General features: G+C 32.3%; 3 protein-coding genes across 3 annotated transcripts in view; all 3 read left to right on the top strand.

The window, feature by feature from the left end:
- LOC121391077 (ankyrin repeat domain-containing protein 29-like) overlaps nucleotides 1-830 on the top strand; it is a 1,235-nt gene extending 405 nt beyond the window's left edge. The window contains exon 2 of the mRNA XM_041522829.1: nucleotides 210-830. Within this exon, the coding sequence (XP_041378763.1) occupies nucleotides 210-830 (621 nt within the window). The remainder of the gene's footprint in view (nucleotides 1-209) is intronic.
- Nucleotides 831-9,249: 8,419 nt separating this feature from the next.
- LOC121391078 (ankyrin repeat domain-containing protein 29-like) lies at nucleotides 9,250-10,543 on the top strand. Its single transcript, XM_041522830.1, has 2 exons — nucleotides 9,250-9,433; nucleotides 9,777-10,543. Exons 1-2 carry the CDS (start codon nucleotides 9,250-9,252, stop codon nucleotides 10,541-10,543), a joined length of 951 nt encoding a protein of 316 aa, XP_041378764.1.
- Nucleotides 10,544-10,648: 105 nt separating this feature from the next.
- LOC121391079 (spidroin-1-like) lies at nucleotides 10,649-52,392 on the top strand. The gene is made up of 5 exons (XM_041522831.1): nucleotides 10,649-11,039; nucleotides 20,993-21,109; nucleotides 22,516-22,957; nucleotides 47,214-47,266; nucleotides 52,256-52,392. Exons 1-5 carry the CDS (start codon nucleotides 10,649-10,651, stop codon nucleotides 52,390-52,392), a joined length of 1,140 nt encoding a protein of 379 aa, XP_041378765.1.
- The last annotated feature ends 19,697 nt before the right edge of the window (nucleotides 52,393-72,089 follow it).

Raw genomic sequence — 72,089 nt, forward strand, 5'->3', positions numbered from 1 at the left:
CCTAATATTCAAACACAAGAAGGTTGGACTTCATTAATATTTGCAAGTGGAAATGGCCATTACCAAGTTGTTGAGCTTTTCTCAAAGCAATTGCTGATCCTATATTCAAACACAAGAAGGTTGGACTTCATTAATTTTTTGCAAGTGTGAATGGTCATTACCGAGTCGTTGACCTTCTTCTCAAAGAAAGTGCTAATCCTAATCTTCAGGATCATAATGGTTTGACTGCTTTAATGTTTGCCAGTCTGGATGGCCATTACCAAGTTGTTGAGTTTCTTCTTAAACAAAATGCAGATCCTAATCTTCAAACACAAAAAGGTTCAACTGCATTGACATTCGCAAGTGTGAATGGCCATTACCAAGTCATCGAGCTTCTTCTCAAAGAAAAAGCTGATCCAAATCTTCAGGACCAAGAAGGTTGGACTGCCTTAATTTTTGCCAGTCATATTGGTGATCACCAAGTTGTTGAGCTTCTTCTTAAAGAAAATGCTGATCCCAATCTTCAAGCACAAAATGGTTGGACTGCTTTAATGTTTGCCAGTCAGAATGGCCATTATCGAGTTGTTGAGCTTCTTCTCAAAGAAAATGCTGATCCTAATCTTCAAGACCAAGAATGTTGGACAGCATCAACAGTTGCTAGTCAGAATGATCATCTTGAAATAGCTCATTTATTAGAAAAGTACATTGATCCCAGTAGTAGTTCTTGTAAAGAATTAGACCATTCAATAAACCAACCAATAGAAATTACCAGCTCTGATATTTTAATACCTGATCAACAGACAGAAGAACCTAATAAACAACTACAAAATATAAGACAACAGAGTCTGTAGTTGAACAAGATGTCCTTCCACACTCAACTATCCACTCCTCATCACTAAGCAGTCTTTCCAATATCATTTAATAAAATCTATTTAAACAACCATTTCATACTTTTAAAGATACAAAGAAGAAAGAGAACAGAAATGACAAATTGACAATTTGGAACAGACACAACTTCAACAACATAACTCTACATTGATCCAGGTACCATTGCATATTTTAAGAAAGAAGTTGAAGAAGACACAAGAAAAGATAATGTTATAAAAAAGAATATTGTAAACAAATAATTGTTATTATTAACATGTTTTGTTTTGTGTTTGGCAAAATCACAAAATAATAATTATCACAAAAATAGTGTAATATTAAGGCTTTTAATTATATCTATGTATAATTATATCAATGCATAAAATAAATATATAATATAATAAACAAATGTTTATTGCAAAATAATATATAATATAATAAACAAATGTTTATTGCATGTTTCTTATATACGAATGATAAAACTATGACATTATATATGTTGAAATATTGTATAAAAGGTTTCTATATACAACAACATCATGCTAATGATAGGACACGATTTTATTGATTTATAATACTGCAATTGCTATATAGACTTGATAATGGCTTTCTGACTGGTAAACATTAAATGATAGAAGAAGAGATATATAATAAATACTTATAATCAGATTAAAACCCTGAATGGGCATGACCATACACTATCCCTAGACACATGTCCATGTTCTTATACTAGACATGGGACTGAAATTATAGAAATAAAGATAAAAAATATCTATATGCATGACATAACAGTAACAATCAATCAACAGAGACAACGAGGAAAGACTGTTAACTATTTGATAGTGAACTTCAACAAGTCAGACTGTACTAGAGAGCTGGCTATAGTGAGTTAATTATCTCAAACTGTTTACTAGTATAGAGTATAGAGTATTGTTTGCCTCCAACTACTTGTACAGGATATCAAGAAACTGGATGGGATACATACAGATCAGAAAGAATGTATAATGGGTGTCACTCTCCAAATCAAAGAGCTTACTCTCTGTATAGTAAAACTAAATGACACATAATGGTATATACTATGAGCAGTAGATTCACATTTAAAACAATAACATGTCTGAATGCAAATCTACAATTTTCATTAATGGCTAACATTTACGAAATGTAAAGTTTTTCAACAAACTTTAATTAGAACCAAAATGGATGCATGAAATGATTGATACATTTAAAATATAGAATTTTAAAGCTAACGCTGGCAGATCTGAGTCCATTGAGCTAGTACTCTATACTCTATGATAGCTGTCTCCTACATACATAGGCTAGTTTCACTTATTTGTAATGTATATATTAATATGCAACTGTTCAATCTATTGTTGTTTTATAATTGCTGAAAATGGTTGGAAAAATGCTCATGCAGACTCAGAAATACAATAGAAACAATGAGGCAATAGTTCTACAATATACCTGTGCTTGAAATGAGGCACAGTTGATATTGCAGTAGGTGTGAGCAACTGTGAGTACACTAGTACAGGCCAAAGTTAATGCAAAAGACAATCTTTGATTTATGTTTTGAGAGTGTAGAGTGTGACTGCTGGTTTTGCAATTTAGTTGATATGGATTATTGGAAGATATTCAGAAATATAGAATAAAGTACAATCTAAATATCTGGTTAGAGAAAAAGTAGCTTTAATATCTTATCCACAATTATGGCAAAATAAACATTACCATTTAGACAAATGCAAAGTAATTCTAAAAATTGATCAATTAATATTGTAAAATTAAACATCAAAAGTTGAAAATGTTCTGAAGTATTATAAACATATTTCTATTACATTTAAAAAAGGATATGTTTTGTTATTCCAAACAAGCTTACTGACTCAATGGTGGAACTTATTATCCAGGATCTGTTGAAAACTATAATATTGACAGTGTTGTAATGATAGCACAAGAAGATCTTCAGTCAGTGAGACATTATGGATGTTGTCACCAAATATTTATTATATAGTTAGTGTTATGTTGAACTGAAATTAAAGGAACTTCCAATATGTCCTTTAATTTTGACTTTTAGCAACAACATTTACTTTACTTTGGATTGGCTGACATTCTCGTAGTTTAAATAATAAAGTTAAGATTTATTAAAAAATAAAAAAAACATGTTGTGTTGCCCCAACGATTCCTACTCGCTCACCACTCAGGCTTCCACTTAGGCTCCAGATTTCCTGCTATTGCTAGCTGGGACCGCCACCTGGCTTGGTAACCCTCGTCTTCGCGAGGTAATCCTGGCTGGAGCATCGCCCTAACTTAAAACCAGCCGTACGGGATTCCAGCTCTTAGGGAATGTCGCATTCAGAACCGGGAACCACAAATACACCAGCCTCTTCTCGTTTAAAGGGAGACTACCAGCCCTATCCTAGTCGGCCTTTCGGATACTCCGTAGAGTATGCTGGTAACCATCTCAGAGGTCTGATGCATTGCAGAACGCTGGCCCACAACACAACCTATCCAAGGTGGTTTTCATTTCCTTTTATATGTACTGCAGATTTTGTCTTCATGGTCTTGTGGGGCGCGCTGTTTGTCGCCTATGAATATCATTAAGGCTAGTTTGTGATTACCAGCGTCAGTGAGCGAACGACATCTATGAACATGATTACGATAGCATCGATGAGACTGCTAAAAAAAATTAAAACTACTAAAATACTGTAACTTTTAATAGCCAAGAATAAAACTAGCCCTATTTAAGCAACTAGAACAACACTACTAATTATAATAATTTTTATCATAATTATTTTAATTTTATAGGGGCTTAAAAAAATAAAAATTATTACCTAAACACTCTTCTCATTATCTAAATTTATAACAGCTCCTTTAGTTCCTCAAGTGCTTTGGATAACTTTCTTAAGCCAATGGCTTTCGACTTACCTTGTTGTAGCTATAATTAGCTAATTATATAGGGTCAACCTAACTGTCTATATAACAGTTAATACAAAAATGGAAATTCATGATTTTATGTCTCATTTTATAAGAAGTGATGGCATAAGTTTAAGCTTTTAAAAAAAGTCCAATGTAAAAATGTAGTGTAGTACATCAAGAGAAGCCATGTAAATATAAGTTATAAGCACAAAGTTAAAAATACCAGTCAAACAGGTTTTCAATATAATAATTATATAATATATATTATCAGTCACAAAGGCTTAACAAACTATCAAATATCAGGACATTGTCCCTTCACAAGATCAGTGTACATTAATTGAGAAATTAATATTAGAAGTACCTGAAGATCTTACACCTAATGAAGAGAGATAAAATGAAGCCTCACCTCTTTCTTTATCTCCACTTCCAGAAGGGAGTTGACCCCTGTCCTTTATTGTCGTTATGATGTCCATATATATTTGAATGACCTAAAAATCATTTTTCTTCAGACTGACCATATCAATTTAGCATTTTTACTGGCCGTAATCCTTTGGTAAGTTTACAATTAATAATTTTTAATTGTTTGGATTTTGTACATAGACTATATCCTCTCGACCTAGAGAATGAATGTTTGAAGACTACTGTTATTGGGTAATACACCTAATAGGTCATTGGACAATGATGGTAAGTTTTGTTATTATTACTGTTATAATAATAATTACATGGCCATGCCATGTAATTAAATAACTATACTAGTGAGAATACATAATATACATAAAAAATATATATAATATAATACAGTTTGAATGTGGATTGTCCAGATCTTATGAAAGTAATCAATCAAATCTACTACACAGTGTTGACATAATTAGAGAGGAAGAGATACAATGTCTGCCTGAAGATGATGTTTATATTACAAAGAAAGGTAGGTTTGGTTATCATGTCTGTTTTGCTTAACATTATTTATTAATGTTTGTAGAATCTAGTACACTAACTCTGATCAACAGATACAATCATCAAGTGCATATGATAGATATATCAGGTATGTTTAATATTAATACTTATCAAATTTGTTTTGTATGTAAGTAATGATCTAATGTAATAAGGTGTTAATATTAGAGATACGTAATATGTTTAATTTGGACACTACCTCAAGCTTATATACTATAATTATAAAGAATAATATACACTGTTGTGGTTCCCGGTTCCTGAATGCGACATTCCCTAGAGCTGGAATCCCGTACGGCTGGTTTTAAGTTAGGGCGATGCTCCAGCCAGGATTACCTCGCGAAGACAAAGATTAGAATACAATGTAATCAACATTTGGATATTGTGTGGACAATGAGATGTATTGATGATACTCAGTCACTGTCACTTATCAGATATCAGATTAATGATGTGAATGACTACATTTGTAGTAATGTCTTCTTTGTCTCTTGTCAGGTTGTGTCTGATCTGATATCATATTTGTGTCTCTTTGAAATATGTCTCTCTTTTGTCTTCTTTTATTTTTGTTTTTCTACTTTTTGTGTTTCTTTCTATTGAGAAAAAATGGACACATAAAGGTATACAATGGACATATAGATATTTACAATGGATGTATCAATAGTGCAATGGATGAACATACTTTATTTTCTTCTCTTTAGTTTTCATAATATCACTAGTATATCGAGTAGTTGTTAATTCATTAGGAGTTATAGAAGGTAATGGTTGATCTGATGATATTGATGATAACAATCTTTCACTTTCTCTGAAGTTCTCTGAAGTACAAGACGTACTTCTTTAGTTATAGATTGATCACCCTATAATTAATGGATAGATAGAACATTAAATGGACAGACTTTAGCAAGAAGATTTGACAAGCAATCTCAAAATGATTATTCCATTTTTAAGTGTTGTAAATTACTTAACTTATAGTAATTCTCTCACTATAGAGAATATAAATGAAGCAATAATAAAATAGACTACATTATGACATTGTTATGAAATAATTAGTTTATAAATTAACTGAAATATATACTACTAACACAATGACATCACTGGATGAACAATAGGATAATTAAACAGAACAAACAAGTAATTAGTAAATGGTTGAGAAATATAGAGATTTAAAATACACAGGCAATCAAACAAACAGGTATATATATAGACAGAGGTGGATAAAAGAATAATGGATATATAGTTGAATGAAGGTACAGATAAAAAGGTGGACAAGTGGCAAATATATTATAGTATTGTATAAATATAATATACTGAATTTATTATTGTATTTTTAGAATCATCTTTATCACTAATATATTTTCCCAACATAGTTTTAATATTAAAGGTTGCCTTATGTGGCTAGTGTTGTAATAACAAAAGTACACCACTATTGGCATGTATGTTATTCCTACGGAAGCCGAAGGCGAGCACCTAATTTTTGTTTCGTAATTTTATAATCTGCTTTGAAATTTTTCCAAAAAATTCTAATTCCAATTCTATTTTCTATCCTTCAATGGAATATTTAACAACTAAAATCCTATATCCCCACCGTAACTGGAAACATGTCGCTTCGAAGACATCATTGAGCGATGGAAGTAGAATTGGAATTGGAATGTCCACAGTCGGCTTCCATACATTCCTCATGCTAGTAACAGATAGTACCTTCTAATTTTAGAATACCGTAGAAGTTATTTATAATGATGACCATAAAAGGATATTTTAAAGGCGTTTCATTTTTATCAAGAAGCTAGGGCTATAGCTATAATAGTGTTCCCCAATATGTCTGATAATCCTACAAGATGTACTACTACTCTACCAGTAGATAGTTCTAGACTGTCTAACAGACCTACTGAGTCTGAACTAACGGAACTACTTGAGCCATTAGTAGAGTGGCAAAAAGTTGCTATTTTTCTACCAAAAATGTCATCTGCAATGATATAAGAAGATTGAAAATGATTACTCATCAACTGATCTTCGAAAATTAGCTCTCTTCTCTCAGAATGGCTCAAAGTTGACCCTGATGCTACCTGGGATAAAGTAATTGTTGCCCTATCAAAAGCTAATGAACACTATCTAGTCTCAAAAGTACAAGAAAACCTTATTACCACCATATCACCAGTAGATCACTATCAAGGTAAGTGCTGTGTGTAAGGTAAGATATAAGTGTCTTCATCTGTATTATTTAGGTACAGACAGTAAAGATGTTAAATTATTTGATAGTGCACTAAAAAAAGATGACAATCAATCCAGTGCTACAGTAGCAGATGAACACATCAAAATGAACAGAAAATAATAGAAATTAGTTCTAAAGATCAAGTTGCAACAGAGCTGAAAAGACTTGTAGACAAATTTACATCTTTAGTATGTAAAATTGTAAGTCATCTTGAAGAGATGATAAAAAGTAATAAATGTAAAATTAATTGACATAGCAAGACATATTAAATTACTACCCTGGCTATCTGAAGAAAAGGAACTGGACAAATTGATTGAAGTTACAACCATTGATGAATGTTTGTTTGAAATAGAGCCTTACTACTGCTTTCCTTAGTAACTGTGAATTAATAGAGAGCATTGTTAATACATTCCTTCCTGAAAGTGACCTACAAACTGAATTTGCCAAGTATTTAGAAGAACTTGAAGTATTTGATAAATCATCTGAACTACAACACATCCAGAGTGCTATTGAAGAAGCAACATACCAAATCATGAAATCACCTCGTTTTTGCAAAGTAGAGATCAAATTACAAAGAAGATGTGGGAGAATGACATTAGACATTTTTCGTAAGCTTATAAAATTATCTTTTTCCTATGATGGACAATGTTTTAGTCACATTTATATCAAACAAGGATGTATTTGTGTTATTTTTTTAATACCTCGCTCACAATCACAACTTCTCTTCAAAATTTAATCTGAGAAAAGAGAGTTCATGTATCAAGTTGGTATTTTCAAAATAATAATAAACGAACAACCTATCTTAATAAAAGAAGAGGATATAACATTAAACTTTGAACAATCACTACTTCAAGCAGCACAAGCTGGTAATGATAATGTTGTTACAATACTACTGGAGTTAGGAGCCAATGTTGACTACCAGAATGAAGAAGGAGGAACAGCACTAATATTTGCCAGTCACAATGGCCATTACCAAGTCCTTGAGTGTCTTCTCAAAGAAAATGCTGATCCTAATCTTTGAAAACGAGTTGGTGTGTTTAAGTGCTTTAATGATTTGCCAGTCTAAATGGCCATTACCAAGTTGTTAAGCTCCTTCTCAATAAAAAAAGCTGATCCTCACCTACAAACAAAAGAAGGTTGGACTGCATAATATTTGCCAGTGAGAATGGCCATTACCAAGTGGTAGAGCTTCTTCTCAAAGAAAATGTTGATCCTAATATTCAAACACAAGATGGTGTGACTGCTTTAATGTTTGCCAGTCTGAAATGGTCATTATCAGTTGTTGAGCTTCTACTTAAAGAAAAATCTGATCCAAATCTTCAGGACCAAGAAGATGGACTGCTTTAATTTTTGCCAGTCAGAATGGTTATTATCAAGTTGTTGAGCTTCTTCTCAAAAGAAACGCTGATCCTCATCTTCAAACACAAGATGGTTGACTGCTGTAAATGTTTGCCAGTCAGAATGGTCATTATGAAGTTGTTTAGCTTATTCTCAGAGAAAATGCTGATCCTAATCTTCAAAGGCAAGATGGTTGGACTGCTTTAATGTTTGCAAGTCAGAATGGTCATTACCTAGTCCCGTCATTGAGCATATTCTCCAAAAAAAGCTGATCCTAATCTTCAAAGACAAGATGGCGTGACTGCTTTAATGTTTTGCCAGTGATAATGGCCATTACCAAGTCATTGAACTTCTTCTCGAAGAAGAAAATGCTAATCCTAACCTTCAAAGACAAGATGGTTGGACTGCTTTAATGTTTGCCAGTCAGAATGATCATTTGCAAGTCATTGAGCTTCTTCTCAAAAAAAGGGCTGATCCTAATCTTCAAACACAGACAGGTTCAACTGCTTTAATGTTTGCCAGTGATAATGGAAATTTCGAAGTAGTTGAGCTTCTTCTCAAGGAAAAAGCTGATCCTAATCATCAAACACCAAAAGGATCGACTGGCTTTAATGTTTGCCAGTGATAATGGCCATTACCAAATTGTTGAGCTTCTTCTCAAAAAAAGGGCTGATCCTAATCTTCAAACACAGACAGGTTCAAACTGCTTTAATGTTTGCCAGTGATAATGGAAATTTCGAAGTAGTTGAGCTTCTTCTCAGGAAAAAGCTGATCCTAATAGTCAAACAACAAAAGGATCGACTGCTTTAATGTTTGCCAGTGATAATGGCCATTACCAAATTGTTGAGCTTCTTCTCAGTAGAAATAGTGATTTAAATCTTTCAAACACAAATTGGTTTGGACTGCTTAATGTTTGCTAGTAAGAATGGCCATTACCATGTCGTTGAGCTTCTTCTCAAAGAAGTGCTGACCCTAACCTTCAACGACAAGATGGGTGGACTGCTTTAATGTTTGCCAGTCAGAATGGTCACTATCAAGTGGTTGAGCTTCTTCTTAAAGAAAATGCTAATGCTAATCTTCAAACACAGAAAGGTTCAAGTGCTTTAATGTTTGCCAGTGATAATGGTCATTATCAAGTCATTGAGCTTCTTCTCAAAGGAAAATCTGATCCTAATTTTGAAGACCAAGAAGGTTGGACTGCTTAATGTTTGCTAGTCAGAATGGTCATTACCAAGTTGTTGAGCTTCTTCTCAAGAAAGTGCTGATCCTAATCTTCAGGAACAAGATAGTGTGACTGCTTTAATGTTTGCCAGTGAGAATGGCCATTACCAGGTTGTAGAGATTCTTCTCAAAGAAAGTGCTGATCCTAACCTTCAAGACCAAGATGGTTGGACTGCTTTAATGTTTGCTAGTGAGAATGGCCACTACCAAATCATAGAGCTTCTTCTCAAAGAAAAATGCCGATCCTAACCTTCATACACAAGATGGTGTGACTGCTTTAATGTTTGCTAGTCAAATGGTTATTACCGATTAGTTCAGCTTCTTCTCAAAGAAAATGCTGATCCTAATCTTCAAAGAGAAGATGGTATGACTAGTTTAATGTTTTGCCAGTCTGAATGGCCATACAGAGTTGTTGAGCTTCTTCTCAAAGAAAATGCTAATCCTCATTTTCAAGCCCAAGATGGTATGACTGCTTTAATGTTTGCCAGTGAGAATAGCCATTACCAAGTCATTGAACTTCTTCTCAAAGAAAGTGCTGACCCTAATCTTCAAAAACAAGATGGTTGGACTGCTATAATGTTTGCTAGTAAGAATGGTCATCACCCAGTTGTAGAGCTTCTTCTAAAAGAAAAAGCTGATCCTAATCTTCAAACACAGAAAGGTTCAACTGCTTTAATGTTTGCCAGTGATAATGGTCATTATCAAGTCATTGAGCTTCTTTTCAAAGTAAATGCTAATCATAATCTTCAAACTCAGGAAGGTTGGACTGCATTGATGTATGCAAGTGAGAATGACCATTATGAAGTTGTCGAGCTTCTTCTGAAAGAAAATGCTGATCCTAATCTTCAAACACAAGATGGTTGGACTGCTTTAATGTTTGCCAGTCAGAATGGTCATTACCAAATTGTTGATCTTCTTCTTAAAGAAAGTGCTGATCCTCATCTTGAATCACAAGAAGGTTGGACTGCTTTAATGCTTGCCAGTCAGAATGGCCATACCAAGTCATTGAGCTTCTTCTTAAAGAAAATGCTGATCCTAATCTTCAAGATGAAGAGGTATGACTGCTTTAATGTTTGCTAGTCAGAATGGCCATACCCAAGTCATTGAGCTTCTTCTCCAAAAAAATACTGATCCTAATCTTCAAGATCAAGATGGTTGGACTGCTTTAATGTTTTGCTAATCAGAATGGCCATTACCAAGTCTTTGAGCTTCTTCTTAAAGAAAATGCTGATCATAAATCTTAAAGACCAACATGGTGAGACAAATTTAATGTTTGCCTGTCAGAATGGCTATCATGAACTCATTGAGCTACTTCTCAAAGAAAATGCTGATCCTAATGTTCAAAATCAATATGGTGTAACTGCTCTAATGTTTGCTGGTCAGAATGGCCATAACCAAGTTGTTGAGCTTCTTCTCAAAAAAAATGCTGATCCTAATCTTCGAGATCTAGATGGTGTGACTGCTCTAATGTTTGCAAGTCAGAATGGCCATTATCAGGTTGTTGAGCTTCTTCTCAAAGAAAATGCTGATCCTAATCTTCAAGATCTAGATGGTGTGACTGCTCTAATGTTTGCAAGTCAGAATGGCCATTATCAGTTGTTGAGCTTCTTCTCAAAGAAAATGCTGATCCTAATCTTCAAGATCTAGATGGTGTGACTGCTCTAATGTTTTGCAAGTCAGAATGGTCATTACCAAGTTGTTGAGGATCTTCTCAAAGAAAATGCTGACCCTAATTTTCAAGACCAAGATGGTTGGACTGCTTTTAATGTTTGGCAGTCAAATGGCCATTATGAAGTCGTTGAGTTTCTTCTTAAAGAAATGCTGATCTTAATCTTCAAACACAAAGAAAATTCAACTGCTTTGACACATGCAAGTGAGAATGGCCATTACCAAGTTGTCGAGCTTCTTCTCAAAGAAAAAGCTGATCCTAACATTCAAACACTAGGTGGCTGGACTGCTTTAATTGTTACCAGTCAAAATGGTCATTACCAAGTTGTTGAGCTTCTTCTCAAAGAAAATGCTGATCCTAGTCTTCAAACACAATGTGGTTGGACAGCATCAACATTGCTAGTCAGAATGGTCATATTGAAATAGCTCATTTATTAGAAAAGTACATTGATCCTAGTAGTAGTTCTTGTAAAGAATTAGATCAATCAATAAACCCAACCAATAGAAAGTACAAACTCTGCTATTTTAATACCTGATCAACAGACAGAAGAACCTAATAAACAACTACAAAATATAAAGACAACAGAGTCTGTAGTTGAACAAGATGTTCTTCCACACTTGACTATCCACTCCTCATCTCTAAAGCAATCTTTTCAAAATCGTTTAATAAAATCTATTAAAGAACCATTTCATACTTTTAAAGATACTAAGAAGAAGGAGATCAGAGATAACAAATCAACAATTTTACAACAGGCACAACTTCAACATCACTCTACATTGATTCAGCTACCATTACGTATTTTAAGAAAGAAGTCGAAAAAGATGCAAACAAAAGATCATGTTACAACAAAGAATAAATAGTTGTTATTATTAACATGTTTTGTTATGTGTTTGGAAAAATCACAAAATAATAATTATCACAAAAATAGTATAATATTAGGCTTTTAATTATATCTATCTGACATCAATGCATAAAATAAATATATAATATAAGAAACAAATGTTTATTGCATGTTTTCTTATATACGAATGATAAAACTATTACATTATATATATTGTAATATTGTATAAAAGGTTTCTATATACAACAACATCACGCTAATGATAGGACACGATTTATTGATTATAATACTGCAATTGCTATATAGACTTGATAATGGCCTTTCTGACTGGTAAACATTAAATGATAGAAGAAGAGATATATAATAAATACTTACATCAATTATATCGTTAGTGTGTCTTTTGAGTGTACTATTTAAAAAACATTGACTATTACATCAATAAATATAATTATACTACCAGTACTACCAGTACAATGACGTCATAATATATAGATGAATATAATAATAATCAATGAATCATCTACTCATCCTATCAAGACTATCTAGCTGGCTAGACTAAGAGACGACATCTATGAGTTATAATCATTTCATGAGGAAAAACGAAAGTCATTAAACGAAAGTTCGTAGAGCCTGTATAGACTATACTTCCACGAGCCCTGCTGTTGATTCGTGTTATTTGTTAGTAACCTTTGTTCCTATTTCTGTTCCCATTTATCTTGTCTACTATTAATAAAAAACAGGTATCTTTACCTTACATTATCAGTTGAATTAATAGCATACTGTAATATTGTCAATAATCAATCTTATTTCTATATAGGCACCAAAGCATCAGAATGAAACAAAATCAAAGAGAAATGTAAGATTATATATGTTTAATTAATTATGAAGAAAGTCATTAACTATATTATAATAGTTAACGTAGACAACTTTTATACAGTCAAAAAGGTAAAGAGCATATTTAGGATTACTAGGTAGTATGAATAACAAAGTAAGAAATGAAATGAGAATACAAAACAAAAGTTATGGCTAGACATTATATACAGAGAAGCTATGCAAAATAATTAAATAGCCCTAATAAAGGGGTCCTCTTAAGTATTTATACATGTAAATGGTAGTGTTAAGTATGTTCTTCTAGTACTAAATGCAAATATTATAGATGATTTATAGTATACAGAGTTGTCACATATTTTGTTAATTATATGGATATATATATATATATATATATATATATATATATATATATATTACTATATATATATAATATAAGTTATATATATTGTATAGTGACTATTCACTTGCTGTCAAGATTTATTCACTATGGAACAGAGTGATCTTCAACTCTAGAAACTCCTCAGACATCATCATCATCATAATCCTAGTTCTATTGCTAATAATATATCATTAATAATATATGAAGTCATTTTAAGAAGTTGGAAGGTACTTATACAATTATACTTCTCTGTATGTCTGTCTGTTTGTCTCTCAGTCTCTCTGTTTGTCCATCTGTCTCAAACCTTCTTAAGGAAATAATGCATTCATCTCACACTAATAACAGTTCCAGTCATACTAATCAAATAGATTCATTAGGAGTGAAAAACTCTTATTGGTGTCTCAATTTGTACATGTAATAAATATTATATATACATACATATTACCTATTCCTCCCTTTAATTCTTTAACTCTATCTCTCTCTTTAGAAAGCAAAACAATTTAATATCTATTAAAGAGGAATGTGTCAGAAATAGTAGGTATGTTGTAATAAATACACAGTATATCAAAAGGCATGGTTTATCTGGGGGGGGGGGGGGGTGTGGAGTCTAGGTATGTTTCCTTCCCAAGAGCACTCCATAAAAACATTAGAAATTGGTGTATTTCCAAACACGTTGGTAGACACACATGATGTCATCATAATTGCTTTATCCAACACTACTTTAATACTGGACTTTATGATATAGATAACATTAGACATAAAAGATGGCACACAGTTTGTGTCAAAAATAATATTGCAATAATAGAGGCTTTCATGTGGTAATTGACTGTACGGAATACCTTTATACTGTTACTAGACCCCACCCAAACACTTAAACGTTAAGTATGAAGCTGAGGGTGAACATTCTAATTCCAATTTTTTTTTTTCGTTTTTACTTAATTTTTTACTTTAAGAATTGAGCATGAGTGAGATATTTCCAGTTGGGTTGGGTTTCTTTTGGTTATGCATTATAAGTCTGTACTATGTATAGCCAGTAGTGAGCCACTCCCATTATTACAACATTAATTTTGACTCAAAATATATGCTACTGTCACTGCTACAATAAAACAAACATCTAACTAGGTAAAAAGGGGTTGGCCAAACAAATATAGTCTTTCTGTGCACAACCTTACATATACCCACTCCATCCCAAATCTCCAGATTAAAACCCTGAATGGGCATGACCATACACTATCCCTAGACACATGCCCATGTTCTTATACTAGACATGAGACTGAAATTATAGGAATAAAGATAAAAAATATGTATATGCATGACATAACAGTAACAATCAATCAACAGGGGACAATGAGGAAAGACTGTTAACTATTTCATAGTGAACTTCAACAAGTCAGACTGTACTAGGGAGCTGGCTATAGTGAGAAAATATCCTCAAACTGTTACTAGTATAGAGTATAGAGTATTGTTTACCTCCAAAACTACTTGTACAGGATATCAAGAAACTGGATGGGATACATACAGATCAGAAAGAATGTATAATGGATGTCACTCTCCAAATCAAAGAACTTACTCTGATGTAAAAGTAAAACACATAATGGTATATACTATGAGCAGTAGATTCACATTTAAAACAATAACATGTCTTAATGGCAAATCTACAATTTTCATTAATGGCTAACATTTACGAAATGTAAAGTTTGTCAACAAACTTTAATTAGAACCAAAATGGATGCACGAATGATTGATACATTTAAAATATAGAATTTTAAAGCTAACACTGGCAGATCTGAGTCCATAGAGCTAGTACTCTATACTCTATGATAGCTGTCTCCTACATACATAGGGTAGTTTTGCTTATTTGTAATGTATATATTAATATGCAACTGTTCAATCTATTGCTGTTTATAATTGTTGAAAATGGTTGGAAAAAATGCTGATGCAGACTCAGAAAATACAATAGAACAATGAGGCAATAGTTCTACATATATACCCTGTACTGAAATAAGGCACAGTTGATATTGCAGTAGGTGTGAGCAACTGTGAGTACACTAGTACAGGCCAAAGTAAATGCAAAAGACAATCTTTGATTTATGTTTTGAGAGTTGTAGAGTGTGACTGCTGGTTTTGCAATTTAGTTTGATATGGATTACAGGAAGATATAATTAGAAAAAGTAGCTTTCATATCTTAGCCACAATTTAGTGGATAAAGGGCAAATAAACACTTTAAATATTAGCACAATTCAAGACAAATGCAAGTAATTCTAAAAATTAGATCCAATTAATATATGTAAAATTAAACATCAAAAGTTGAAAATGTTCTAAGTTATTATAAACATATTTCTATTACATTTAAAAAAAGATATGTTTTTGTTATTCCAAACAGCTTACTGACTCATGGTGGAACTTATTATCCAGGATCCATTGAAAACTATAATATGACAATGTTGTAATGATAGCACAAGGAGAAGCTCTTCAGTCAGTGAGACATCATGGATGTTGTCACCAAATATCTATTATATAGTTAGTGTTATGTTGAACTGAAATTAAAGGAACTTCCAATATGTCCTTTAATTTTTGACTTTTAGCTACAACATTAACTTTACTTTGGATTGGATTGGCTGACATTCTCGTAGTTTAAATAATAAAGTTAAGATTTATTAAATAAAAAAAAAAACATGTTTGTGTTGCCCAAACGATTCCTACTCGCTCACCCACTCAGGCTTCCACTTAGGCTCCAGGATTCCCTGCTATTGCTAGCTGGGACCGCCACCTGGCTTGGTAACCCTCGTCTTCGCGAGGTAATCCTGGCTGGAGCATCGCCCTAACTTAAAACCAGCCGTACGGGATTCCAGCTCTTAGGGAATGTCGCATTCAGGAACCGGGAACCACAAATACACCAGCCTCTTCTCGTTAAAAGGAGGACTACCAGCCCTATCCTAGTCGGCCTTTCGGATACTCCGTAGAGTATGCTGGTAACCATCTCAGAGGTCTGATGCATTGCAGAACGCTGGCCCACAACACAACCTATCCAAGGTGGTTTTCATTTCCTTTTTATTGTACTGCAGATTTTGTCTTCATGGTCTTGTGGGGCGCGCTGTTTGTCGCCTATGAATATCATTAAGGCTAGTTTGTGATTACCAGCGTCAGTGAGCTAATGACACCTATGAACATGATTACTATAGCATCGATGAGACTGCTAAAGAAATTAATACTACTAAATACTGTAACTTTTAATGGCCAAGAATAAAACTAGCCCTACTTAAGCAAACTAGAACAACACTACTAATTATAATAATTTTTATCCTATTTTAATTTTATAGGGGCTTAAAAAAATAAAAATTATTAACTAAACACTCTTCTTCATTATCTAAATTTATAACAGCTCCTTTAGTTCCTCAAGTGCTCCAGCTTGGATAACTTTCTTAGCCAATGGCTTTCAACTTACCTTGTTGTAGCTATAATTAGCTAATTATATAGGGTCAACCTAACTGTCTATATAACAGTTAATACAGAAATGGAAATTCATGATTTTATGTCTCAATTTTATAAGAAGTTGTGGCATAAGTTTAAGCTTTTAAAAAAAAGTCCAATGTAAAAAATGTAGTACATCAAGAGAAACCAGGTAAATATTAAGTTATAAGCACAAAGTTAAAAATACCAGTCAAACAGGGTTTTCGATATAATAATTATATAATATATATTATCAGTCACAAAGGCTTAACAAACTGCCAAATATCAGGACATTGCCCCTTCACAAGATCAGTGTACATTAATTGAGAAATTAATATTAGAAGTACCTGAAGATCTTACACCTAATGAAGAGAGATAAAATGAAGCCTCACCTCTTTCTTTATCTCCCACTTCCAGAAGGGAGTTGACCCCTGTCCCTCGTTTGCCGTTATGATGTCCATATATGCTTGAATGACCTAAAATCATTTTCTCAGACTGTATACCATATAGTCATACACATATATATGTATACTATATGGTTAGTCATAGTATTTACTTCATCTGTTAGTAGTCCATTGTAGTGAGACATATAATAGATGACATAGACAGTGGTTGTTTCTATTGCCTACAGTTTTACTTTTCTATATGAAAAGTGCATGTACATTTGAACCTTCATCTGATTGATAGTCTCCCTATTAAAATCATGAATAAAATAAAAAAAATGATTGAGACATCTAAACTGACAAGAGTTTTTTCTTTATGACATAAATATTGTACCCTATATTGTACAGGAGTGGAGAAAGCTCAATGAGCTGCCCCAGGTCATTGCAAATGAAGTGCTAAAATTGCAGCAATTCATGATCATTGAAAAAAGAATAAAATAGATGTGTTATTGTATACACAAATGAAATGGCTATCCTTAAATTATTGCCCAGGCCATGGACCTGAAGGCCTGGGTGGAATCTCCAGGCCTGTTGTATAATTTATAGACATTATATTACAATATGTTTCTTTTCAATAACAACATGTAGAATAGTTAAAGTATTGGACTAAGGCCTTTTAATTAGTTGTTAATTAGATCAATTAAAAATCAATAATGTTGGTCATACCTGTGTGGTATTTCCCGCCAATTTGTCACAAGCTTCTGTTGACTGGTTGTCAAATTAGAGCATGCAGAAATCTATTTTAGTATCATAAAAAGGGACTCCATTTTGCATGCTTTCAGAAAAAGGTGAGTTATCTCTCCATCCCTCCATCTCTCATCCATTCCTCAGTTGTTACAAAATAACTCTTTTTCTCCCTCTATGTTCCACCTCTTCGTTGGATTAATTATGAAAATATTACTACAATAACATGGAATGGAGGAACTATGTACATTATATTTAATCACTGTCGCTGTCCATGGTCTTCTCCTTTTACTATCACTACCACTTTGATGATGTGAATGGACTACGTTTGTAATGATGTCTTCTTTCTCTCTTGTCTTCTGTGGAGGAGGATTCACTAGGTGTGTCTGATGTGATATCATGTTTGTGTCTCTTTGAAATATGTCTCTCTTTTGTTTTCTTTTTCTTCTTGTTTTTTTCTTTTTTGTGTTTCTTTCTGTTGAGAAAAGAGCAATCACAGGAAACAAAATTGGTAAACAAAACAATGAGAATGAAATTAAAAATTAATGTAGCTGATTGAATTAAATTACTTTAATATATGAACAGAGAGGTTCAAAAAAATGGACACAGAAAATCAGAATTGTGAGCATAAATGGATATATGCATAAAATATGGATAAATAGAAGATGTATAAAATAATATGATAGACACATAAAAGTATATAATGGACATAATAGATATTTACAATGGATGTATCAATAGTGCAATGGATGAACATACTTTATTTTCTTCTCTTTAGTTTTCATAATATCAGTAGTATATTGTTTAGTTGTTAATTCAGTAGGAGTTAGAGGAGTAATGGTTGATCTGATGATATTGATGATAAACGTCTCTCACTCTCTGATGTTCTCCGAAATACAAGACGTCCTTCTTCAGTTGTCGATTGATCACCCTATAATAAATGGATAAATAGAAGATTAAATGAACAGGCAACAAGAGAAATAAACTGCTAACTTCAAAATGTAGTCATTCCATCTTTAGATGCTGTACTTGGACCACCCATCATAGCATTTCTTTGACTAGAGATGTACAAATAATATGATAACATTAACTATCAGTATTGTAATATTGCTCTATGTTGAACACTTAGGAATTATGAAACTATAATCATATATAGACATATTAGCAAGATTAGTGCTCTGAATATAGAGGTGTTAGAGGTTTAAAATCACTCTGAAAATCAAAAATCTTACTTCTTGTATACATAACCAAATCATTGTTTGATCAATCAAAATCACTCTGAAAATCACATCTTATTCTTTTGTATACATAACCAAATCATTGTTTGATATCAAACAATCTCAAACCAACATCTTATTTCGTTGTATCATAACCAAATCATTGTTTGATCAATCAAAATCAATCTCAAATCAACATCTTATTTCTTTGTATATAACCAAATCATTAATCAAAATCAATCAAAATCAATATCTTATTTCTTTGTATGCATTACCAAAATCATTATGTGATATAAAAATCAATAGTTGGGTACCTGTCAAAGCCAACACCTTTTAATTTCTCTCTACCAGTCACTTCAACGTCATCTTCTGTTCTTCTCTTACAAACTTGCATCATTTCTTGTTTAGTTAGGTTTCCTGATGATTTTTGAGAGGCAGTCTTAAGACCTCTAACAATAACAATATAAGATATTTATTGTGTTATTATTACAAAGTATTATAACATTACTTTAGTCTACTTACAATGCTCTAGCCATTGCTTCCTCTTCAGCTTTTTTTATAGCTGCTAACTCTAAAAGAGAGAGAGAGAGAAAGAGAGAGAGAGAGAGAGAGAGAGAGAGAGAGAGAGAGAGAGAGAGAGAGAGAGAGACAGAGAGAGAGTCACAGAAGAGAGAGAGAGAGAGAGAGAGAGAGAGAGAGAGAGAGAGAGAGAGGAGAGAGAGAGACAGAGAGAGAGACAGAGAGAGATAGAGAGAGAGAGACAGAGAGAGAGAGAAGAGACAGAGAGTCACAAAGGATAAACGTCAAGCTTACAGCTTTCAGAGCATCTTTTTTGCCAGATACTTTCGACTCTTTAGTATACTTTAATATAATAACAGAAACAAACACTGTTATACAATAATATATTATTCACTAGATATACTTTATTTATTACATGAATAAAATTTATCGATTTTAAAAATTCTAGCCACACCTAATACTTCATATATGTTAATTAAAATGATAGCACATATAGAACTTCTTATAGTAGTCATACAGACAGCTATGAAGTATTAAATGATTGTATAATACATGCATGTGTGTGTATATGTGTGTGTATTTATCTTACCATGTTAAATCTCTTCCTTTCTGCCATCTACCAACTGGAGCCTTTAATGAATGACCTAATATAAGTATATAATGTACATTAATATAATAATAATATATAAGAGATCTTATATTAGTTACTTGTTGACAAGATAAAGTTTAAGTGTGAAAGAATCAAACCTCAATAACATTTATACATATATATATATATATATATGTATTATTAATGTACTGATAGTCTCGTGAAACAAACTACTCCCCCTCTTTTGATATTGGGTGGCCTGAACTGGCCAGACTGATTTTAATCTCTCCCTACTACCCAATGTTAAAAGGGGAGTGGAATCTGGTTTGCGGGAGACTAGTCTACTATATGCTTACCTAAATAGTTTTCTCGATATTTGTCGATTTTAAACATTCTCCCACTCAAATTGATCCTGTCCTCCTCTTGTCCCTCCACGAGATGGCTCATATATAGACATAACGATCAACTGTGAAACTTGTTTAGGATTTTAGAAGTAATATAATGGCGGGTCTACTACCACGCCTACCTCCACATGGTCGCCATTTTACCAGATATGATTGTTAACAATCTGTGATAAATCTTTTCTCTTCCGTCATCTTTCTGTCATTTTACCATTACTAAAGTATCAATAACAAGTAAATTGTATTATAATAGGTGAGTATTTGTGAGATTGGTGATTATATTACAGAATTGAACATATATACATGTATACATATTATATATATATATATATATATATATATATATATATATATACACACACGCACACAATTTGTGTCATATGACAATCATGTGATTTCCTTCCAGACTATGAACTTAAATCTAGGAGCAGCTAGAGGACAGGCTCCTGGAACTGGTATAAGTTAGTTGTCATGGTAATGGATTATGTTATTTGTATATCCATTAGGTTTAGCAACAGGCCAAACTGGTTTTGGTCTTGGTAGAGTTAGTCAGACAAGTTTTAATCTTGGTGGAGGTGGTCTAGGTGCTGGAGGTCTTGGGGGACTAAAATCTGGACTAGGAGGTGTGGTTTATAAGTAGAATAAGTATGAAGTGTCAATGGCTTTATGGACATGTGTCCATTTTTTCATAGTTTGAGTGTCCATTGGTTTTATGTATCCATTTGCTATAATCCACATGGCTTTGTGACATCATGATATCATAATATGTCACTCATTGATATGACAGTAGATCTCAGTAAAAGAGATTTGCTCCAAATAACTTCAAGGAATGCTTTTCAATAGAAAAAAGATTTTTACTCGGAACGTTGTTGTATCTTTATTTACTATGTTTTATTAATAATGTGGCTCATGACATCATAGTTTTTGAGTAATCTGATTGGTTAGCCTAAACATAGGTTTATTTGCTAAGGAATTGGACTAAAGTCACCAGACATCCTTTCATTAAACAACTGAGTATCTGGACATAACATTAACAGATTACAACAACAATGTTAGTAGATATCTTTTTAAGACCTAGTTTTGTATTAATAATATGACCATTTGCTGTAAATCTAGCAGCATGAGAATATGTTGGTATCCTCTAGTGAAGATTGATGAGATGAATTCTCCATTATTTGGCAGCTGGTTATTGTTGTTGTTAAAAGTTTTATAATATAATTTATAGTTGATCACGTCATTTGTATTCTGTATTAAGTGATTGACTAGTCAAATTTTGTTCATAACATTCTCAAAAACATATATTAAAGTTTACATTAAGCAATTAAAATTTATGTTCAATTTCTAATTATTATCGTCATGTTTTAGTAAGAAATAATTTCTTTCCAAAATTGGAAGGAAACGTTTACTGTTACAATTTCTTCTAATAGTGGGAAGAAACTATTTCTTGCTGTAACTATTCCAATTTCATCACAAATAATGTCAAAATGTAACAAATAACATGACATCATTTGCTCAACTTTTATTTATATTTGACACATTTGCTAAATTATAAATTTCTTAATGATATTTTAAAGAAGATCTACACTGTTTAGACATTCACATTCTTTCTACACTGTTTAGTGACATTAACAATTCAATTCTTTCTACACTGTTTAGTGACATTAACATTCAATTCTTTGCAAACAATGTTGATTTTGTGACTTTATTGTTTTTATATTTTTTTTATTTCACAACTATTTCATTATTAGTCTTGTAGATGTATTCATTTGTGTATTAAAATATAGCTGTCAAATAATCTTTCCTTTTGCAGCTGGTGGACTAAATCAGACTCAGACCAGTACTGCATTAAAAAATGGCGGGACTTGGAACTCAAACAAGTAGCACAGGTTTGGGCCTTGGACAGACATCAGGACTGAGCATAGGAGGTATGGACAAGCTAGACCAACTAGTTTGGGACTTGGGATGGGAGGCAAAGGGCCAGGTATGGGCCTTTGATGTAGTAATAGTGAATGTAATTTTTATTGTTTAGGACTTGGTCAACCTGGTGGTTTGGGAGGAGGCTTCAGTGGAACTGGTATGGGAATCGGGACAGGATTAGGAACTGGTCTAGGAGGTACTAGCCTTGGAACTGGTCTCGGCACCACTGCTCTTGGAACTGGTCTTGGAACAGGCCTTGGTACCACTGGTCTTGGAACAGGCCTTGGTACCACTGGTCTTGGAACAGGCCTTGGTACCACTGGTCTTGGAACAGGCCTTGGTACCACTGGTCTGGGAACTGGCCTTGGTACCACCGGTCTAGGAACTGGTCTTGGTATGACTGGTCTAGGGAGAGGAACTGGTCTTGGTACAACTGGTCTTGGAACTAATCTTGGTACTGGACTAGGAACTGGTCTTGGTACTGGACTAGGTGCAACAAAGATTGGAGGGGGTGGACCCCTTGGAGGGCTGAGTCTCGCAGGAGCACAAAAAGGGTAAAATTATACATATACATGAACAAATACCAACTGTGTTTCTTTTTTAAAGGTTCTACTCAAGGTATATTCTCTCAGTCTACCGGGCTGACTCAGTCATCTAATCAACAGCTTATTATCAATGCTCAACTGATGTTAAATGCAATTACAATGCCTGCATTGTTTGGTGATGAACGTGATGTCATCATTAAAAAGTTCAACCAGTTAGGTGCATATTGTGGTAATGGGCTTGGTCTCACAAGTTATGGCGGACAAGCCCAGCTGGTCCAGTTCACTTCTGATAAACCCATTTGCTAGATTTAAAGTAAGAGATGTAATTTTCTAAGAGTAACTAGCAGCTCTCTGTAATACGGTTTCTTCATTGACGTTTTATTTTTTTGATTAATAATTAAAATATTTGAAAAGTGATACATTTTCATTGTAGTAGATGTGGTCATGCGATCATGTGATCACATGATCATGTGATCATGTTTATATAGTCAAAAACAAGTTGGGGTCCATAATTGGGTATATATATATATATATATATATATATATATATATATATATACACACAATCTTATACATGTTATGTATGTGGTTGCTAACTGAATGGGTTAAGCATTATAACATGAATTATATCCCAAAACTGTGGAATATTGAAAGTGTTGCGTTGCTTGACTAGGCCAATCAACCATATGAAACATTATAGCTTACTACCTAACAAAATCAAAGCCTCTTTCTGTGCTAGTGTTTACACATGTTATTCAGGTGCTCGTGACTCTCTCTTCCTTACCTCAAAGCCTCTTCTGTCTAGTGAGTAAATTTCTCTCTCTCTCTCTCTCTCTCTCTCTCTCTTCTTAGACAATTTGCTACAGTAAGTTACCTAGTGCTAGGAATGAAGATGGATTAGTAGCTCTACAATTTAAAAAACCAGACACTGAACTCCTTCAACTAAAGATGTCTTGACTAAAACACTTCAAGATGTTGTTGCTAATTCCTCTGTACAAGTTGTTATTATAGTATCAGACCTCTACCAGACTCACAGTAAGTATTTTAACTATATTATATTAATACTGTAATATCTGTTTTAATTTTCCAAGGGGCAAAATTGTAAATTTATATTTTGGTTCAAATTTAAATTTTATATTTTTAAATTGCTATAAAACTAAAGTATTTAAAAAATCTAAGAATCTAAATATTTAAATGTTGCATCAATTTTATTGCCATATTTGGACATGTGATAAAAGTAACTGACCACACCTTCTATTAAAACTGTTATCTGTTACAGCTGTAGACTAGGAAAGTTTCATTGTGAAAAATAGTTTAAACCTTGGATGATGTACTAAAAATAAACACGTTAGACATTGAAATATTAGCAATAAGAATATTTACGGTATTTATGGTATGTTATTGTGTTTGAAATTTTTTTAATGTATTTAATTTTTTACATGAAACTTTGTAATGTGAAAGTTTCTTGATAGACAATTTTTTAATATTCATTATTAACATGGTACCTGTAGCAGACTAGTAGATTATATGATATGATATATATATATTGGTATCAGTTTCAATTTCAATTCAGTTTTTCAAGCACACACACACACACACACACACACACACACACACACACACACACACATGCACACATGCACAACAAATATGGTCCTATTCAATTTTGACCACCAACTTACACACTCCACATGCTAGGCAGTAAAGATTAAATAACTAATTTTATTATTATTAATTTATATTTTTAAATTATTTAATTTATTGAATTTTTATTGAGTAACACATACACATTAATTTTAATAAATCAACAACTTGTTTATAAATTAAATCACAAATAATAATAATAATAATAATAATAAAATAATAATAATAATAATAATAATAATAATAATAATAATAATAAATAGAATATAATAATGTGATATAGACTATATTATATCTCTTCTTTAGTTCAGAGGTGACCCTTTATATCTTAGAACAATCAACATTAGGAAGCATGAGAAGAGTATTTCTACTATACTTTTGTTCACTACAGAATACGAGAAGGTATTACATGTAACTATATTTAGAATTATACGAGAAAGGTATATACATGTAATTATATATATGTAATTATATAATCTTAATTCTCTCTGAGATAATGTGCATGTAGGTTGTTGAGAGAAGTATTTAAAGAGGGTTAAATTTGACTATTTTTGGCGAATATTTGTAAATTTATAACTTGTTAAGTTTATTTTGTATTGTTAATACAACATTTTACCCAAACCTTGATTTTTATAGAAATTTGTCCAATTTCTCCTTCCAAATTGACCACTTAATAACAATACTTACAAGATACAGCCATTATCCATTTAATTAATCTATTAATCCATTTAATTAGTCTATTAATCCATTTAATTAGTCTATTAAATCCATTTAATTAGTCTATTAATCCATTTAATTAGTCCATTATCCATTTATTCAATCCATTAATCCATTTACTGAATATAGTGGATTAATTAATGTGAGGATGTATTTGGTAAATTGCTTCAAAAGAAATCTTTACTCTCCAGCTGTTTAAATTTTACCATTTTTTCTTAAATTTAACAAAAAATTTTGTAAATATTAATTTTGAAATGTTTAATTAATGGTTTGTAAAAATAGGCAAATTCACTAAGTTAAAACCCTGGAAAAAATTTCCTACTTTATGTTATTCATCTATTTGTTGATTAATGTATTTCTCTCTATTTGTTATCCATTTATTTGCATGATTAATGTATTCTTTTATTAATGTATTCTCTCTATTTGTTATTCATCTATTTGTTGATTAATGTATTCTTTATTAATGTATTCTCTCTATTTGTTATTCATCTATTTGTTGATTAATGTATTCTCTCTATTTGTTATTCATCTATTTGTTGATTAATGTATTCTTTATTAATGTATTCTCTCTATTTGTTATTCATCTATTTGTTGATTAATGTATTCTCTCTATTTGTTATTCATCTATTTGTTGATTAATGTATTCTCTCTATTTCCATTTTGCAGTCCCAACTGGAGAGCATAGGCGTGGTCAATGTTTATCCTAAAACTGGTTTTAGCGATGAAGAATTAAAAATGTATCTAGCCACACCTCCAGCTGGTAAGTCATTTGTACATGCTGTGTTTTGTGGTAGACATTTTGTTTATTATTGTCTGTTGGTGGGATCGTTTGACATGTACATGTACTGCAAATCGTATGACAATTACATGTTTCGTAGATCATGTGACATTTACGCATGTGTACCATAGATCATGTGACAATTACATGTATCGTAGATCATGTAACATTTACACACGTGTATCATAGATCACGTGACAATTATGTATTGTAGATCATGTGACATTTACACATGTACCATAGATCATGTGACAGTCACATGTACAATGGATTGGTTGATTCCATTGTTGTTGTCTTGCTCACAAAATAGCCAGGTATATTTAATTTATGAACTATTTGTTATGCTTTGTTTTTTGTTATTTATCAATTTTTGGAAATTCACTCAATTTTTTGTAGCCGTCCTTTCAACCAATTCATACGTCTTCAAATATTAACTTGTCAAGCGTCACATTGTTGTTAGCTATGACTTCTTGTATGCAAAAACCTCAATTCAAATAAAATTTAGTCTATATCCTCATACCCACAAATCTCCTGGGACTGGGAATGAGACTAATTACAGTTTTGTTTCATAACATCTTTTTAAAAAAGCTGGCCAGGGATGAGACTAAATGTTTAGTTTAGTTTTAGAAGGGTTAAAATTTTTTGCAATGAATTCTCGTGTGTGCATAATACAAATGACTGTTATAATGGGATTAGTGAAGTACATATGTCATTTGTCTTGATTCAGCTTTGTTAATGTAAGACATTATTCTACCATCATTATAATATCTGTTATTGTATTTCATAATATAGTTATTGCTATGTCTTGTTGAGGGAGGGGGGAATGGTAAGGAATAACAGATAAAGTCATGTTTAATCTGTTTATTGCATTAAAAACTCCTCTCTCTTGTTGATATTAGAGGCTTTGCTTATAATAACATGGACTTGTAGTGGACACTTGGAGGGAATGAATAAAAAAAACAGATAAAGTCTTGTTTGATCTGTTCATTGTGTAAAAAACTCCTCTTTCTTGTTGATATTAGAAGCTTTGGTTATAATAATATGTATTAGTATGGGACTAGAACAAGTGTCCTCAATATAGAGGTTGTATAATACACTAAAGTATTAGTATGGGACTAGAACAAGTGTCCTCAATATAGAGGTTGTATAATACACTAAAGTATTAGTATGAGACTAGAACAAGTGTCCTCAATATAGAGGTTATATAATACACTAAAGTATTAGTATGGGACTAGAACAAGTGTCCTCAATAGAGGTTGTATAATATGCTAAAGTATTAGTATGGGACTAGAACAAGTGTCCTTGATATAGAGGTTGTATAATACACTAAAGTATTAGTATGGGACTAGAACAAGTGTCCTTGATATAGAAAGTGTCTTTAATGTAGAATGTTCTATTTTCATAAATAAAATGTTCTATATTAAGGAAAATGTCATTAGCGGTTTCATGATGCAGAGTGTAAAGAAGTCGCATTCATACTTCAATTATAGTCTACTATTCAGCACTAGTTCATTCTTGCCTCAAATTGGTATGTCCGGTCATTTGAGACAAAACCTTACATATGAAGGAACTTCTTGATCTAGTTAGAGGTGCCTCCCTATATGGGAACGCTAACTTGATACTTCTACACACAAAGGAACTAGCGATTAAGCACTAGTTTGTCAGAATTGTCTGGATTGTAATAGTGTGTGTACTTAAGGCTTCTAGGCTTCCTTTCCATATTGTCTCACCACCAGCTGATGTTGTCTCTATATCAACCTGGCCATGCCCAGGGAAGTTGGGACATGCATAGCAATTGTTAGATGTCTTGATGGTATGTGCACAGGATGTAGGGAAGACATCCATTAGTGTAGTAATATAATTTATATGGTATAGTATGTGATATAGATAGTACAATAATATACATATATTGAGCTGTTTATATTGAGTAATAGACTTGTATAGATATGATTTTTAAGTGCTTTTTGTGGTGCAGACAACCCACTCAACATGTCTTCTTATTTCCTGCACTTTTATCAAAAAGTTAGACTGAGTAGGTGTCAGGTCAGAGACCTTACTCCAGAAGTCTACTAGTCTTGCTAGCATTTTTGTCTGTGAGAACAGTTAGTTATATGGGTATCCTACCTCCAGGATATAGTTAATGGATGAATGGATGGACAGAGAGACAAGTAGATAGATAGATTAAGAGATATTTGAAATAGCTAGATCAACAGAATGAGGACTGTAAGAATTATTGGTACTTACTGCATTGACCAGGGATAGCTACCACTTTACCACAGTAACCTTGGCCTAGACCACAATAATTTCAGATTATCTGGGTTGTTATTTTGTGTGTTATAGTCTAGAGCCACTGTCATTAAGCTGAACATCAGTACAGTGACCTATGATACCCTCTAGACTAGTGAACATCAGTACTTACCACAGTGACCCAGGATAGGTACTATTAGTAAACTCTTGACTAGTAAACATTAGTGCTTATCACAATGACCTAAGATAGCTACCATTAGTAAACTCTTGACTAGTGGACATTGGTAGTTATCACAATGACCTAAGATAGCTACCATTAGTAAACTCTTGACTAGTGGACATTGGTAGTTATCACAATGACCTAAGATAGCTACCATTAGTAAACTCTTGACTAGTGAACATTGGTAGTTATCACAATGACCTAAGATAGCTACATTAGTAAACTCTTGACTAGTGAACATTAGTTCTTATCACAATGACCTAAGATAGGTACCATTAGTAAACTCTTGACTAGTGAACATCAGTATTTACTACACTGACTTAGGATAGTTACCATTTGTAAACTCTAGAGTCTTGACTAGTGGATATTAGTGCTTCACAAAGTGATTTAAGATAGCTATTATTAGTAAGCTATAAAGTACTAAATACTTTGAACTTATTATAACCACTTATCAATCTACTTATAAAAAATCCATAATTTATATGAGTACACTGAAATTAACTCAATTAAGCAGCTGATTTTAAAAACACATTTTAATCAACTACTTATCACCTTATATCAGTTAACACACAGTGGTCAACCTTAACTAAGCTATTCTCAGCTAGTGTTGACAGATGTACCAGTATCACTTCAATCTCCAGCACTGGAGGTCTTAGATAAGCTTCCCTCACTCAGTCTTTAGTCTTCCATTGTGATAAACAGCAGCCTTACTGTGTCACCTCAACTACTCTGAGTTGTTTTAAGAGACTACAAAAGTGCTCTTGGTTTACACATCAGCCTTGTGTGGAGTACTTATTAGTTTTTATAATTTGCTATTTTTTGTTCAATTAGTTGACTAACCTAGGTTATGTTTTAAGTACTATAATTGCATTTAATAGTCTAGTGCTTACTAATGGTAGCTATCCTAGATCACAGTGGTAGATACTGATGTTTACTAGTCTAGAACTTTCTAATGGTATATATCCTAGGCCATTATGGTAAGTACTGATGTTTACTAGTCTATAACTTTCTAATGGTATATATCCTAGGCCATTATGGTAAGTACTGATGTTTACTAGTCTATAACTTTCTAATGGTATATATCCTAGGCCATTATGGTAAGTACTGATGTTTACTAGTCTATAACTTTCTAATGGTATATATCCTAGGCCATTATGGTAAGTACTGATGTTTACTAGTCTATAACTTTCTAATGGTATATATCCTAGGTTACTGTGATAAGTACTGATGTTCACTGGTCTAGAGCTTACTAATGGTAGCTATCCTAGGTCATTATGGTAAGTACTGATGTTTACTAGTCTAGAACTTTCTAATGGTATATATCCTAGGCCATTATGGTAAGTACTGATGTTTACTAGTCTATAACTTTCTAATGGTATATATCCTAGGTTACTGTGATAAGTACTGATGTTCACTGGTCTAGAGCTTACTAATGGTAGCTATCCTAGGTCATTATGGTAAGTACTGATGTTTACTAGTCTAGAACTTTCTAATGGTATATATCCTAGGCCATTATGGTAAGTACTGATGTTTACTAGTCTATAGCTTTCTAATGGTATATATCCTAGGTTACTGTGATAAGTACTGATGTTCACTGGTCTAGAGCTTACTAATGGTAGCTATCCTAGGTCATTATGGTAATTACTGATGTTTACTAGTCTAGAACTTTCTAATGACATGTATCCTAGGTTACTGTGGTAAGTACTGATGTTCACTAGTCTAGAGCTTACTAATGGTAGCTATCCTAGGTCATTATGGTAATTACTGATGTTTACTAGTCTAGAACGTTCTAATGACATGTATCCTAGGTTACTGTGGCAAGTACTGATGTTCACTAATGCAGAGCGTACCATATCAATTCACTGCGGTTATTTGAGACAATCAAATTAACTTAGTAACAGACAGGGATGTACTCCAATGTTTGATGTTGTAATAGAAATATAATATAAAGAGGATATTTAATAAATGTCTAGCAGGATATATTGTGGACAACAGTATCCAATTTCCCATCAAATGTTTAACAACTAATAATTAATAATGATTAGGTTATGACAATATATAATACTGACATTGTCTAGTAAAACTGCTAGCAGATACTGTAACCATAGTAACATACCTTAATCTGATTTTTTATTGCATGTGTCTTTACCACAGAGTTTTTAAGTGTAAGTGTCCATCTTTTTATAAATGTACATGTACATGTTTGTAGGGAAATGATTGGGTGAGGTTGGTTGTTATGTACATTAATTGTCATGGTAACAGTTGTATGCATTGGTTACATAATAATTTGTAATTTAAATGGATCATTTCATTATGTTACTGTTTATACAAGTTGTTATGAAAAGTACACCTCAAGTTATTAGTGATTTTAATTAGCTTGGTTTAAATTGGCTTCATATAGTTCCTCCAAGTACTAGCATTATAATACTTGTGTCACTGTAGGTTTGAGCTGTTAGTATTTGCTCTATATCATTAATAATAGTTGCTGTACTTGAAGTATCTATATTACAGTAGCAGCTGTTAGTTTTGGTAGTTGCTACCATATATCTGAAGTGTGTATGTTATTATAGCAGCTGTTAGTATTTGTGTTGTGATACCAGAATTACTACATGCACTTGAAGTTCCTATAGTACTCTGTACTGTAGCAGCTGTATTACATGCTATACTTCTTGCAGCTGCATGACAATATCTTGACTAATCCTAGCAAAATTAATGTAGTCATTATTCATATGTTGACTTAAATAATAAGATATGACGACAACTTTTTAGCATTTTTTTAATATAATTTATTAATTTTGTTATTTTCAAGATATTGTATGATAACATGCTCAAAACTATTTTTGCAAGCAGTTCACTTTTGAAACTATTTTGCATCACTTTAGAGTAAGGTATTAGTATGGCAAGTCATAGTATGATGAGAACCATTCTATAGTGGATACTATGGGAACTTGAAGCTGTTATATCAATATGAATTGTCCTCAATATAGAAGAATACTTACTAGTCTGCGACCGCAACCAATGTCCTCAATATAGAGGTTGTATAATACACTAAAGTATTAGTATGGGACTAGAACAAGTGTCCTCAATATAGAGGTTGATAATACACTAAAGTATTAGTACGGGACTAGAACAAGTGTCCTCAATATAGAGGTTGTATAATACACTAAAGTATTAGTATGGGACTAGAACAAGTGTCCTCAATATAGAGGTTGTATAATACACTAAAGTATTAGTATGGGACTAGAACAAGTGTCCTCAATATAGAGGTTGTATAATACACTAAAGTATTAGTATGGGACTAGAACAAGTGTCCTCAATATAGAGGTTGTATAATACACTAAAGTATTAGTATGGAACTAGAACAAGTGTCCTCAATATAGAGGTTGTATAATACACTAAAGTATTAGTACGGGACTAGAACAAGTGTCCTCAATATAGAGGTTGTATAATACACTAAAGTATTAGTATTGGACTAGAACAAGTGTCCTCAATATAGAGGTTGTATAATACGCTAAAGTATTAGTATGGGACTAGAACAAGTGTCCTCAATATAGAGGTTGTATAATACACTAAAGTATTAGTATGGGACTAGAACAAGTATCCTCCTCAATATAGAGGTTGTATAATACACTAAAGTATTAGTATGGGACTAGAACAAGTGTCCTCAATATAGAGGTTGTATAATACACTAAAGTATTAGTATGGGACTAGAACAAGTGTCCTCAATATAGAGGTTGTATAATACACTAAAGTATTAGTATGGGACTAGAACAAGTGTCCTCAATATAGAGGTTGTATAATACACTAAAGTATTAGTATGGGACTAGAAACAAGTGTCCTCAATATAGAGGTTGTATAATACACTAAAGTGGATTAGAACAAGTGCCTTATAGACTGGTGGTCTTAATTTAATTCTGAGAGTCTTTTATAAGTGGTTCTTTATGTTCTCTCATGGGATCACATTTAGAAAATAATAAATGTATTAACTAATATTAATAATTTGACCAAAATTATGTACCAATTATACGATAGCTTTGACAGCTGGAGCTTTAAAGGACATGTGTTAAATACATACAAAAGTAGAGTCCCTCAGTGACACATGTAAACAGGATTTATTTGGATTATATCATTTATCATTATATAAATTACTGGTTGGTTAACCCCATGCCCGGGACACCTGTGTATGTTAGTTTATGACACTTGTGTGTTTATCCTAATACACAAGTTCTTATTTTAACTCTTTGTGAAGTGTTTGTTGTAAAGCATGGTCCTTATTTTTAACTCTTTGTGAAGTGTTTGTTGTAAAGCATGGTCCTTATTTTTAACTCTTTGTGAAATGTTCATTCTAAAATGTGGTCCTCATTTTAACTATTTGTGAATCATATCACATGAACAGATTATTTTTTAATTTAGAAATCTGTTGTCATATCAACAACTGACACTAAATTCAAGTAAACATTCAAAATGAGGATGTTCTTAGTATTTAGAGGTTATGCTATGTAGAGGTGTTCTGATTGTATAATACACTAAAGTATTAGTATGGGACTAGAACAAGTGTCCTTGATATAGAGGTTGTATAATACACTAAAGTATTAGTACGGGACTAGAACAAGTGTCCTCAATACAGAGGTTGTATAATACACTAAAGTATTAGTATGGGACTAGAACAAGTGTCCTCGATATAGAGGGTATAATACACTAAAGTATTAGTACGGGGCTAGAACAAGTGTCCTCAATATAGAGGTTGTATAATACACTAAAGTATTAGTATGGGACTAGAACAAGTGTCCTCAATACAGAGGTTGTATAATACACTAAAGTATTAGTATGGGACTAGAACAAGTGTCCTCGATATAGAGGTTGTATAATACACTAAAGTATTAGTACGGGGCTAGAAAAGTGTCCTCAATATAGAGGTTGTATAATACACTAAAGTATTAGTATGGACTAGAATAAGTGTCTCTTAACACAGAGTGCCCTTTATGAGATGTTCTTCTAATGTGTTAAAAAACACACACAAATATTCATTTTTAGCACTGCGGTTACATGTGACTAGAGCCATTATCCTGAACACCAAATATGTCCATAGTTCATAATCTCCATAATGAGAAGTATTATAAAATGGTTGTACTAATAATGAAACTCTTTGTTCAGTTAAATATATAAATGTTTGACTATTTGAGGGTTTGTCATCTCCTTCTGTTCTATTAGTTTTAATTATGTAGTCAGTAACATTGTAATTACAAGTTTGTAAACAATGATATATTCTTCATTGGGTGTGGGGGCATGACACCTGGATGTACCCTATAGGAGGTTTGTTGGCAGGACAATGAAAATTGTGTTAATTCAGTTTGGTATCATAATGTTTTGGGTGTAAAAGATCATAGGATTGTCATAGGAATTTAATAAATGTAGTACTTTTGTTAAAATGTTATTATTCTAGTGGTTTTATTAATGTTATACAATAAAAAAAGTACATGTTATTACATGTAGTTACATGTACATGTTTCAGTGAAACCTCTTTACTTTTTCTATTATGTTTGTTCTCTTACAAATGTCACATAATTAATGGCCTTATTAAATAATTTTTTTCTACTGGTTATCATTTGTTTAGTGTACAAATCAGTAGATGAAAATAAGATAATAAAATAGACAAATTATTAGAAGGAATTGATGAGATGAGAGATCCAACCAAAGTGAGACCAAGTTACTATTGTAGACATTTTTGATAGATAGCAATTGAGAGGTAGATAATTTGTAGATGGTAAATTAATTATTCTAAAACAGATTTAATATTGTTTGTATTTACTAATTAGTGATAAATTTGATGGTGTCATTATAATTGAAGTAAATAAACACTCCACATTAGCATATTGAAGTACTGGGTTGTTTCTATAGCAACCTAAGTTAGTCTCTGAAGAATGGGAAATTTAAACATGACAACCTACTTGTATGGTTTCAAATATGAGCTACTTTGAATACTCTAGAGGTAGCTGGATGGCTACTTTTTCCACATACCTCCTTTCTCTGTGTGCTAATTTACCATTTATTATCTTTATATCTCTTGTTCATCCATTTTTTGCTCTCAAAATAATTTGACACTTTTGTCATGTGTATTCAAATGTAGAGATATCCTCAATATAGTATCCTAAATGATGTGAACATTTTAATGATTCTATGATAGACATAGTACTTCTGACATAAGTGTATTTTGCTTTGACTGTCTATCGGTCTAACTCCAATAATTGAGGTTATAATTGTTGGTTTTTAATAATTAGTTATATAAGTCTTAGTAGTGGGAATTTAAAACAACCACAAATGTTGTATACATAATGTAAATGATCTTGCTTCTTTGATCCTTTTCTTGGTGAAGATCCTCCCTGTTTGAGGTTATACTCTTAATTATCTTCTCTCGTAGTTCTGGATTGCTTCATTAGAGCATACCACATGATCACATGACACAATGTCATATTGACACTATTTTTTCGTCTCTTTCTTAATTTGGTGGATGATTTCACATGCTAAGTATATTAATACTGGTCTACAGGATATCAGGTATTAGGGTAGTGTCAGCATTGTGACTTGCTACATAAGGTGTTGAACTCCTAGAAAACATCATCTCCCACTTTTAATGAGGATATAAACAATGAAGTGATAACAAGAGCTTCATGTACAAAATGGATAGATGTACTACATCTGTATGATATTTGTATACATGTAGGTATTGTACAATGTACATGTACATATGTACTGATATAAATGATAATGATCTGTATTGTATGATCTTCAACATTACAATGTTACATTTAAAAATAACTTTTAACTAATGTCATACTTGTAACAGTGGTCTAGGATACCTACCATTAGTAAGACCAGTACTATCATATTTACTGATAGTTACTATTCAACTAGAACTCTACAACCAACCTTGGTTTTTGGCTACAATGACATCATTACATAAATATACCACAGTGACCTTGTACTTACCACTGTGACCTAGGAAACACTAGCAAATTTACATTGTATGAGACCACAGTCAAAACTGACACAGTGGTTATGTAATATTACCACTATCTTTTGTAGAAGAGGTCAGTACACCTTGATGCATTTCTTTATATGTTAAATAACATTTTATAACTTACATAAACACATCAGGTGTCTATATCAGTTAAAATATAAAATATATAGGATATCCATAGAAATATATGAACATTTGTCATAGTTCTGATAATAACAGAAGTGTTTAAATTTTTGATAAATAAATTTATTCACATGATATAATTGCTATCTCATAGATCAAGGGAATTATAGTGATGAGACAAAGGTTAACCCCAATCATTGTGGTCAGAACTTTGATGTGGACACGTTTCATTAGTCTTCTACACAAAAAACGCTAAAATTACTTGTACATATTATTGAATATAGATTGTATACATGTACATGTACTGAGTATGGACATTAACTTGTATTATGTACATGTATGTAAATACATGGAATATGGTGATAATGTAATGCTATTACATGTATTAGTGATGATAGTATTGTACTTAGAAGAGTGTTTGTTATCATGTGTACATATCTCTTGATGTCTCTCTCTCACAAGTCGTGGGTTTCAGGTCACCTCCTTTATGACCAGCTGTTACATTAGAGCCCAGTATAGTGCCTGTAATTCAGCAGCTGACTTGTTTTGGTTTGGGCATGTTTTTAGTATATATATGTACATGTGTTTGTGTGTGTGTGTGTGTGTGTGTGTGTCTTGTTTGTATGTATGTGTGTGTGTAGATAATGTTTTTAATGTGTGAATGAGGTTATGTGAAGTACTTGATGTTTCTAATTTAGTTGACTCTAATTGTTTTAATTAATTTGATTTGTTATATTAATATCCATCCATTTAATCTTCATGTTCGATTAATCAATTCAGGTATCACAAATGAAGTATGGGCACTTAGCAAAAAAGAGAATCCAGATCCACAAAAGTAAGTTAACTCAACATTACCTAACAATAAATTGCTCTATTTTAAACAGCCTGTTCATTAACAGTTCCATCAATCCATGCACATACTACCAATCAAATATTAATTGAAGCATCTGTCCTCTATATCTATAACTATAGTAACTATATGTTTGTTTGTCTGTTAGTTTCGTTTTCCTTATTTGGAAATTTACGATGTAATGCAAGAAGTTACGCTTGTTTTGAGCTGACATAAATCTAATTATCTCACATCTCTCCCTTGGGCTCTAAATAGTGCCTCCCATTAGATAAAAGCATACCTTGTCACTAATTTAATAATGCACAATGGCAATGTACCAAATAGGAAAGCCTCCATCAGTTGCCAGTTTTACTCCTGTATGTGTATGCCCTGTGTAACGTCTACCTCTTCATGTAACAATATCTATTGTTGTGTTTGTCGTTCATCCTTGAAACCATTTAGTGTTAGTGTAGTCTGCCAAAACATGAGCTTTTTATTGCATTCTCAGCAATTCATAAGTTGTATCTACTCTTGTGTGATGTAATTGTTTGATAATGATTTATTTGTTGTTTGTGTCTAGTAGAGGAAAATTGAGTTTCCATAGCGATAGTCAATGAATGAGGTAATTAACATGATTATTGAATTAATTAATGTATTTATAAATAGTTTATTATGTTAATTGATGTAAAAATTTTGAAGTGGCATTTAATTTTTGTTTGTTATTATATATAGTACATTATTTGAAGAGACAATCTACTACAAATTATTTAGACTTTTAAATTTATTTTCAGTTTTGTTGAAAGTAATAAGTCTTCCAGCATTAACAAATAAATTGACAAGTTAAAAAATTTGCTAGTTTTTATGAATTCTTCATTTATTAGCAAATGTTAAAGGTTCTTATGTTTTTTCAAAGCTACATATTAAACATAATTTAAAGGTAGACCCTCAGTATGGAATATATTTTGTTTTATTCTTGTTTGTTTTGTTTGTCTGTTTAGTATTTACATGATCAAAAGTTTGTTTCCTTTGAACACAATATGCAAATAATGTAGGCCAGCATTGCTAATAAAATAACTATTTCAGTTAATTAACGAAGTACTTTTACTCCAACTCGTGTCATTATAGTGGCTTCTAAAATATACTACATGTAAGGGAGTCATACACATGCATGTACCACTACAAATGTTAAAATCAATTAAGACACTTATTGTAGGGACTTTGATCAATAGATGGACTGGTCATGAGGAAACCCAAGTTATCCCTATCATAACTGCATAATGAAGTATTTTCTTCCAACTTGTGTCATTATAATGGCTTCTAATATACAGTACGCGTAGAGGCATGCATATGCACGCGTCCATGTACCACTACAAATGTTAAAATCAATTAAGACACTTATTGTGGAACCTTGGTTCAATAGATGGACCGGTCATGAGGAAACCTAAGATATCCCTATCATAACTGCTTAATGAAGTGTTTTTCATGTAGGAGGAGGCTAGGAAGCCTATATAATGACACTATGATTATTGTTGACCTGTTGTTGTATGCCAAGAGTAATATCCTGGTATGCAGGATATTATACATGTCTTGGTATATTAGTATATCTATATCTCCTGATCGTAAAGAGATTACAAAATTACAAAAATCTCGTTAGGCAATTGTTTCTGAGATCTTATCAATAAAGTACAATATAATTTATTCTTAGTCTGATATTTGAAGAGTAAGTCCCCCACCAACTATGGGCTAGTTTAATTGAGATTCCTCTATACAAACAGTACACTTATATACTGTCATGGATAATTATAGTATAGAAAAAATCTTCTAATACAGTATACAGTACACAAATAAAGTTATTGTGTAGTATATTCTTAATGTTTATGCTTGCAAATATTTAGAGTTCCAGCTGCTCTTCTAAAGCAATTCTTTTACCTACTCCTTTCTCAAGTATGCATTCGTTGCATTGTAAAGGGAATAGAATTCATAGTCTATTGTATGTATTCTATATATGATTGAATGATTTTAGTCCTATTGTTAAGGAGTGCGGTCTATGGAAAACCTATAATTGATGTGTGAGCCTTGGTTTAAGGGAGTTTCTTTTTAAGACCACTAAATGTAAGAATGGTCAACCATAAAATACTATTATTGTCTACTATACTTGAAAGTGTACTTGTAACAACAGTTGTGGAAAGAAAATGTATTAATGTACATGTAATATTGTATATTTATATTTTTTGTACTAATTGGCGCTATCATGTTGAGAAGAAGGTTATATAACAATTGATAAGAACAATTATGCGTCCAGACTCACTCTTGTGTATTCTTGTCATTATAAGATATCATTGTACTCTTTCTAGTTGTCGTCATTATTTACTACATGTATTTACAATAAATGAATTAAGTTTGTTTAAATTTACTCTATTTATAGTAAATATTAAGAACAGTAATGACAACATTACTGATTTACAGATATAATATTTATCAAAATATGATTAGATCTTATACTTCAAATACAATTCCCTATTTCAATCAAACAAAGTCATGATATAACAGTTTAGAATTGTCTTGTATATTTGTTATAATAATCACATGTTATATAGAGGTAGTTATTATTTTTGTTTAATATTTTTTGTAATCTGATCTGTGATAATTGGTACTAGATAGAGTAAACAGTAATCAATTATACTTGAAAATAATTAAAGCAAATTACTACAAAAGTGTGTCTTTCTTTAATTAACCAGCTATATTAATGTACATGTACATGTATGTTAATTTGATTTGTGTACGTACGACAGTGAAGTGTCCTCTGTGTGGACAGTATTAAAGCAGCTGTCTTATTTAAGGGATATGGGTTATAATAGTGTAATGTACTAGTACCCTCTTTTGTTTACTGGATAATATGATGTAGTACTGTTATATGATATAGTACTGTTAGTGTAATGTACTGCTACCCTCTTTGTTTACTGGATAATATGATGTAGTACTGTTATATATATTCTAGTTATGTTCCTGTGGCAGTGGTTGGATCAAACGAATTACTACAAAGAATTAAGTATCAGGATCAAGAATGTAAAACAACACGAAATGAGATTGAAGGTTTGTTGTCTTTGTCTTTCTTTTCCTCTCCCTCCCTCTCCTTAAGTGTCTAAATTTAATGATCGTTGTATGATTGCAGACCTAAGCTATTGTATACTATAAAAAAACTTGGTATTATAATGTATTAGCTATTTTACTATACAATGTCTATTTAAGTATTTATGACTTTCTCTTTCCATACACATTCACTTTTTATTCCATATATGCTCTTATCCACCATACACCCAGTGCCCAATAATTCATCATGGCCTTGACCCTTTCCATACATGTCATGTGACTACACCATATATAAATCAAATAGACACTGACTTGATGCTTTTCTGTAAGCCTATTTGGACTGAATCCTAATAATACTAATCTTTGTTTATTGCTAAATCCAGCCTTACATTCCATACATGTTTTAAATGTCAAGTGTTCCAGTGTCTTTGTCCATATATGGTAGTCTATTGTGTTGTAATCCATTGTCAATACATGTAGCATGTATTGAATGCGTGTTTACATTAGGATTGGTCAGGTGTTTAGTGATGTAGAGGTTTTGTAGGTTCTCTTGGAATGTGTGGTGCTCAGGTGAACTTGGCTTTGATCTTGTACTTCGTATTGTATCCCACTTTATTTGTTTTAGTTGATGAGGAATGTGTGTACGTGATATGTAGAGTCTCCGAGTTTTTATGGTCTTCTCTGAGAATTTGAAGTCTACAATAGTTTTATCTGAACTTAATTTATTTTCCATTCGTTCAATTCTCTTACTTGTTAATTTATAATTACTCTTGCTAGAAACAAAGCATTAATGTAAATTACTACTAATGCTTAGATCACGTATTCTTTTGACAAAGGATTGTGTAACAGCTGCGTGTTCCCACAATATTATACTAATGGTTTGTTGGGAAGATACAATTATGTGGTAACTATAAGTATGCCTTGAATTCAAATCGATTGTACTTGTATCAGTGGTGTGATAATGTTACTAGAGAGAGTAATGCATTAATATCAGATAATTGAAAATATTTTTGGAATTAATAGCGAATTAGTGAATGAATGATTTTGATGCTCAATAATTGGGCAAGCTAAAAATGAATGGAAATATAGATGGTTAACAAATTGACTAATGTAGGATATTTGATTCACAGAAATGGATGAATTGATGAGTATGTTGTTAGTGTAGTAGCAGCTGTACTATGTATTATAGTACATTCATATTACATCATTACATGTACAAGATTACATCATTACATGTACAAGATTACAACATTCATGTACAAGATTACAACATTCACATATACTCATGTACTTAATGATATCATGTCTCTGGTATAGAGATTATAGACACACTGTGAGGCTTTTGTATTGGTTAGCTTGAAGGAAGTTGGGAGAAAGTAATTACCTCTCTCTCTCTCTCTATCTTCTAGCAATGGCTTCCTCTTATCTTGTGCTTATTATAATGTCTGCTATTATAAGTGCATCCATTGATGTGTTCTAATGTATTTAATATGATCTGTTAAAATAATAATTTTTATATCTACACTTTTTTATATGCGGATGTGATTACTTGTACATGAATAGACATGTATTTTGTGTTTGTTTAATTTTTGGTACCTACCTTCTCTCTGTCGCTGTCTGTCTTTGCCTCTTACTGTGTCTGTCTCGCTGTCTATCTCTGTTCTTGTCTGTCTTTGTCTCTCTGTCTCTGTATGTCTGTCTCTGTATGTCTGTCTCTCTTTTGCTCTAATTGTTTGCTAATTCTCATAAACAATAACCTGTATTATTCTGTTAATACTATTAATTAATGAGTGGCAACAAATTAGTGAAGACAGTGGTTATCTCATTAAAAGATTAAATAAACAAACAAACAAATTATACTGGTTTATTTATTACAAGTAGAAAGTTGATATCTGATTTAATTAAAAAAGAATAATACAAGTTAACAAATCATGTGGTTGTCATGTGATAAAATTAACACAATCATATGACTTGGTATACAGCTTGGTGTTATTTAATTTTCATTCCATTAGATTATGTCAGAAGAAATCAATGAACTTCAACAAGAACAGTTAACAGCTGCTGCTAAAATATCAGAATATCGTAGAAAATTAAATGATCTAAGTCACAGAGTATTAAAAGTTAGTTTGTTACTCCCACATCTAATTCACTCACAAATTACATGGATTATAAATTCCTTGTACATGAGTTTTCCATTAAGTAACATTAGCTACCTGTCAGTTCCCAACCACGACATGTTTGTGTACCCTCAACACATATATCTAGTACATATTTGTACATATCTCTATATACTATATCTTAGTATGACTTCCAGTTAATTGTACATGTGTGTATCATAATAATTATGACATGCTAATGGACTCGAATTGACTCCACACACACACACACACACACCCAAGATAAATTGTTGCAGCTGTTTATATGCCAGCAAAGTTCCCCTATGTTCACGTGAATGTTAAATGTGTTGTTCATTCTTTGACTGTACATTCTCTAGACAGAGTGTCATGTACTTAACCACACCTTTTTAATGTCAGTACAACACTATGTTTGTTTAGACTATCTGTTCTTAACTTCCATGTAGAAGATTTGTACTTGTGTTTAATAGTCTATCATTATGTGGCTTATCATATCTACCTGTGCAATAAGGCAGAGGAAGTAGCCTATTAAAACACTAACTGATTAGTAGCTCAGGATTTTTTCACCATGTTTGTTGTTTTTGGTGTTACCAGGTGATGTCACTATTGTACATTAGTTTTATTACTAAGCTAATGATGTTGTATTACTAAGCTAATGATGACATAGCCTCCAGCTTGAATTCTTTAAATGTTCTATAGACATTACCATGCAATGGTGGCAATTAGACAGAATGCCTATAGCATCTTCCAAGGGTTTCTGGTTTGGGAGAGAGAATGGAATGTAGTTAGCTAATCCCTCCAAACACACGATCTATCCTATGAACTCAATATCTGTTGTTATAGGGTACTGATCAACAGTGTTATTGAGTTACATTCATTACATAGCTATTGTGTTGTTTGTGGTTGGCAAACTTTGGCGGACTTTGGTGTATAGTGTTTCATTTGAGTGAATTAGTACAACATTGTGTGTAGTTGAAAGTAATGCTAGCTTCTGTGAGTGGAGTAATTGACGATGCTTAGTATGATAGAGTGGGTGGTTGATAATTAGGTATTGTTTTTATAGTGGTAAGTTTGTTAGTAATGAAGTTAAGTTATTTGCCAACACAATTATTTTGTTGATTTAACCTTGTGTTCAATTTTGATATATTATTTTAAGGAAATATTTCAATCAATATTAGGAATGATGTGTCAATCAGTATTAAGACCATCAATCAATATTAGGACTATGATATGTCAATCAGTATTAAGACCATCAATCAATATTAGGACTATGATATGTCAATCAGTATTAAGACCATCAATCAATATTAGGAATGATATGTCAATCAGTATTAAGACCATCAATCAATATTAGGACTATGATATGTCAATCAGTATTAAGACCATCAATCAATATTAGGACTATGATATGTCAATCAGTATTAAGACCATCAATCAATATTAGGAATGATATGTCAATCAGTATTAAGACTATCAATCAATATTAGGACTATGATTGTAGTTAATAGAATGTGTATTACTTGGCAGATTACTATTGCTAATATTTAAAGAAATAACTTGTTTCTACTTGTTACATTCCTTTAATGTAGAATATGGAGAAAAACTAGTACAATATTGTGTTGGACATACTTATGTCCCAATGACAAAGCTAAAGTCAGTATTAGAACTTAAAAGTGATTGGACAATATTGTGATGTGATAGTCAACTACAGCACTGTGATATCATGTTACAAATAGTTGCTCCTTGTAACATATCAGTACCCTTGGCGCTATTGTCCTTAAAGTTATTGATATCCCAATGATTGTGGATCTTCAATACTCTTATCAATGGACCGTAATTTGTACTACATTTATTGGTGTTCTTGCTTATAGTGTTCAGTGAACTTAATGCTGAAGCATTACAAGTTATGAAGACATAATTGTCATTTCTGCTCACAAGGTATTCTGAAGCCTGTATAGTGGGATCATGTCTCTACACAATTATAGAATATGTCCTCTGGTAACGAAATCAAAGTGCAAAAGTTTAGCATTTACTGGAGTTTAATGTACAGATGGCTAGGATAGCACAACTTGTATTGTAGATGGGGCTTACTGATATAATGGTATTATCCTTGGTCACTTATTAAATGCTGATGTTCACTACTCTGGACCTTACTAATGTAGCTATCCTGGGTCACTGTGGTAAATACTGATGTTTAATAGTGTAGAGGTTATTAATGGTAGCTATCCTTGGTTGCTGTGGTAAGTACAGATGTTTGCTAGTTTAGAGCTTCTAAAGGTCATCTTAGGTCACTGTAGTAAGTACTGATGTTTACTAGTCTAGAGCTTACTAATAGTAACTATGTTAGGTCATTGTGGTAAGTACTGATGTTCACTAGTTTAGAGCTTACTAATGGTAGCTATCCTAGGTCACTGTGGTAAGTAAAAATGCTCACTAGTCTAGATCTTACTAATGGTAGCTATCACTGGTCATTGTTATACTGCTTACTTGTCAAGTAATGATGTAGTTTCTAATACATTCATACTTGATATTACTTCATGACATTTATGTACATATCTATATATATTTTGTGGTACTGAAAATTTTCTTTACGAGTAATTTGTTATATAACTAATAAAAACAGATCAAAAAGTAATAATTATATATTCAGAAACCACCAACTAACATGTGATTTATAGCATTGTATTGCATGGTAGCTATCCACTCATTCATTTAGTCATCATCAATTGTTCATGGAATACTATTATATATAAGAGAACATGTCATATAAAATACTTACATTTCATTCATACCTTACATTGTTAGTAAGTCATTAGATTCCACAAGGTTTCCTGCCTTCTATGTCTCCAATAACAGTCCACCTCCACTCCTAGTGGTACCATTATAGGTAAACCATTCCTTACATGACTGCCTGACTTACATACCAAAGGAGACAGTCATATTACCAGGTGGAGTGTTAAGATACTTAAAGGTAGAATTGATTTGTGTTGTCATATAAGTAATTATTTGATTATAATAAATTACCTTTGTGTTAGGTCTGCCGAACGTATATGGTAGACGGTGTTCAAATATGGACTGACGTATTTTGATATTAAGAGTCGTCAGCATTTTAGTTTTTATTCAATATAGTACTTTTGTTGTTGGCAGGGTTCTCTCTAATGATCAATGTTGAGTGATTATATACATAAAGAATATGAATTAGGGTTAATTTAGTGAAATTTCTTTCTCTCTCTCACTCACTACACTACACACACACACACACACACACACACACACACACACACACACACACACAGGTGATGGTAACACAAGAGAGACTAAGAAAAATAGGATGGTCTGTTCAACCATTTGAAGAACAATTAAGGTTAGTACATGCTTTTGTTCACCAAGGTAGAACAAACACAGAAAGGAAGCAGCTTAAATAATTTTAATGAGATACACTTCCTGAAATAATGGATAATGCTTAAACCAGCCTGTTATTGTTTTGATCAGATGTAACAGCTGCTCTCATGTTGTTTGTCATCGTCCGAAAGATGTCACCTTAATGGAGATATACCACAAAAAAGTGCGCTACATTTTATAATCTGGAACAGCTGTGAAATCAAAATTACTTTGTATGTTAAAAGGCTTCTTTAGTCTGATCAAAATTGCTCCTTTGATACTGGTTTAACTAATATGACTTCTTTAAGAAAGTTCTTTAACTAGTAGACACTTTAAGAAACAGGTTTATCTTTTAAAAAACAGGTATGCTTGATATGGGACTAAAACATGTTAGTGTTGGTTTAGTTGTAACTACCCAGAGAACTTGTTTATACAACCGGTTTAGCTAGTAAAACCACAATGAGTCATGCCTACTTATCAGTTTGCAAGTATAAGCAAACCCGATAGTATAAATGAAGCCATAAAATGTGATAATTTTTGTAAAATTTATTTCTTGGATTTTTCTCATATTTGGTTGACTTTACTTAAATTTTATTGCAGCTGAAATATCTTTAATAAAAGCTGCTGTAAAGACAGTTCAGATAGTAAAAAAAGTATAAGTGATTAGAGAGTTAGAAAGTCAATACACTCAGAAACAAATCTATTAAAACAATAGCTTTGATTACAAATTAATTCTAAGGTTTAAATATTTACTAATCACAACGTCTCAACTATTATAATATATCACCTCACAGTATACACAAGCATATATACTATACCACTAACAAATATATGCTACCTTTGCAATCATGACCAGCTGTGATCTCGGTTTTGTCATCTGCTTTGGGGCTTCTTTGTGTTCTGATCAATTTGCTTCTTTTAAAACTTGTTTGTGCAGGTTTAACCCGTATGACCACACCGATTCCCGCCTCCTTGTAAGTATGGTTTTTATTCACTTGTACTGTAGTATGGTGACCAGAGGTGTCGGTGAAGCCATGCGATATTAAAATATGAGTGTCTTCAAAAAAATTAATTTCTTGTGATTGACTATGAATATTGTTATTGGTCCATTGGTAAGGTCAGGGGATGGATGTTTGTTTTTAACTTGTGTAAATAACAGCTTTGTTGCTAGGTTTTGGTATAATTCTTATTGACCATTATAAAGTATTGATTGTAGTGTATGTATTCTCTAGACTAATGAACATCAGGATAGCTATTATTAGTAAGTTCTAGACTAGTAAACATTAGTATTTACCACAGTGAACTAGGATAGTAAGGTCTAGACTAGTAAACATCAGTACTTCTCATGGTGACCTATAGGATAGCGTTAGTAAGCTCTAGTATTAGTGATTTTAAATACTCTAGAACTATCCTAGGTCACTATGGTACATAGGCCATTATTTCCAAGTAGCTATTAACCCAAAGAGCACCTGCATATTTTGGGGCAAGCCATATATTTGAGATCAAAGTACAATCCTGATCCTTGAGCAAACACATGGTTTATGTTGGATGTGTCTAGGCAACCAGTATGATGTATCTTGGAATGGATATTATGGTCAGTATATTAAATAGGTAGTTCTAGATTAGTGAAGATTTGCTATTACTACAGTGACTAGTATAGCTACCATTAGTAAGCTCTAGACTAGTAAACCTCAGAACTTACCACAGTGACTTAGAATAGCTACCATTAACATCAATACTTGCCACAGTGACCTACCATAAATCAGTAAACCTCAGAACTTACCACACTGACTTAGAATAGCTACCATTAACATCAATACTTGCCACAGTGACTTACCATAAATCAGTAAACATCAGTACTTACCACAGTAACTTAGGATAGCTACCATTAGTAAGTTCTAGACAAAGTATTTGCCAGAGTGACCAAATATTTTTATAACTACATACATTCAATGATGTTTAACATCAGTAGTCTAATTAGTGAGATCAACAATTAGTAAGCTATTAACAATGTGTTAATATTCATAATACTATATTGCTTATAATAGCTCCATCATATTTGTTTGCATTCTGTGTTCCCTAGAGTCAAGCTGGAGGCAATTCTCCGTGAGTTAGAATCGCCCCACTCTCTTGAAGGTACTTAATTTCTAAGTTGTTATTAGCACTCACTTAAATTCAATTAGATTGTGTTGATTTCATGCCAAGACCACTTGAGATAATTAAGTGTGTGGATGGCCTTTGGTCATATCAATACTTATCCACTTAAGCCGGCTTTTCTTTGCTGATTAGTGATGATTACATACTCTACCAGCTGTAACTAATTAGCCTGTATTGATCATTGTATTTAAGTTTTCAGTGGTTTGTAATGTAATAAAGAGTGGTATAATAGTTAGTTTGAATGTAACTCATTTAAGTGTGTGGATTATGTCAACAATTTACTACAAACCTGGCATTAAAGGTATGGTATCTCTATATGGGATGTGTACAAATATAAAAATGTATTTTAAGTTAATTCTTTCATATGTGACAATCAGGTTAATGTCATTTTACTTTCTTTTCTATAATAGGGCAGATTGAATGAAATTATGTCCCAGTTAAGAATGCAAGCTCAACATTCTGGACCCATGCACTCTAGCAACAAAGTCTTAATGGATCCATTTTTAGCAAGTGATATAAAGATGTAGTATATAAAATGGATGGCTGGATGAATGAAATAGATGTATAGAGAATTGAATAGATAAATAACTTATAAATGGATACATAGTAGTCTAAGATGATGGTTGACTATAGTAAAAGGAACAATTGTTGTTATTAAGAGATAAAAAATGCTAAAACAATAAAAATAATGAATTAATTATAACAAAACAATGGAACAATAGAGTATGAATTATTGGAATTGTGATTAGATCAACGATATAGTACATGTACATGTACATGTATGTTGTCATATGGTGGGTTGCTATTGCTTACAGTGCTATGTGAACAAGCCGTCAATATTCTTGCTATCTCTGTCGTGATGAGAGCAACTTTACTCACATGTTCTCATCTGGGAGCATGCCAACTTGGCCCTCAGTGTACATTAGTACAATCTGTCATTTCTCACTATCTCTAGTCGAACACCTGTATTGTGTGGGAGACCACATTGGGTGAATAGTTGGCGTGGCCTACATAATACTATACATACATAATGTACTTATATATACATATACTTTAATACATACTTAGTATATCCTTGATATTAACTGTTCAATAAGCTTTCTGTGCTTAGGGAGAGAGAGGGGAGAGAGAGGGGAGAGAGAGAGAGAGAGAGAGAGAGAGAGAGAGAGAGAGTAATGGTATAATAAGGGAGAAGATAATCATGGAGGGAAAGATGGGAATTTTGATCAAAAAAGGTAATTTGTCCAAACAAGGAATAAATTCATTTTTATTGTGTTAATTTCTTTGCTTCTTTGATTTAATAGTAGCTGTACTATATTCTACTCTTTACTATCCTAATATTTGTAAATAGTGTCTAGTACAAATTACTGATGAGTCTCAAATTACACCATATTAAACAATGGGTGGATTAATTACTATAAAATTTTAATACTACAGATAAATATTATATTACTATTCATTAGTTAAATGCTCAATGATATAAGGACTATTTCATATGTGGAACATGATAAACTACAGTCTAAAAATTCATTACATTTTCAGAATGAGGAGGGGTACTTGTTAAATTGGTCATTATTGGAATTGTTAGATGAGCATCATAAAATTTAACAGCTGCTATTAATGACACTTTTCATTCACAATATCCACTCATTGTCTACTCATCCTTAAACTATTTGGACATATTTGTCCATTGTTGTTTTTACCCTGTAGTCATCTTTGTATCCATCCATCCATCCATCCATCCATCTATCCATCCATCTACATATCAATTCAATGAACCATCTGTCCCATCCATTAATTATTATTGTTTAGTCTAATCTTGATATGTTTTCAATGACAAGCATCCTTCCAAGTACTTGCTCCTGGAATAGACTACAGGAATTGTATGTGTAGCTACACGATTTCTTTCATGAACACAATGTACATGTAACTAGGATACATGTATACTAGTATACATGTACATGTATGTTATATCATGGAGTGATTTTTTAACATAGTGTTATTAGAAATAAAGGATAGAGCAAACCTCTATTATTTTATCCGTGCTATGTTCTTGCTGATTTAAATTATATACATGAAGTGTAAGATGGTGTTTCAGAAGAAGCTTTATTATTTTATTACTTTTCCTCTTAGAAGTCAAACAAGTTGTAAAGTGATAGCTTTGTGCTTGAGTTAACAAGCCAACAAAGGTTCTATGTGTGGCTTCTATGTAAGCCATAATTAAGAGCAAGAACCCCCCAAAACTGAACACATTCTTGGCAATGGTATACATACACATATTACAAATAAATACTTGATAAAAGGTGCTGTAATACATTTTTTTTGTAGATTTCTTCTTTCCCCCATTCCTTGTAGTATTTACTGTTTGTCATCTCAGCTCTTTAGTCTGTTTTATTTGTTTATCACTATATAATAAATGCCTTGTGTCATTTTAAGGTGCTCAGTATATCTCTGAGGTGGGTAGTCTCCATTATGTAGCGATAATCATAACTAAAAAGGTTGACTCATTGATATAATTGTGTAGCTTAAATAAGAGTTTTAAACTTCATACAAGCTGAGAAAGAAAGCCTGTGAAGATTTGGCCAATAAATATATTTTCATAATGTTCATACTATTTTTGACCACTTCCTTCATATCATAGACTTGTCTGTTTTGAGAGGTGATAAAAGTGGGTTATAGATGTGTTATTAATGTCTAGTGTTGGTTTCTCCTTAAAGTCAGTAGTAAGGGTTTTCAATGGCTGCTATATATTAAAAAAAACTGGTGGATTTTTTTATAACAGATATTTTTCTTTAATGTATTGCTATGTAATGGATTCTTGTATTTGATAACTGGCAACATCAATCCACCAATTCATCCATGTTTGGTCCATACATTCATGTCATCATTATGTCCATCCTTCCCTTCATACATCTGTCCATGCATCCATTCATCTAATCTTCTATTCATTTGTCTGTCCTTCCATTCATCCATCTTTCCTTCCATTTTTTTCCATCCATACATTTATTTTTACTTATCAATTATTCATAGTTTGTAACATTTAGCCCAACACACACACACACACACACACACTCACACACAAACACACATCCACTACAAATACTCCAAGTTGCTATTCTGTAGTAGTAGTAGTATCAATAGTAACAGCTCCAACTAACCACCTCAGCATTAATATTCAATTGCTAATAATCTATACAATCATTTACCATGTTAAAATGCCTGTAAGATATGAAATCATCACACACATCACTGCATCACACACAGCTCAAAATTCTTTTAAGATAACCCCAATAACTTACTTACAATTATACTTCACTCACATTAGCCTAATGCATCATATGTAATATATAACATTATTTTCCAATGTATGTCCTACATGCATATAATCCTAACATGAAGTATATACCATACTATCATAAGGGCAGCTCCCAAAGGAATGGGCATTATACATACATCACATCACATGATGCAAGGTACATATATATATATATATATATATATATATATGTAATGTTTAGTCTTCTAGCGGTGTGACTGGTATTTCCTCCCTACACTAACTTGCAAATACCAAACCATGTCTGGATACATTTTTTACGCATCAACAAAGACTGAATGATGACTTGTTATGCAGTTTAGAAAGCCTTAAAGTGTTCTGAGGAATCTAGCTGGAACGATTCTCGTGTCTTCTTGTAACCCGACACTTTCCAATAATGTCTTTCACATTGGCTGTATTTGGCAGTAAGGAAATAAGTTATTGCAGCTGCATTGGATATCCCAAATTTGTATATACACAGAAAATAGGCTCAATATGGTGATGACAATTTAACTAAATTAGCAGTCCACAAGTTTTATGAATTTAATTGTGTCCATTTTTGCCCTAGTGGTCAGTGTATAGTACTCACAAAGTTGATATCAAAGATGTAGACATAGTAATGAATTTACATTAATTCAAATAGTAAAAAAGTCCTGTTATAGTAGCTAGTAGGAGGGAATGTACTGCTCACTAGCAGTAGATTTTTGACTGCTAAAATATACTATTGTATGAACACAGTAGCCCAGATATTGTTTCACTGACTGGGGTTGGGCAAATTGTATATTAAATCATTACATGTATCATGTGTCATTGTACTAATGGCATCACTGAAGAATTAGTATATGCAGCTGGTAATATTATAGACTATTTTAATATATAAGACTCATTCTAAACAAGGACTTTATGTAAATATTGTTCTAATTACTTGGCCATACATAATTCTAGCTAATAGCAATAACTCAGTCTGTGTACATCCTTCCAAATAAACTACTGGTACTGTTTTTTTCACAACAAAGGTGGTCATTGAGGCTTGGTTTTGCAAAGCTATCTGCCCTCATCCCTCCTAGGGCACCAAGTGGTCTCCACTCTACTTTGGCTTCACCATCTTAAGCCATAATACAGCATTTGGTGGTCAAGTCTGTACTATATAGTATTGAGTTACTTACCAATAATGAACGCCAAAGGATAAATTTGAGTGAATCATTTACTATTTGTTGTAATTACTAAAACAACACAAGGTTTATAATTCTAATCATGTATGTAAATGGGAATCATCTCCTGTATTGGGGGGGGGGGGGGGGGGGGGGATAGTAAATAAATTTATTTAATCAATGGTTCTTAAAATAAGAAGTTATTAAATTAGTTTTATATATCAATAGAAACCAAAGTTTGAGCTATGTTCCGTGTAGTCAAATAAATCATATTCTAAATCTAGGTCATAAGATATGGTTGTGTATCCTGTAGTAATTTACTTAACATTAGATGTTTACAAACTACAACTAAAATACAGTGGAATTCTCTAGTATAGTGGACATTAGGAACTTTAAAACAATCTTTTGATAAACAATGTATAGTGTATGAGTAGCAGAAGTGTATCCTAATTGTAGGCGAGGTTCCACTTTATATCTATTTTTGTGTCTGTGCTTGGTCTTCAGGTTTGTCTCTTGTTTCCCTTCAGCACTTAACACAACAGCAAGGAGCACTCTCGGAAATGATCAAGATTATGAAACAAGATTTTCAAGATTTGAAAACCGTTGAAGATGGTCTAAAGAACATGGCACAATCTCTTTGAATTTTTTTTCATATATTATTTCTGTTTTTTTCTGCATCAAGTTAACTTCCTATATAACTCATCTCACTTCCTATAGTTTCCAGTACCCCTCACATGTAAACATAACTATAGTCAACCATAGCATTACAATAGAGACCTGTTTATGCAACAATCTCTAACTGTTATGGTCTGATATTCACTTGTACATTGTGGAAACCTTACATTATTTAGTCCAGGAACCATATTACTATAATGTTAAGTGCATGGTCAACATATGGCTTATTTTATACTGCATACACTAGCTACAGTTACGATCCAAGGAGCCAGCATGCTATGTCGGTTGTATTTCTAAGGCTTCCAATATCAGGATTTTTTGCAAAATATTTTTTGCCTACCCCGTTTCTCTTTTTAAAATAACTCTGAATTATCTGTGTAAAAAATTTATATTATTCAAGTCAAAATTGGATTGGTAATTACATTATATTATACTGATAACGATATTCATGTCCTGATACATTGTTATATATTCTTTTAGTTTATATAAGCAAATTAAATTACTAACTGTATAATGAAATAGTCTGTAAATTAATACTTTGCAATATCTAAACTTATGTTTCTTGCTTGTGTTTCAGTTTGCAAGTTGTATACATGTGCATAACAGATACAGAGGAAATGATTAAGTCAGTCTAGTAATCTGTAGTGGTTAGTAGTCAATAATGAACGGATGATTATTTTTTTGGTTATTGGTTGGAACTTTGACTTAATCACTTATGAAAACACTTTATTATAAATCAAAACAGTAATATAATACTGCAAATATGCAGGACATAATAAAGTTATATTTATAGTGGACATGTTTAAATATTGCAATGCATGTTTTGATGTGAGAAGGATAGAGATACTATAATGATATATATGCACTAAGATATATATATATATATAGAAATCTGATATTGTGAGGACATCATGAAATGTATACCATGCCAAACAATTCTATTACAAAACTACAAAGAGAACATGAACAGACTTGATGAACATGACAATGAATTAATATTCTTTAAAAAAATAATATATAAATATTATAAATAATTAGTAGAACTACCGATTAATAGTTTGATTTCTTGAAATAAATAATAATTCTGAATGATTAGGAACTCTGCGAGATGAAGAGAGAGAGAGAGAGAGAGAAGAGAGAGGAGAGGAGAAAAGATCAGTTTATACGTCTGTTGCAGATAGGTAGGAAACAAATTTGAAAGAGTCTGTAAGTCAGAAGAAACACATCTGATTGTCCTGTGTAGCTATAGTTTTTAGGTACATGTGAGTTTGGAGTTCTTGAGACTTGCCATGGTAGCCGGAATCTCAATCTTGAGGTATGGAATCCTGTATATAGCCTTGTTGTAACTTGTCATACACTTGTGCTCAAGGGGGACTTGGAATTTACTGATTATAATGAGCGTTAATAAACCTATATTGTATTATAATACTGTCTGTGTAGTAGTTTTCACCTGTGTTACTGTTGAAGAAGAAATACTGAAGAACTGTCTGTTAGTTACAGAAGACTCTAAGAAAGAAGAGAGTATTACCAATGAGGTGTCATTGCTTTGAACAGATTGGAGAAGTAGCTGAGAGAGGTGATGGGTTTGAGAATGCCATAGTTGTTGGACTGGGAAATACAAATGGTTTTGCCCGTTCCAAGGTGATGAATATGGACCCATAGAGTTAGCAGGGACTTGATTAGGATGATGGAGGACGAATGGCTTGGCTTGAAACATGTGTCCTGAGGGAGGTGTCCCAGCAGATTTTGGAGTCATCAAAACTGAACTTCCAGGAGAAAGAGTTGGTAGGAATGGTTGCAAAATTATGAGGCATCATTCCAGGCATCGAGGAAGGCCTCCAGCTGTTTGCATTGGCATCCCAACACCACGTCCATTCATGAGCTCACCCATAGCCTTTGGCTTGCTTTCTGAGCACGTCTCCACTTAGCTCTACGGTTTTGGAACCAAACCTGAAGGCAAAGAAATGAAAAATCCAATCAATTTGAGCTTGAGTTAATCTCTGGTAGAGTGTCACTGTTAATAATCTGACATGCAAAGCATTTTAAAACAAAGTCAACATTCAAACCTACCTAGGAGGAATGCAGACAAGAACATACCTGAACTCTAGCTTCAGTAAGATTGATTCGCAGAGCCAAATCTTCTCTCATAAAGACGTCAGGATAGTGCGTCTTGGCGAAGGCTGCTTCCAGTTCCTGGAGCTGGTAGCTGTGAAAGTTGTCCTGAACCTTCTTTGTTGTCGTTTTGCAGCTTTGCGCTCATTGTCTGAGCCATCCTTGTCTGGGGATCGCTTTTTACACTGCAAACGACCTGGTGATTCGGAGCCATTTTCTTTAGGGCTATCGCAAGGTCTGCTGTGAGCCTGGTTGATTTCTTCGCTTAGTTCAGCAGGAGATTTCTGCATGGCAACTGGCATCTCGGTAAGAAAGCAAAGTCGATTGGTTATGACTTCCATGTTTGAAATTCGAATAGGTTTCACTGATGCAGGTATATGCACACTATAGTTTTAGTGTTTACTTAATTCAGCTTTCAGGATCTGTTTGACTTGCAGTTAAGACTTGGCAAGTGTTTGCTCGTAGGCGCTCTTTATATACCACTAGGTCATCATAATTAAATTTGTTAAGAAAATCATAACAATATTATACTAACGTCTATGAATATTATTAAAACGATCTGTCACAACAGCGAAGCCTAACCTAGCGGAGGTGTCAATATAATTTCGGCTTTCTCTTCTCCTGTCACGCATCCCTCTGGTTATTTTCCTGCTGTCTCACATGAGACTTCAATGTGGCCTGAGATTAGTCCTGCCAGTGTCTGCTGTTTGTGCTTTTGTCTGGTTCTTGGTGGCTACAGAGGAAGAAGTATAATTCACCCGATAATTTTGTTTCAATAGATAGCAAGGCAACAACAATTAGTACTAATTCTAGACACATTAAACACAATTATCCTATAATACTTTATGACAAGCTTTTTCTAATAATTTTTAATGATTAAATTTATAGAGGCCACATTTGCCTTAAGCATTATCTTGTTAACAACATGGTACATTATTGGGTATTGTTAAGTATAGTTTATTGGGTATTGTTAAGTATAGTTATCAAATTATAATACATGATTATGCCATATAGATATACGTATGTATGGTATTAGACTCAATTAAAAAGTCTTAAAGCATTAAAGAATATATTGGCATCAGAATAGCAGAAAGTTACATAGCAGTTTGATTTAAAAATGTTCTTTATTAGTAGTAATGGATTGTAGAGTTGTTTATGCCAAGAAATTCTCACCTGGTCTAGTCTTGGATGATTAGGATTGTGGAATGTAGCAATGTGTTGAAATAACGAGTGCTGTTTAAGGTAAGGTAAGGAGAGAGAGAGAGAGAGGATACAGAGTAAGAAACTATTTTGTGATAGCAGCAAACCACCAAAATGAGTTGGAATTCAGTTCATTTATAACCCATTTAGCCTTAAACATCAGCCTTAAAAAAACGATTTCTTACGTATTCACTATGAAGCCATATAACAGATAAGACAGTTACCAGCTTCTTTCTACTCAGCACTTTTTGTAAACCATAAAAAAGTAAATCAATTTTGATACCATGCAGTAGCTACAATCATCGATTTTACCTTAAAAAGAAACCGATTTACAAAATTCCTATAAGGTTGTACCTTTTGTCATGGTTTACCCAGGTAAACAAAGGGTTAATTAAGGCAAACAGCAATAACCCAGGAAAGGTCCATGTACCCCGTGTACATATATGTATTAGGGTTTTGAGTGGTTGAGGTTACACTAATGGTCGCCTAGAAGCAGCTGATATATAAAAGTAGTGTACAAAGAAATTTGTGTAATTCAATTTGAGTCGATCGTTATTATAATATGGCTGGCAATCGAATTATAGTGATCGCGAAGTGTACAAACAAAAGATTAGTACAAGATTGTCTCACTAGAAGAAACACAAAATTAAATGTGTGTACCTTGTGAGCATATCTGGACGAACACCCTGGCTTGTTGCAAATACGGCTTGACACCTTCGTGGAAAGCCTTTATGTGTTGTGTTAAGTTAAATTCTGTATAAGGAAAAAAAATAGAGAAGAAAACATTAACAGTATATGACTGGATGACAGACGAAATAGACAAAGACATCATAGACAAAACAAGTGATACAAGTACTGTCTACAATATTAACGTTAAAAATGTTGTCAAATAAATAGGAGTAATTGTTTTAGCAGACAGACTGAGGGTGGTCTTGAAAATATCGATAACAATTAATACATTCAATAAAATGTATTAATTTGATAAGACAAACTCAATTAATAAATAATGTAGTGTTATTAAAGTCAATTGCGGTAGTGGTCAGCTGATATAACATATCTCATATATCCTTTTAAACAAATATATGATTACAACAAACTAATATTAAGTGTTGCATTAGGGATACTCTGATATCATATATATATATTTTGAGGACACTTCTTCTAGTCCCATACTAATACTTTAGTGTATTATACAACCTTTATATTGAGGACACTTTTTCTAGTCCCATACTAATACTTTAGTGTATTATAACAATTTCTATATTGAGGACACTTGTTCTAGTTCCATACTAATACTTTACACAACCTCTATGAGGACACTTGTTCTAGGTCCACAACCCTAATTTAGTGTATTGAGGACCTCCTATATTGCGGACACTTTCTAGTCCCATACTAATACTTTAGTGTATTATACAACCTCTATATGAGGATACTTGTTTCAGTGCCATAATTAATACTTCATATATTATACAACCTCTATATTGAGGACAATTTCCAAGATCTGTAATAGAACATATTAATACTTCTACACTCTTTTGAATTGCTAAACAATCACATTTCTTATGAAAACAAATACACAGTATTAAACAAACAATTGAATTTTTAGTTAATTTATCCAGACAATTTGTGTTGAAAAAATGTCATAACATTTCACTTCTTGATTAAAACATTTCATCATAAAATAATAATACAGTAATGTGCTCAGTAAGGCAGCTGTAATGTGCTCAGTAAGCAGCTGTAAAATTACCTTCTATTAAAACTAAATGGATAATGGGACAACAAATATTAATAATACCTCTCTACCTTACAAGTTTAAAACTTCACTGTAACATTTGGCTCAACCAAGAGGTAATTAATTTTTCACTGCTATTCTAAACAAAAGCAGAGTGTCTACAGTCTTTGTCATAATCCTACATTGCTATTAGTACAAAAGAAAAGCTTGGAGCTAACCACATAAAATTCAAAGGTAATTTAATCAAATTCTGTTCAACAATGAAAGGCATTACAGAACATTACATTGAGCAAGCAGGAACCTGTAGCCTTACAGACTATGAGCTCTTGGGGGAAGATGTGGTGAGTTTGAGGTGTCTATTGAAACTATTTCAATAAAAAACGACATAAATTTAAATAGTATTTAGCCTCACTGGAGATTATAAGCTGTTAAAAATGACACACACTTTATAAATCTCTTATCTCATTATTTAACATGTAAAATACATTTACATATTATGTTCAATACATAAAGTATAGCCTTATTAAGGTACATTACATATCTATATTGGCAATGTTGTCTACTCTCTAGAAATTAAACTCCCACTTCTTTACAAGGACATAATGTCTGCATTAAAAGGGAAACATACATATGTGCCATAGTACATGGGTTTGTAGGTTGTGTCAATGGATCATTAAGCTAGCTAGCATCAACAGTGACTGTTAAGAATAGGCAAGCCTTGGATAAATAAAGGACAGAGCCTTGAAAAGGAATGTTAACCAGCCTGGTTATAACAACATCCAGCTATGTAGAAAGACCATGAATAACACACTGCATACTAATAGGAATAACTGAAGGTACATTTCATTGATTATCAAAGTGGTTATGTTTATGTATCAGAGGATCTGATCCTTGAAAAAGGTATGCAAACCAGCCTAGTTGTAACAACATAACAACTATGTAGATAAACTATGATATTTTGATTGTAAATAACACATTGCATACTAATAGGAATAAGGTTGCTTATCAAGTGGCTATACTTATTAATCAGATGATCTGATAGCTCAATTACTACATTAAGATACTACATTAATCACAATCCTAAAATCATTATATAGTGTGGGTTCAATCCAAAAAACAAGACATGATTAATCTCTAATATATATCATTTCTCTCTAATATATTTCATGAAAATTTTCTATCATAAGCAATGCCATTATACTCTGATATGGAATAATATTTGTAGGATGTAGGAAGCTTGTTGTAAAAAAAATAACACCTAACCTCAGCCAATATATTTTGTTTTGTGTGTGGTAACAAGAGCTTGTCTTATAACTAACGCCACTTGTTAGCTAGAAGCTAATTGCGAACCAACACCTAACTCAGCCAGTAAAGCTTGTTTGTGTATGGTAACAAGAAGCTTGTCTTGAAACTAATGCCACTTGTTAGCTCAGTTAATAGAGAGCTAGAGAGCCAGTAGAACAGAGGGGTACCACCCTTCTGTTCCCGCTATTACAGGACAAACAAATCCCACTAGCAACAAGTGACACAGTGTGCAGAAGAGTGATGCTGCAATCTCATTAAGTTGCTTATGCCATACTTAAAGAGAAAACACATTGCATACTTTATCAGGTCCAGACTACACAGCTCAATGGCTGAATCATTGATCACTTCAGAATATATCCTAACATACTACTTCTGCATTGTATGGGATATTATCACCTGCAACAGCATCCAAGGGAGGTGCCATAATTAAACTAGGGGCTCTTTTGATCTTCTCAATAATGGATAATGGATCAGTGCCAAAAGGGCAAACATGCTAGTTAAGTAGGAAACAATGGAATATAAACACAGATAAAGAGAAATGGCAAGCTGTGACCCAGTGGAGACAATTAACTTAACAATATAAGGTGATATTTGATAGCTGGTGAAAATTATTAAAATACTCCATGCACAGCTGAATTAAAATACTGAGGTGTCATTATCATTGAATTAAAAATACATTTGGACAATGTGTCAATTAGTAGACAGAGTCATTTGATGTCACTGTTAGGACAATGTCACATATTAAATAGTCAAATTACTGACCAATGTATTTTTTGATTACTGAAAAGCACTTTAAACTTACCTTAGCTTCCATCATCTCATCATGTCTCTTTCTATTTCTCTATTTAGCGGTTGATAGGGAATGTAGTGGGTGGTTAGTAAGTAAATGACAGTTCCACAGTGGACACCTGACCTCCACATAACTGTACTCCCCTTTATATACAACATATAACTATACTTTTAGTAGACAGTATTACATAACTATAAACAACAGTCTTTTGAACTACTGTAACTATAGTCACATAAAGGTGTCTACTAAAGTTACAGTTACATGAAGGCGAGTACAGTGAAGTGGAGGTATTTACTGAAGTGCAGGTGTTATCTGAAGATTTGTCATTTATTTACTGCCCACTATATTAATATTCACAAAACATTCCCTATTGACCACTAACTTGAGGAAATGAAGGAAGATATAGTAAGATGAAGCAAGTTTAAAGATGTTGTTGGATGAATGGATGACCATTGATTAATGGATACTACTCAATAACAATGAGGATATACATGTGAATTAATTGACAGATAGAATACATAGGAGTCCACAATGGACAGATGATAAGCACAATGGAGAGATGGCATGTAAAATAGACAGATGGTATACAATGGACACATAGCATACACAATGGACAGACAATCTAAACAATGGACAGACAATATTTCACAATTGACATAATCAGATAACAAATTCAAAATAAGGAACAATAATATACAAACAAATGCAACAGATTTCTCTTGCAGAAGCAGTTGTTGTGTACACAACATCTATATAAGTCACAACATTGGCAATTAATAGCTTCTTAGTTGCAAATGCCTCTTACAATGAATATACTTAACTTATAAGGTTCTTGCTGATTGATGACTAAAGAAATATCACAGCTGCTTAGATCATCATAACTTAACTTATTAGCTTAACTAATAACAACAATAATAATAATTAATTATTAGTTAATAAGCTTAATTTAGGACATAAAAGATGAACTAAATACTTTGGGATGTTTCATAGAAGTATAATAAATAAATAAATAAATCTTGCATATCATATTATCAGTTGTTATGGCAACACTTATGAATAAAAAAGATAGACCTTGGCAGCTGTCAATAATAGACATTACTATAGTATTGTTATATATAAACATTAATTATTATTGTTATTGCTTGTATTTAAAGCTCTTATTCATGTACATGCATATATGGAATTAAAAAAAAATCATTTACAAGTATATGAGTTTGATAACAAGTTGGTAAATTGAATATGAAAGTAATAACCATGAATCACAACAATGACAATACATGTTTGTCCAACTTTTTGACTGTTCAAAGTGACAGCAGTCACGTAACCATTATTTCAGAGGCATCACTATATAGTCAGTCACACATAAAAGGATTTCTACATGTAGTATAATGAACAAAGAAGAGTTGTTTCTGTTTTTATGTGGTTTACATGAGAGAGAGAGTCATAGTAAATCTAGTACTATTACAGGAACTAACAAGGTAAGTATGGCCTCCAGTTTGAGTAAAAAGAGTAGTCATTTGGACAAAGTTTACAAGCATTTAACATATTATATAGTAGCTATGCCAAGTTTAGTTTCAGCAACCTTTGAATGCCAAAAGTTTAAAGTAAAGACCAGCTGCGAGTTTGGAAAGGAGTATAGCCTTCACTTGAGAATGTATGTGTGTCGTGTGATTAATTTTGGTATGTGTACAAGTACACATGTATTAATGTCATAATTATCAAATTAAAAACATTCTCAATTTAATTGCTGTGTTTGTTGATGTCTCTATTATATTAATTAAAAGTTCACAAAAATGAAACAATACGAAGATCAAATTAAACATTAACATAGTCCATATGCATATATGTACAGCACTTATAAACAAACACAGCACCTGTTGTTACACTTAAATGTCCGCCTTCTAGCAGACTATATTATTGTGTTTTTATTTAAAACACACCAGGATCAGTTACTAAGTAGAATCATTCAGTAATGTGACATAATTAACCCATTATGTAACATAATAATTAACCCTTTATGTAACATAATAATTAACCCTTTGTGCAATATAACTATATGTAGCATTTCATAATAGAGAATTAAGCAATTCATGCATGATATCAGTGAAGTTTAAAGCACAAATGTGACTCTAATACAATTAATTGAACACTTAACAAGTCAAAGAAGTAGACAAACAGGAAAATGGCTTTTAAAAGACACCATAGCAATGAGCCTCATGTAAGTGCCAACTTAAACAATGGCATGTTGAAAAACAGTTAAAGAATGCAATGTTATGACACAGCCAATGAGACAAACAAGTAGCGTTTGAAAACGATAGGCAATCGTTCAAGTGTTGCTGTCAGTTAAAGAGCTTCCTGCCACCTTACCTTATAACAGTAAAGACAGTAATACTATGCTTGCCTGGTAGCTACATCTCTATGTCTTCAATTGGCAGATACTGGTAAGGTATTTATCTCTCCTTAGTACTGATCTCCTACGCAAGGGTGACCTACATTCTTAGAATTCATGCACGCATATGCATCCCTCCAGCAACTACATGTATAGCAAATGGAACACAAGTTGTGTATGAAATAAAATGTGATAATTGAATGCTTTATGTGGTATTTTAACACCTGGTCCTAAATTTATTGCTGTCCTTTATGCCAAGTCCTCTCGTTATAATTCACAAAAAATGACCATTTCTTAAAATGTACAACTTTTCCTTCATTGTCATATTTAGCCAGGAAAATGTCAAAAATACATGTATGCATGCTTTCTTGTGTTCCTATCAAGTGAAAGGTAGTATTGGCAGCTGCTAATCAACAACAACACGAAGCTAATGCTAAGTAAATGCTTGTATATATTGCTATGGCAACAAATCAATATATATTGCTATGGCAACAAATCAATAGCATAAATTAACAAGCTGAGCTAGAGAGTTGAAATCTACATGTACCAAAAAAGTCCTAAAATATCCTAATTTTCAATTTTTCAGTTATTAAACAAAGAGAACAAATCTATTTTCGCTAGATGTCTTAATATGGGGAAAGGACTTGCTTGAAAGTTCAAAGTACCTACCTACTCAATTTGTAGCAAATAAATTAAGAGTTAATTAATTAGTAGACCACAACAAGTACTGTAATTGAATTGACCTACAGCAGCAGGTTACTGTGTAATACAGTGTCACTAAATTAAATAAAAACAAAAAATCACAAGCCAAAAAACTGAACAGCTGCTTGCTAGTCCATTTTTGAATGACACATTCACTTGCTGTGTTGTCCTTCTACAATGAGATATCAACTATTATCATTTAAAGTGTCATTAGGATTAAGAACACCCTCTACATTAAGAACACCTACTTTAGTCCTCTAATTAAGAACACCTACTTTCGTCCCTCAACATTAAGAACAAATACTTTAGTCCCTCTAATTAAGAACACCTCTATAATTAAGTACAGTTACTTAAGTCCCACATTAACACTTCAGCATACTATACAATCTCTGAGGACACCTCTATAATTAAGTACAGTTACCCCACAGTATTTGGTATAAAGAAATTCTAATACATCGTTATCTTTTTTGCAATTGTCAAAGAAGTTTCATCACAAAAGGACCTATAATATCAGATAATTTATAACCAAAGAACTGTCCATAGCATACACCAGTGGAAAAGATCCAGAAGTTCATTTGAAATAAAACATGATCACTAAAGCAAATTATCAACGCAAATATACTTGTGAATATTTGTTCCAACCTGAGATAAGGACACCCTCTCTATAAAAAATATTATACTTGTTCCAATGGTATCTACTACTTGGAAGTTCCACTGTGATCAAAATATAACAAGTAATCGTCTAAATATAAAGATGGGACTTTATGAGTCCATCCTCTATTACAAATATGCTAATATTATTGTTAATATTAAATTCTTCTTTAGTCATATTAAAATCCCCATGTTTGCTAATGGGTTAATGGATAGCCGTTTTTCCACAATGAAACCTACTATGCACTATAACAACCCATACAACACCTAACCACTAGAATACTATACAATATATGACATCATATCAAGCAAGCAGATTAATCACATTAACAGAACTTAGGCAATTCCATTAAATTATCATGCGACAGGTACTTGTACGAACTACAGAGCTAGGTCAACAAACCGTTGTGTAAGTCCTCTTGCAGTTATTCTTGGGGCAAGAGAAGAGAGGTCGTTTATCCTCATGTATCTGCGTGTGAATCTGTAACTAAAAGAGGAAATTATATTGTAATGTGTACATTGAATTGACAGACAGACAGACAGACAGACAGAGAGACAGGAATTGTACACAGGCTTACAAACCAATTGTTTTCATAATTGTTAGGGGGGGGACTAATGGGTACAGCTGTAAGGGTAAATTTGTTTTTAAAATTAGTTATAGAAATTAACAACAAAGTAGGTGTGACCAGTAAAGTGGTATTTGTTATTTAAAATCCTAGTAAATAGAACATAACAAATATTCAATTAACAAAAACCAAACAAAAGGAATAAGAGTCCTTGTAACAAATATTAAATAAATGTACAGGTTTCAATTAATAATATATTAATATAAATTTGTGCAGTAATAAGCAAACATCATAAATTTAGGAAATTAGTACCTTATAGAAGTGTCCTCAATATAGAGGTTGTATAATACACTAAAGTATTAGTATGGGACTAGAACAAGTGTCCTCAATATAGAGGTTGTATAATACACTAAAATATTAGTATGGGACTAGAACAAGTGTCCTTAATATACAGGTTGCCCTTAATACACAATGTTCTTACAAGAGGTGAACATGTGTGTTCAATACAAGCAAATAGAGGGCACAATAAAATTGCTAGATATCCTTGCATTGTCCATATGATATAAAATTTTATGATTTCAGTCAGTTTGTAGGTATCAGAAAGAATTACAGTTATTTAGTCATTATAAATTCCATTATCATGTTTACACTTTTCGCTGATGTAGAAGTAATTGTTTATTTTGTAAGTCAGTGTGAATGTGGTTTAACACTACATGTAGGTTGAGTCTTGAGAATAAAATATTGTGAGATTTCATAGAGTTATCAAAAGTCCATCAATGGTAAGATATAATGTATGTTGTTAAATTTGTGGCACCTCTAACAACCAAATGAGTAAGAACACATGTGAAAGATAGTACCTTGTTTACTGCTAATAACAGGAACTATAATGGAGACATCCATACTAGGCTATAGACAGTGCCTTATATTGGCAGGCCAGTTGAGGCTTGCATATAAGTACATGTACTGTGATCTTAATTGTACATATAGTATAATCACAGAAAATATAATTTGAAATTATTGGTAAGAGCAAACCATACATATGTTTGTGGCTTCAAGAAGAAAGTTGTGATGTTACACACTATATAAAGAATACCTTAAAGTAATGGCAATATAGACAACTCTTAGTGACCTGCTAAGGATTCTGTAGGCCACTTTGATGAAAATGAATTAAGAAATCTATCATGCTTCTTAATTGTTAAATTATTTGATAATAAATGTCAATTATGTTACAAATAGTTTTTATTGAAATCTAATTGTAATCACTATGGCAGAAAATGAGTTTCCTCAATAAACAGGTTATATAATACACTTAAGTATTAGTAAGGGTCTAAGGGACTAGAACAAGTGCCCTTAATATAGAGGTTGTATAATACACTGAAGTATTAGTATGGGACTAGAACAAGTGTCCTCAATATAGAGGTTGCATAATACACTAAGTATTAGTATGGCACTAGAACAAGTGTCCTCAATATAGAGGTTGTATAATACACTAAAGTATTAGTATGGGACTAGGAAAAGATTAATACTTTACACAGTCAGCTGAAATGCTTCATAAAGGACACTCTATACTACAGATGCTCTTTCTAGTCCCACACTAATATTTTAGTGCATTATAAAACTCTATATTGAGGACACTTGTTCTAGTCCCATACTAATATTTAGTGTATTATACAACCCTGAAGTATTAAGGGCACTTGTTCTAGTCCCATACTAATATTTTAGTGTATTATACAACCTCTATATTGAGGACACTTGTTCTAGTCCATACTAATACTTTAGTGTATTATACAACCTCTATATTGATGGGACACTGTTCTATTTCCCATACTAATACTTTAGTGTATTATAGGACCTCTATGTTGAGGACACTTCTTCTAGTCCCACTCTAATATTTTAGTGTATTATACAACCTCTATATTAAGGACACTTGTTCTAGTCCCATACTAATACTTTAGTGTATTATACAACCTCTATAACGAGGACACTTGTTCTAGTCCCATACTAATACTTTAGTGTATTATACAACCTCTATATTGAGGACACTGTTCTAGTCCCATACTAATACTTTAGTGTATTATACAACCTCTATGTTGAGGACACTTGTTCTAGTCCCACTACTAATATTTTAGTGTATTATACAACCTCTATATTAAGGACACTTGTTCTAGTCCCATACTAATACTTTAGTGTATTATACAACCTCTATATTGAGGACACTTGTTCTAGTCCCATACTAATACTTTAGTGTATTATACAACTCTATATTGAGGACACTTGTTCTAGTCCCATACTAATACTTTAGTGTATTATACAACCTCTATATTGAGGACACTTGTTCTAGTCCCATACTAATACTTTAGTGTATTATACAACCTCTATATTGAGGACACTTGTTCTAGTCCCATACTAATACTTTAGTGTATTATACAACCTCTATATTGAGGACACTTCTTCTAGTCCCACTCTAATATTTTAGTGTATTATACAACCTCTATATTGAGGACACTTGTTCTAGTCCCATACTAATACTTTAGTGTATTATACAACCTCTATATTAATGATACTGCTATACCAAGGCAGCTTCTACAATCCCATAGTGTTAGCTATGAAGAGGTTTCATTGCATTAAAAGACTATAAAGTGACATATTATAATGGCCTAACACAATCTACAAAGAAAAAGGCGATTATTTAATTAAGAATGAAGCTTTACCAGACACTAGCTGCTAATTACGCTAGCACTAATCACATGTATTATCACATGTAATATACATGTAACCACTTGCAGCTGCCTGAGGTCTTTCTTGATGCAATTGTAATGCCACATCTAGTGGGAGTCAATATGTTGTTATTCGCTAGCTCAAAGTAATGGCAGGTGGAAAAAATTATAAATTCATTAACGTACATGTACATGCTTAAACTGATGCTATCAGTGATAAATCATGTTATGTAATCTATTTAGGACACTTAAAATTTCAACCCATTAAAGTTAAATATTTATTGCATTTAAACACCACATATAATACATATTTCTTAAGAAAAGCTAAAGTTGTCAATGATTAGAAGACATTTCTGTTAGTCAATATACAACTAGTTAACTTAAATTACACAAACAAGCTGGAAATGTTATATTATTAGATCATTTCAATGTCGCCTTTAAGTTAGTAATAATTAGCAAACAGATTAACCTTAGAGGGTATATTAAGAGGAAAACAATTTGAACCTAAAGTCAATTTATTCGTTTCAATTATGCAACAACAATTACATCAATTGGTTCAAAGAAGGGATGACTGAACACACAATAACAATAGATCGATTTGTTATTTAATTTAAAAGACAATAAACAAAATCAAATGAAAACAAACAAATTAGATTTGATAACGACTTCAACAGACACAGAGAAAAACACACACAATAACAATAGAATAGAAGGAATTATCAGTTGTCAAGTGCACAAATTTTTTTTAATAGTACCAGCGACCACATCTACCATATTAGTCCTAATTGAACATGTATTAATTACAAGACAAAGGTGACATGTACATGTACATGTATGTCACCACAGAAACTCTCCCTATCGCATAATAACGCAAGGTAATGAGCTTAACTGACCAAAAGAATGCTAGTTGAGTTGGTATCACAGTTTTTACCATATCTGATCATCTACCAAGAAGGGAGAGGCCAGGCAAGCAAAAGTGCAAGCCATAGAATTGGACAAACATTGTAACCACAAGAAAGGGACGGTGTGAAGACTGATTAGAGATGAGGTACAATGGATTCATTTAAGTGCGGTCATGTTATTTTCAAACTTGCTTGGACAACTTAACGCATACTCAAATGAAAAATCAATAATAGCATTAAACAATAGAGAACATCACTGTAGAATGGATAGCTATAGACAATAGGTAGTATACTTTGATATAGTGAAGCATTAATATCTGTCAATAGTTCTATATACTTAATTGTACTTTTGGATGTGAGGTCATGGTAATTGGCACAAACACACTATATCTAAACAATGCATATCATATAATGTTAAGTTATTATAGTAGAGAGTACAGTGTTATTTGTATAAGCTAATATGTAGATTGAGCACTGTATACAATGTACCAATATTATTATCTGTTAGCAAGCAATGACATCTTAGTAGAGAGACTTAAAATAAGAGACAGCTCCAAATATTTGAGCTTTTTATATCTCAAGTGTTTGATTAATGTCTTCAGATTGAGCTAATAAAGCATTAAAGCAATGACTAGACTTCATAATAGTCAAGTAATGAAAATACATTTAGTATTAAAGCACTCTAGTATTACTGACTATATGACAAAGCAATACAGTATTAGTGATTATGTAATAAAGCAATATAGTAATACTGACTATATCCAATATAGTATTAGTGATTATGTAATAAAGCAATATAGTAATACTGACTATATCCAATATAGTATAGTGATTATGTAATAAAGCAATATAGTAATACTGACTATATCCAATATAGTATTAGTGATTATGTAATAAAGCAATATAGTAATACTGACTATATCCAATATAGTATTAGTGATTATGTAATAAAGCAATATAGTAATACTGACTATATCCAATATAGTATTAGTGATTATGTAATAAAGCAATATAGTATTACCGACTATATCCAATATAGTATTAGTGATTATGTAATAAAGCAATATAGTAATACGGACTATATCCAATATAGTATTAGTGATTATGTAATAAAGCAATATAGTAATACTGACTATATCCAATATAGTATTAGTGATTATGTAATAAAGCAATATAGTAATACTGACTATATCCAATATAGTATTAGTGATTATGTAATAAAGCAATATAGTAATACTGACTATATCCAATATAGTATTAGTGATTATGTAATAAAGCAATATAGTAATACTGACTATATCCAATATAGTATAGTGATTATGTAATAAAGCAATAAAGTATTACCGACTATATCCAATATAGTATTAGTGATTATGTAATAAAGAAATATAGTATTACTAACCAGCAGTATAATATTAATAAAGTATTATTAACTATGTCTAGTATTCAAGCTTCTAGTAGTGGTAATAGACAAAGTGTAATGATGACATATTGAAGCAGTATATGGTAAAGAAAATACAAAGCAGGAAAAGAAGGAACTGAAACATGTTTGTTGGTCTTAAAAAATGAGGAAGTAAATAAATATTTTGAACATTTACTCAATTAAATGGTATTTGTTGTAGTTTCAATTTCCTTATATCAGTACACAACATACATCATAGAAATGATCAATAATAAATAAAGGCAATCATCATGGGATTCTTTAATGATATGGTTATTAATAAGGTATTCATTACTTTCAATTACTTTTTAACCCTTCAATGATATGGTCATTAACAAGGTATTCATACTTTCAATTACTTTTAACCCTTCAATGATATGGTTATTAATAAGGTATTCATTACTTTCAATTACTTTTTAACCCTTCAATGATATGGTCATTAACAAGGTATTCATTACTTTCAATTACTTTTTAACTCTTCAATGATATGGTTATTAATAAGGTATTCATTACTTTCAATTACTTTTTAACCCTTCAATGATATGGTCATTAACAAGGTATTCATTACTTTCAATTACTTTTTAACCCTTCAATGATATGGTTATTAATAAGGTATTCATTACTTTCAATTACTTTTTTAACCCTTCAATGATATGGTCATTAACAAGGTATTAATTACTTTCAATTACTTTTTTAACCCTTCAATGATATGGTCATTAATAAGGTATTCAATATTTTCAATTATTTTTAACCCTTCAATGATATGTCATTAATAATTCAACAGTTCAACTATTTCTCCCAGGCACAGTTCTAAGATTAATTTGGACAATGTGGTATCTATAGGTATATTTGTTTAATTGTTTTACTTTATAATTCAATGTGTAGCTATTGAGTACAATAAAAAAAAGTAACCTCTGTATATTGAATAGCTGAAGACTCAATAAAAGAAAAGAGAAATGAGAATAAAGTCAGAGACAATTGCACACACGCTACCTCTCAACATAACTAAATAAAGTAGTAGGTTTAAGTAAAAAGGAGGAAATGATATTTCGTCCAGACATACAACCTATATACGCTAACTAACATAGTTATGCTTCAGTCAAAACATATTATACAAAGTATTGACATCAAAGGACGATAGTTTTCAAACTTTAAAGGTCAGAAAGTCTAAATTACAAAAATACTATTGCAACAGAAATTTTTCTTGCTAAGTGATAAAATTTAATGTCATGTGTTTTGAATCTTCCAATTTAATGTCATGTACTTTGAATCTTCCATATATGGTCTACTCTAATCATCAAGGCACAAAGTGTATACCTTATTAAATCATAGCACATCACTACAAATTATATATAAACAGATAAAGAATTTGAAAAAAAACCAGAAACCACTACAGACAAAACTAGTAGTAAAGATGTTGGGTTGGCATATCCAATAATAGAATTGAGTCTATCTTAAATAATATGCTGAAGACTGAATTGAAATAAACCAATTGCGGTAAACAGTTTTAGACGTGACATTGAAATGATGGGTTTCAGACTGGCATAGGATGCGGCAGACATTGCCAACAATAGATATTAGACTGGCCATATAGTAAGTACACTTTAGATTAATGTAGCCAACGACAGACATTTTATTGGCATAGTAAGAAAACATAGTGACAGTACAGTAGCGTTTAATGTTACATGTACAGATATACCAATATGTCCAGTGTGCGTTGGAACTGAGTTATTACATGGAGATAGGGACAAAATGTGTGTGTGTGTGTGTGTGTGGCTAGCAGGGACATACATCATCTGGTTTGGAGGAATCTATTTCTCAAAGGTCATAGGTTCAAAACAAAGGGTACATGTATATCATGTTTAATCGTCATGGAGATTATAATATTAATTAAGTAAAGACATACGAGCAATTTTGGAGACAAAACTTATTACAATAAATCAATTTAAATAACGACTAACATTTCATATAATATTTAATATAATATATATAACATAACATGTATATACTTACAAAGTGATTACATAATCAAACATAATGAGACTACGTAAAGGAGACACAGAAGCCGTGATAGTAATATAACAAATATTATTATTTAGTTACTAACTTGTTTTGATGTTGATAATGAGATATTGCAATTTGAACAAACTATAATTACAATAACAAGGAAAAGGAAGAGAGATCACGAAGAGAGAGAGAGAGAGAGAGAGAGAGAGCGAGAGAGAGAGAGAGAGAGAGAGAGAGAGAGAGAGAGAGAGAGAGAGAGAGAGAGAGAGAGAGAGAGAGAGAGAGAGAGAGAGAGAGAGAATGTTATTAAATTGAATATCATTTACCATATTTAGTAGAATGGACTTCAGCAATATGCTTTCGTAATAAAGTCCATGTAGAACATACTATGCCACAATCTTCAATATGACATTTATACACTAAACAAAGAAAATAGTCACTAATATCATATCATTAACAAGATAATATAGTCGCTAGTTAACATGAGGTTATTTATTAATATGTGTCAATTCACAAATCTATCTATCCATCCATCACAATTGTCTGTCCATTGTCCTGCCATCTATCTATCCATCCATCTATCTATCAGAGTTGTCTGTCCATTTGTCCTGCTATCTATCCATCCATCCATCCATCCATCTATCTATCAGAGTTGTCTGTCCATTTGTCCTGCTATCTATCCATCCATCCATCCATCCATCCATCTATCCATCCATCACAATTGTCTGTCCATTGTCCTGCCATCTATCCATCCATCTATCTATCAGAGTTGTCTGTCCCATTTGTCATTGTCCATCCATCACAATTGTCTGTCCATTGTCCTGCTATCCATTGGTCTGTCCCTATCCATCCATCCATCCATCCATCACATCTATCTATCAGAGTAGTCTGTCTATTGTCCTACCATCTATCCATCTATATGTCTATGTTTACATCTATTCTTCTCTTAATTAACAACATTAAAACAATTTTATCACAAACGAGACAAGAAGCCATTATACTGAAATTAAATATTAACACAACAGACAATCACATAAGCTCACTAATGTCAGCTGTTTATATTACATTAATAACAACACAATAACACTGATTGATAGCAAACACACTAAGAGTAACACATAACAATTAACAAAGTTAATGAAATAGCAG

The sequence above is a fragment of the Gigantopelta aegis genome, unplaced genomic scaffold (assembly GCF_016097555.1).
Source record: "Gigantopelta aegis isolate Gae_Host unplaced genomic scaffold, Gae_host_genome ctg1618_pilon_pilon, whole genome shotgun sequence".
NCBI lineage: Eukaryota > Metazoa > Mollusca > Gastropoda > Neomphalida > Peltospiridae > Gigantopelta > Gigantopelta aegis.

Coding starts and splice junctions, on each gene's coding strand:
- LOC121391078 (XM_041522830.1), top strand. CDS start 9,250: ATGTTTGCCAGTCAGAATGGTCACTATCAAGTGGTTGAGCTTCTTCTT. Junction 9,434..9,776: donor TAATTTTGAAGACCAAGAAG/GTTGGACTGCTT, acceptor ATTACCGATTAG/TTCAGCTTCTTCTCAAAGAA.
- LOC121391079 (XM_041522831.1), top strand. CDS start 10,649: ATGGCCATTACCAAGTCTTTGAGCTTCTTCTTAAAGAAAATGCTGATC. Junction 21,110..22,515: donor ACTAAAATCTGGACTAGGAG/GTGTGGTTTATA, acceptor TTTATTGTTTAG/GACTTGGTCAACCTGGTGGT. Junction 22,958..47,213: donor CTCGCAGGAGCACAAAAAGG/GTAAAATTATAC, acceptor TGTGTTCCCTAG/AGTCAAGCTGGAGGCAATTC.